Source organism: Lactuca serriola, chromosome 5 (assembly GCF_051521515.1).
Source record: "Lactuca serriola cultivar US96UC23 chromosome 5, Lser_US96UC23_V15, whole genome shotgun sequence".
Lineage (NCBI taxonomy): Eukaryota > Viridiplantae > Streptophyta > Magnoliopsida > Asterales > Asteraceae > Lactuca > Lactuca serriola.
This window is the reverse complement of record NC_136412.1, coordinates 146144278-146216366: the sequence shown is the minus strand read 5'-3', so window position 1 is coordinate 146216366 and position 72089 is coordinate 146144278. Positions and strand designations below refer to the sequence as shown.

The 72089-nt window shown below is 39.3% G+C and overlaps 1 protein-coding gene and 1 non-coding gene across 3 annotated transcripts; one reads left to right on the top strand and one right to left on the bottom strand.

The window, feature by feature from the left end:
* Positions 1 to 14962: 14962 nt before the first annotated feature.
* BZIP9 (basic leucine zipper 9) lies at positions 14963 to 18697 on the bottom strand. Of its 2 annotated transcripts, none has more exons than XM_079001037.1 (6): positions 18261 to 18697; positions 17330 to 17450; positions 16952 to 17096; positions 16542 to 16617; positions 16326 to 16451; positions 14963 to 15398 (listed from the first exon to the last, which is right to left on the bottom strand). In XM_079001037.1, exons 1-6 carry the CDS (start codon positions 18507 to 18509, stop codon positions 15132 to 15134), a joined length of 984 nt encoding a protein of 327 aa, XP_078857163.1. In that variant the 5' UTR covers positions 18510 to 18697; the 3' UTR covers positions 14963 to 15131. The 2 variants fall into 2 exon arrangements, with proteins under 2 accessions (XP_078857163.1, XP_078857164.1); XM_079001038.1 differs by lacking the exon at positions 18261 to 18697 and adding an exon at positions 17978 to 18225.
* Positions 18698 to 61788: 43091 nt separating this feature from the next.
* Positions 61789 to 61892, top strand: LOC145056212 (small nucleolar RNA Z279/snoR105/snoR108). The gene has a single exon (XR_013685743.1). It is a non-coding gene; the product is annotated as a small nucleolar RNA Z279/snoR105/snoR108 (small nucleolar RNA).
* Positions 61893 to 72089: the final 10197 nt, after the last annotated feature.

Sequence of the window (72089 nt, the reverse complement as noted above, 5' to 3'; positions counted from 1 at the left end):
AAAGCTGGAGGAGATTAAAAGGAAGAAAGCTGCTACTAATCCCTCTATGAATGCTCTTATTGTGCAGGGTTCAACAGATGATGATGAATTCAGGGGCGTTCAAGTTTGGTCAACCGACTCAGAGGATGATGAAGTGAGAAAGCCTTCTCATGGAAAGGATTATGTTGCGAAGAGTGATGATGTTAGTGGAAGATGTTTCATGGTGACGGATGTGTCTCAGATGAGGGGATACAATACTGATGGTGGAAATGATGCAACCAAGGAATGAGAGGACGTATGCTTTACAGCAAAGCCTCTCAGTGTGCAGATCAATGAGCTTGACGAATTGATCAAGAAGGTACAATCCATTTTTATTTCGTTTAAAGTTCCACAAGTATCATACGAAAAAGAATTAATAAACTTGAACTCAAGAATTTCGAGTCTAGATAGTTGTTTAACTCAAACACGGGTCACAAATTCTAATCTAACTGACCAAATGAGCAGGGTGTCATCCAAGAGTGAGGAGCGAAGGATGTGGATTGAGCAGAAGGAGTCGGAGCTAATTAATTCTAGGGATGAAAACATTTATTTGCAAAGAGACATTTTGAAATTGTTAAAACAAAGGAATGTTTTTTGTTTGATTGCTAAAAGACATTATGCTAACATTACTCAACTGCATCTAAATTATGAAATAGGGCAGAAGATACATCGCATGATTCTACCCTTCCTTGAGTTTAAGGAGGATGAAATCGATGCCGAAGCATACAACTGTGAAAGTGTTGTATCTTCCGATGATATCAATCCCACTTATATGTATGGTCTGGATAAAATAGAATCTTTTATAAAGTCCAAAGACCATAAGGACATGCTTAAAAATCTTTTGGATGAAAACGATAAGCTGAAACTTAGGACCGAAACCATACAAAAATTTGACTCATTGAGTGCCAATTTAAGTCCATAAAATAAAATTGATGTTGAAAACGCATCTGAACTTGATGAGGACGATGATATGAGTGAAATTTCTGTAGAGGTTGAAGTCGACTGATCTGAGTTTGTCAAGAGCGAACCCGAAAACCACAAAAATCTAATTTCTGAAAATTCTGTGGAATTCGCTCGTTTGTCCAAAAATAAGTCCCCAGCCCTTAAAGAAAAGGTTGTTGTGTACCAAAAGGTGAGAACTACACCGAATCAAGTGAATAAGGTCACAGGAGTAACCGAACATCAAACAGCCGAACTCACTGCCATAGTGAACAAAGATAACGCAGATGGTTGTGATGAGTTTTTCTGGTCAGCACCCATAGACAATGCAGACGAAACAGTTGGTCTGTCAGAGCGAACTTCATGGAAAACCAAAGGCAGATATGTGCCTGAACCGCTGAATAAGCCTACCAATTTTGACGTACCAAGTACAAGCGGCACAAAAGAAACTCCTGTAGAAGAAGTCACCTCCACAAACGAAACCTCGCCTATGAAGAGTGAACCTGTTGTTTAGAAGCCGAAACAGAAGGCGAATATTCACAGACAACCCAAACAGGTGAAAAATCAAAAGCAGCAGAGGAATCTGAGGTATAAGAAAAACCTCTCAGAGCGAAAACAATTTTGGCGTTCCCAAAACCCTCACTACGCTCACTTCGAGGGAAACTCCAAGGCCAAAGAAGGAGAAAAACAGGATAAAGGAAGCTTCAATCCTATGAACCAAAAGAGTCAAAAGAACATGTCTGGATCACAGAAAGAACAAGACCAAGAGGACAGGTTTGGTCTTGAAAGAAACAAGTACCCAAAGTCTTGTTTCGGTCCTCCGAATAACAGCAGACAAAAATCAGGGTTTAGTCCATCCAGCTTTTATAGCAGGAAACCCAGTGTTGGTTCACAGACCCACAACAACCGAAAAGTCGGTTTCGGTCCTTCCTCAAACAGGAACCGAAGGTCAAGGTTCGGTCCCTCAAATGATTACAACGGAAAGGGTCATTTCAAATCTGAAAATAGGAGAGATTCCAACTCTAATTCTTCTAATTCTTCTCATTCTCCTTCTTCATCTAAATCTAATTCTCGTCCCTCACCATGCTCTCAATCGTCAAAGGATTTGAAAGGAAAGACTAAAATTTCTTCAGCAAAAGAAGACCGGAAGCAAGCTAGTAACAAAATCCCTGAACTTAACTCCAATAAAATCAAAGTGTTCACAATTAAGAGGAAGGATGAAACAACATTAATAAAACGAACATATCTTGTTGATATCTCTCTTACTATTCATGTTCCTGTGAAAGGCTCACGTGGACCCACGAAACTTTGGGTTCCTAAATCTGCTTAATTTTTGTAGGTTATCAGTGATGAGCAGTTCGACGAAGAATGGTACATTGACAATGGCTGCTCACGTCACATGACAGGAAGGAAGGAAGAGTTAAGGGAGTTTCGATCTCTTCAAGATGGTGGCAATGTCAAGTTCGGTAACAACTCCTTTGGAACGATAAAGGGTTATGGTATGATAACCAATGGAGACTTCACAATACGAAAGGTGGCGTACGTAGGGGGTTGCAGCATAATCTCATCAGTGTATCTCAACTGGTTGGAGGTACAGGTCTCAAAGTTTCATTTGATGATGAAGGTTCAGAAATCATAGAGAAGAAATCTAAAACGGTAATTCTCAAGTCAAAACGAAAAGGCGAGATGTTTCCGTTAAATCTCAACCCAATCAAAGGGAATCCTGCCATCTGTCTTCTGTCCAAAGCTCATTCAGACGAAAGTTGGTTATGGCACCGAAGGCTCTTACACCTCAACTTCAAACACATCAGTAAGCTCGTCATCGGTTATCATGTTCGAGGTCTTCCATTGCTCAATTTTGATCGAGAACACTTATGTGCTGCTTGTGAAATGGGGAAAAAAAGTCGCAAAAGTCACCCAACCATTATAAATACCAAAGTTGTTGAACCACTTGAGTTACTTCACATCGACCTATGTGGTCCATCATCCATCAAGAGCATTGGCAGTAATCAGTATATTCTTGTTATTGTTAATGATTTCTCACGATTTACATGGGTGTTCTTTCTAAAGCATAAATCAGAGGCAACTCCCAAGTTGAAACTGTTTATCAAGAAGGTCGAAGTACAATTGAGAAAAGTCGTTCGAAACGTCAAGAGCGATAATGGATTAGAATTCAAGAATAAAGAATTCGAAGACTTCTTGGCAGAAAAGGGCACAAGTCACAATTTCTCAGCCCCATATACTCCTCAACAGAATGGGATTGTCGAAAAACGAAATAGATCTCTGTGTGAGGCAGCCCAAACCATGCTGAGTTTCGCCTCACTACCACTGTGCTTCTGGGCAGACGCCATTGATGCAGCATGTTTCACTCAAAATAGGAGTTTTCTCAACAAACGTTTCTCTATCACCCCCTATGAGATTCTTAACAGTAGAAAGCCAAATGTCAAGTTCTTTCATGTGTTCGGCTCAAGGTGCTTTATTTTCAATTCCAAAGAACATCGCAACAAATTTGATGTCAAAGAAGACGAAGGCATTTTTCTGGGGTACTCTATTACTTCAAAGGCATGCAGGGTTTTGAATAAACGTTCCAAATGTATTGAAGAAACCTATTATGTAACATTCGATGATTCCTATGTCAAGAAGTTGCAGTCTAGTGACGGCAAAATGGGAGAGATCTTTTCTCAATCTGGTCAAGTCACAGCCACTGTCGCTAATTTGTTTGATCAATTCATGGATTTGTTTGATGAACCAGAGAAAGCTATTCACTCTGAAGCCCAGGTAGTAGACAACAAGGTGGATCATCTTAAGAAGATTGTCGAAGACTCCGCCAAACAGATGGATGAAGAAGAACCAGTTCGAAGCGAACCTCCTCAGAGCAATACTTCAGTCGATGGGGAGAAACATCTCTCTTCAAAACAACAGGATTCACATATCCAGGGGGAGAGTCCATCATTTTCAATCGATGATAATACTCATGATCAAAGGGAAACTCCAATCTTTGAAGGAACCGAAAGCCCTCCCAGACCCGACAGTCCGGCTGCACCCGAAAGTCCAGTAGCAACCGAAAGTCCGGAATCGCCTAGAAGCCCGGTAGCAGAAGAATTTTTTGGTTCACCGCCAAATGATTCGTCATCTATCGAGGGGGAGAATTCTACTTTGCTTTATGATGATGATATTCTATCTAAGTTGGAAGAAGAGGTAAACGCTGAATTGGATCCCACTTATGATCCAAATTATCCTCCTCTCATCAAATGGACCTGAGATCACCCTGTGTCTCAAATCGTGGGTGATGCATCTGAAAAGGTTCTGACTCGATCACAACTGAAGGCGAAGCAAACTGCTTTATTCTCGAATGTAGAATTCTGTATGTTTAACTCTTTTGTTTCAAAAATAGAGCCAAAAACAGTCAATACTGCTCTCGATCACTCTGATTGGGTTCAAGCAATGCAAGATGAACTCAATGAGTTCGAAAGAAATAAGGTGTGGAGACTTATTCCAACACCAAAAGATGCCTCGGTTGTTGGCCTCAAATGGGTGTTTAGAAACAAAATGGACAAGGAGGGTAATGTAATCAGGAACAAGGCTCGGTTAGTAGTGAAGGGTTATTGCCAGGAAGAAGGCATAGATTATGAAGAGACATTCGCTCCAGTTGCAAGGCTGGAATTTGTTCGAATATTTCTTGCCTATGTTGCACACAAGAACTTTGAAGTCTACCAAATGGACGTGAAGTGTTCCTTTCTAAATGGGGATCTTGAAGAAACCGTGTACGTGGAGCAACCTCCTGGTTTTGTAAACGAAAAGCATCCTAATCACTGCTATATCTTGGATAAAGCAGTTTATGGTCTGAAACAAGCTCCTAGGACATGGTATGAAACTTTAACTAAATTTTTAAAGATGTCTAAATTCAAAAAAGGTTCGGTTGACCCAACCTTCTTTCGTAAAAAGGAAGGTAACCACCTTATGATCGTTCAAATCTATGTCGATGATATCATCTTTGGCTCAACGAATCCTAGCTTAACAGTTGAATTCAGAAAGCTGATGGAGACTAAATTTCAAATGAGCTCAATGGGTCCGATTAACTTTTTCCTTGGTTTAAACATTAGACAGGGACCAGAAGGCATCTTTATCAATCATGAAGCATACACAAAGACTCTTCTTGCTAAATTTGGCATGATGGGAGAATCAAAAGTCAAAGTCCTTATGGCATTCGGCACCAAGCTCACACCTTCTTTAGAAAAACCGGTAGTCGACATCACTTTATATCGACAAATGATTGGTTCCTTGATGTATCTCACAGCCAGTAGGCCCGATATAATGTTCTCAGTATGCTATTGTGCCCGATTTCAAGCAAATCCTCGTGAACCACACATGCTAGCAGTGAAGAATATATTTCGGTATTTGAAGCGAACCACCTCTCTCAGTCTCTAGTATCCCTCAAACTTAGGTTTCTTCGTTCAAGCCTACTCAGATGCAGACTTAGGAGGATGTGGTCTAGATCGAAAAAGCACCACAGGAGGCTGCCAATTCCTAGATGGGAAGTTGGTTAGTTGGCAATCAAAGAAACAAACATATGTTTCTCTGTCTACAGCCGAAGCAGAGTACATTGCAGCCGCCTCCTGTACATCTCAAGTGATTTGGATCCAAAGCCAGCTCCGTGATTATGGACTCAATATGAAAAAGATCCCACTATATTGTGATTCAGAAAGTGCAATTAGGATCTGTCATAACCCAGTGCAACACTCCAAGACCAAGCATATAGCACTGAGGTATCACTTTATTAAGGATCATGAGGAAGATGGAAACGTTTAAATTCACTTTGTTCGAACCACTGATCAATTGGCTGATATCTTCACCAAAGCCCTACCTGAAGCTAGTTTCAATAAAATCCTTCAAGGACTAGGCATGATGGAATCGGAGTCAGTTCCAAAAACACCATCTTAAAACTAAAAGTTAGAAGCGAAATGAACCGAACGCTCGGTCTATTTCGGGTTCAGTTCACATGGGAACCGAAATGAACCGAACGCTTGGTCTACTTCGGGTTCGGTCCCATTGCACTTGTTTTCGCTCAATCTCAAAAAAGTATTGTCTGTTGTTGTATACTTATGTATAGTTGTTTTCCAAAAATCCAAAAATATATTTTTTTTTGAAACCGAAATGAACCGAGCGTTCGGTCCATTTCGGGTTCGGTTCAAATTTTTTCTCTTCTTTTTGGTTTGGTTTTTCTCTTTACAAAACTATCAAATCTCCAAAAATATTTTCTTTCTTTAGTTTCTATTTTTGTTTCTCATTCCTGGACTATCGATGAGGCAGGTACCATTCTCACACTTTTTACTAGTTAAGCGTCCCTAGAAGCATGTTGTTGTATGTGTCCAAAGCCTCATCCGATTCTGAATAATAGCCTTACTGACTTGGTATATACAAACCTTGTCTTCCCAATTAGGCTTTTCTATTTATTCTAATCATGAGCTACCTTACTCTCTTCTCACATGAGATAAGAGTTTTCTGCTTTGTCACTAATTTTTTTAGCAGAGGTACTTTGGTTTCCTTTCACCACCTCAAATATTTTTCTCCATCATATTTCGATCCCATATAGTAACCCTTGAGACTCTCAAAAATAACCACTGAGGTTTATGGTCACACAATCTCTGTGTTTATGATCTTAGCCTCGTGTCACTACGTGCTAAGTGAAACCCTAAATTCAATATCTACCATGAATTGACGGTAAATCATTACATTTGTAGTTGTACCATGAAATCTCTTTCTTTTGTGTGATTCTTATGAAATTGTTACTCACCATGACATTTCTTCCCATAGAATCCAGTTTTAATATTTTGAGATTTCACAAACAAACATTTCCAACAAATCACGACAAATACATCCCAACCTACTTGTTCAACAGACCACATCGATCTCACAAGTACTTCGTTTGGTTTTGGTCTTATGTCAAGGTTCGGGATTCAAAACTGAAGTGAAAGCCACCCTTTTAAGCCTTATCAAAAGATGCCTTTCAGCACTTCTTATCAAGTGTTTGATCGTAATTCAACGGGAATCCATACAGACACTTTAAAGTCTCTCTTGACTTTGAAGGAAGAGATTCGTGCCCGGGATCCACTGTTTTATGTCTACATTGACATCACATATTCCCTCATAGATATTGTTTTCTCTCTTTATCTTTTGACACTCTATGCACAAAAATCCTTTGATTTTCCAAAAGTCTGGTTCGGTTCGATACATGCTATTTACTCTTGTATAGCTTTGGGTCTCAAAGAAATTCTTAATCAAAGACTGACGTGGCTCATCTAATTTCTTTGATTCTATCTCATGATGATAGATATGTTAAAAGATATGATGATGAATCAGCCGGAAGGTCAACAGTTCAAAAGGTGATATGATGAAAAGGCGCGTTTGACGGCACAATATTTCTCTCTCATGCGTAATCATCGGGGTTGCTAACAGTCACAAATCAGTCAATTCCGGAAACGTTTCACATTTCGAGAGGATTTGGGGGCTGATTCTTCTCTCTCCTCTACTCGGTATAAAGGGATCATTCAAAAATCACTTTACCACTTTACAGCAATCCAAAATCAGATAGCAATCTAAGGCGATTTATCCTTTACTGTTCATCTTCTTCAACCCAGTATTCAACAATGGCGGATTCTTCGTCTGTTCATGAAACTTCTTCTCGCACCCACATTCTCCCTATTTGACCTCAATAAAGCCTGGTGATTGACCTAAACCCTCTTCTCTACGATCATTACATGTATCCCATCGTGGAGTGTCTCAAATACTCTCCACTGGTTCTCGCCTTGTCGAAGGTGGAAATCGTACCCATGGAGCGTCTTTCCCAGGTATTCTCCACTGCTCATTATGACAAATCAGTGGATAGAATCTACTTCGACATTCTTTCCAACAAGACCTCCATATCCAAGCAACATTTTTGCTGGCTTCTAGGGTTTGAACCTGATGAATCAAGGGTTAACCCTGACTCAATCTCTGTGGGACAGTTATTCTCAATGTTCTACGACATGGGCTACACAGAAATTCTCACTATAGTAACGAAGTTTAAAAAGTCGTGTCTTCCTCCTCAATGGAACGGCTTCTTCACCCTTCTATTCAAGGGATTATCTGAGAGAAGTGTTGGTTCTGATGGGGCCAGTAAATTGTTCATGACCATTCTCTACGGGTTGTACAATGGGATCAACCTCGATTATGGCTCGGCTCTCTGGCAACAGCTAATTCAAAGCCTTGCCTCCTCATCTCGTTATACTGAAGTATCCTATGCCAGATTTTGGACGCTCATCACCAAATGGGCAATGGACAAACTTCATGTTCCAATTGTAGCCGATTCCCCCCTCTCCTCGATCAGTGTCTTCCACACCACCAAGATAATTGTCACTGATCCTACCAAGTTCTCTTTCATTGGATCCATTCTGGAGTCTATGTACGCCGGTGTGTCAAAGGCGAGCATTATCATGAAGACCTACAAGGAATTTCGTCCTTAGGCTCCAAGGGAGTTGACTACAGAGATGGTTCAATCCATCAATGACGCAGATAAACCACCTGCCAAGGGAAAGAAACCAGATAAAGGGAAACTTAAGAAACAGGATCAAGGGGCAAAGGGTCCTTCTCCTAAGAAGCGGAAACCCTCAAAGACAGATCAATCCCCCCCCCCCACCGAAACGGAAGAAAACCCAGCCAAGGAGGAAACTAATTCTCGCGTCTTCCTCAAGCGATTCAGAGGCTGACAAGTCTGACTCAGAGGAATCAGCTCGAGGTGATACTCCTCCCTACTCACCTTCACATGAGGTACCAGTTTCATCCAAACCTATTTCTCCTCCTCTTACCATCATACCTATTTCCATTCCCCCCATAACCTCTTCTATTCCTATACCACCCACTTCTATTCCTATACCACCCACTTTTATTCCTATACCACCACCCATTTTCACTGAAGCCATCAAAACAACTATCAGTGAGGTTCGAACCAACATATCTGATACGGGGGATCGAACTTCAGCACCCGAAACCACCTTTACCACAGAGCCATCTTCTACACCTGAACCTACCCCTACCACTGAACCTCCCACTTCACCCTTATCTTCCAATCCCTCAGCAGAAACCGAGACATTTTTGGGTGGGGAAAATATGACCTTTGATTCCACATACTACAGCCCTTACCAGATCCAAAGCGATGATGATGATGATGATGCTCCTGTCACCAGAAAGCACATCAAAGAACTTCATGAGAAAATTGACAATCTCATCGCTTCTTCCTCTTCCTCTCGGTCCCACGTGACAGAGGTTGCTATTCAGAAACTGGTGGATGACTTCACCAACAAACACGAAGCTTCCATCACCTCTGCCACTGCTGCCATTGATGCATCCTCAAAGGCATGCACTGCTGCGACCGAAAAAGTCGAAAAACTATTCAAAGATGCTAACATTTTTCTGGAGTCTTTGCAGGGGGCTGCCGAAACCAATACAGAGAAGGTCAATTCTGCCATTACGAAGCTGACCACTTTGTTTGCCACTGAACAGTAGAACTTTGCTAGTCTTCGACAGACTCTTGAAGCAGACCATAAAACCTTCCAGTCCAGCATTGACGAGCGTCTCTCCAAACTACAACAGGATCTGGCCACAGAAAATTCTGTGATGGATGCCCTTGCTCACAAAACCTCTGTGCTAATAGCCAAGAACCTTCTTCTTTCTCGATCTAGGAAGGAGGTTGATACTCTTCTGTCCGAGCGAGCGGTGATTAAGAGTTGTGTTTCGGATGTCCACAGCGCCATTACAAACATCCTTGAAGCGCATGATCCGATTCTCAACTACTCGGTGAGGTGAACCCTGCATGAGAAGCTGACTCCTACACTTGCCATACTCAGCCAAATTGAGGGGCTTCCTGAGCCTGTGGCCTATCCAAAACAAGAGGGAGAAGACAACTCAAAGGGAAATGATCAATCTCAACCTCCTCCTGTTTCCACTACTCAAACCAAAGCAACCGAACCACCAACTGGTCATGCATCAGGTTCGGGTGCTAAAGATAAAGGCAAGAAGGTTACTGGTGATAGTGATGAAGATGAAGATAAAGAAACGATTGCAGAGATCTTGAAGAAGTAGGCCAGGGAAAGTGAACTAAATCCGAACGCTCGGGTCGCCAGGGAGGCCGAGGCAAATGAAAGAAGGATGAAGAAGGCTCATGATCTCCTTGAAAGTCGAAAAACATTGTTCCCTCCTTGGACTCTTGAAAAACTTATCAAAGAAGCAATCGACTATCCAAGTCTCCTCTGGCTAGAACCTGTTATCTCACTGGATCGAGATAACTCTGTCGACTCACAGTTTGACATGCGCCTGACCAGAAAGGCCTTCATCTTTCATGCCTTCGACCACATTGCTGAAGTACCTCATGCGCACCCGAAGGTTGACAGGGAGTTGATTGATTTCTACCTGAGGTATGCTCAGCCTCAGTATAAAACATGGAGTGCACAGAAAATCATCAACGTCCGGGTTCTCAAACCTGCAAAAGAGGGAAACTTTATCAATGTTCGATTCAAAGTCTTGAGGGGATCAGAGAAAACCGAACATGCCATTTCTCTTGCTGATCTTCCCAACTTAAATCCTCATGATTGGATCATTCTGCACAATATCCTCCTCACTAATGAAAAGGAATATGAGCCGATCATAGATCACTTAAAAAGGATGTTGGACTGCTATGTCATGGAAGTTGCCAAGTTGGATCAAGAAATCGCAAGTGTCCTCAGAAAGAACCCTACCGTCGCCCCAGTCGGTTCTGCGAGTGGTCTGAACAAAATGCAGATGGGGAGGATTGACTCGAAGCGAAACTCGGTCATGTTCACAAGAGGAGAAGGCCAGAAGTGTTTGTTTGCCTTAGCAGATAAACATCTCTACTCTACAGCTTGTCTGGAGAATGTTCTGGGGATCATCCATCGATGCAGGCAAAACTCTAACAGTGACAAGAAATACTTCAACGATATGATCCAGTGGTATATTCAGTTCAGGGTAACTCTTCTCGTCATCATTCCTTGCTTATTCAAGGTTACAAAGAAGGCTGATGCAGCTGCTAGTAATCCGGTGTAGAGTCTCGCCCCATTTGACGCAAGGGGGGAGATTGTTGGGTGTATGGTGTTGCGTCTTGGGCTCGGTTCTTAGCCCTGTTTTGTATCCGGATTGGGCCTGTCCATCCGTGATTTATTTGTTAGGGTTTAAGTATATATAGGTGCTTGCATGCATCTCAGTACGAAAGATTCAGGAGTAGATTTTATATCGTTTATTGTTCTTATCGATTATAACCCTAAAAGCCTCTACAGCAGAAGTTCTTTGTCGAGCTCTGCTGAGGCTTGAATCATTTGAATCATTAAGCATACTGTCGATTCCATCTCTTGTTCGTTACTTTGTTTGAATCGTTTTGCCAAACCTGTGTAAGATCTAAACGATCTAAGAGATTAATATCTCATCACCAAGACCTTATGTTGTCCATAACCAAGGTGAAAATTATCATTTTCACTGACTGGTCAGAAATTAGATGCATTAATATGCAATTTTGTAAAATTCATAGAAATTTCAGAAAAACCGTATAGACCTGTATGAGTATTGCTTGAAAACATAGGAGTCTAAGCTACTAGAATATCTAAAAAAAAATTTATACAGGTTTTGGTGGTGCTAAAGTGGCCTTGAACATGCTATTATTTGAGGTCAAAATCTGAGAATTTGGTCTAGCAAATAATTTTCATGTTTGGGGTATCGGATTTCTATTTTTAATCTTGAAGACTTAAAGTAATCAATTTATTTGCGTTGTATTAGGAAAGTTTGATACCTCAACTATTACAAGAATTTAAGTGTGAAAAGGGCGCATTTAGACAAAGGTGAGTTAATCTTTGTGCAATTTAAGTACTTTGTTGGAGAATTTCATATCTTTGATGGACTGGAATGAACCTGAGTTGTTTAGGTTGCACGTTCCCCTATTCTGTGTGATATACTATTAGTTATTATGCTTCCTTATGTATATGAGAACTTATGATGCATATAGATTCTAATTTTTTATGTGAGGTGTGTGTTAGGTATATGATAGAAAGAGTGCCTAGTGTTCCTTTTATGTGATGTGTTCATGCCATGATTTCTTGAAAATATTTTTATGTGATGATTTAGGACAAAGCATGCTAGTGAGGTGATAATCCATAAAGATTATGTGTGTATAAGAATTGGTTATGATGTAAAATGTTATAACTTGTAATTAATAGTTTGCATGTTTACATAAGAAGAACTTATTAAGTAATATGTTAGTAAAAGATGTTAATACATATGCATGATTACTTAGGGAGGTCAAATGTGTAATTCCTTAAAAGATGAATTAATAAAAAATTAATTAGAAAGGGAATACATTAGTGGGGTAAAGGGTAGCAACCTAGATATAGATGCGTACCCTATCCGGATTATATGATGGTCTAGTGGGTTGAAAGATGCATAAACGGCAAGAACTTAATCCAACACTGATGCCAAATGGTTCTTCTAGACAACCATTCGGGGCATGGTCCATGGTTTCCAGAACTGGAGTGGTGTTAACGATTGATGGAACGTCCGCGCAAATACAATGTGGAATTTGGGAGGTGTAACATGATGGAATTGACACCGATTGTACCAATCCTTAAAGACAATGCTTGTACTAGTATATGCAACAACATAGTAGCAACATGCGGGAACAATGTTGCAGGTGAGAGTCATGCCTCACTTAGTGCACTAGGTCGTGGCGGTCACGTTAGTAGCGAACATGATACCTACCTTGGGGTTACTGATGAATATATAGACCCATAAATAGGAAGTATGATAATAACAATTACAAAGGTGATTAAAAGGAGAGTAATTGTAAATGATGTAAAAGAAGATTAATATTATCTTAATATTATAGCAGTGTATGAAGTAATAACTAGACACAAAAATGAATAACGAAGAGTAACTAAAAGTAAAGGCTATAAAGAAGAACAACAATTGAGCATTATTATGATGATTATAAGATGTATCTGATGTCATGCTATGTGAGTGTTTGAATGCATGTTTATATCATGCTTTGTTTGACCCATTTGGGATATGTGCGTTCCATAACACTATACTTATGATTAGCTCACTTAGCATATATTAACAGTTGTTTCTTTGCTTGTTGTTTGCCTTGTAATGGTACATATAGCATAGTTTGATCGTTTGGTGAGGATGGGGTCTTTTTGGGTAGTAACATTGGTATATTTTAGAGATGATACCACTTTGTACATATCGTTGAGTTTTCATTTACTTACGGTTTTGAGAACTTGTTTTTGGTTGGTTTTATGAACTTTAATTTTGATGAAGGTTTTTTTTGGTAATAAGGTAATATTTGTGATGTTTTTATAAAATTCAAAAAAGACTTCCGCAAACATATTCTGGTTAAAAAGTGTTTAAAATAAAAAGAAAAAAATTTTGGATGAAAAATAATGTTGTTACGGTTCAGAAAATTATAAATTCATTGATGCTCCATAAAGAGGTGTTCACCTTTATTTATTAGATGATGCTTTAACTTCCTTCCATTAAACCAATCAACAAAAATCATCCCAAGAAACATCACCCCCTACCGGAACCAAACCGCAAGTTAAATCCCTTATTGCAAAAATTAAAATTATAATTGTTGCATATCAAAGTTTGTAGACCTTAAAGGCCATATACGTCATCAACTCGAATTATAATGTTCTGGTTTGATCGAGTATCAAGGATGAAAGCATAGAACTAATGTTTAATGAAAAGGTTTGGTTGCATTTGAAGACGAGTGTTGATGAAAAAGGCATGCCAAGGCGCGCGTCAAGGCGTGAGGCGTGACTTCGTCGCTACGAAAAGCCTCATAACGTTGCTGTTAAGTGTGGCGCGTGACAATGTGTGATATGGCGTGCCATGGCGTGTTATGGCGCGTGGTTTTTCGTTTGAGACGTGTTTTTTCTGGTCTTTGTTATATCTTTTCTAATTGGGGATACAACTATTGTGTTTTTTGTTAACTTTTTGTTATTAGTTATTGATATAACACTTGTAAAAAATAGTTATATTTAAGAAAAATTTATATTTATGTGGTAATATAATTATAAATTTATACAAAATCGCAGTCTTACATCACGCCTTGGAAAACGTCATGGCTCGACATGGTTCGTTAAGCTTGAGGCTTGCCTTGCCGCCACGCCACGCCTCACGTCATTTAGAACCTTGAAATATACCAACAGAGGAAGGAGAAAAATAAGTCTTGGATTTAATTGTTGCCACCACTGACATAAATAATTCATGGTCTAAAGAAATAGCCTCTCGCAACATAGCTCTACGCTTATCCGTAGGAAGGTGTAAGCTCTTGAGATGAGAAATCATACGAGAAATCCCATTACTTCCTACTTCACTGTTCGGGCAACAATGAAACCCCGAAAGGACCCAACCAAGTTCCACTCGTAAATGTATGAGAAAATGCCATGAGCACACAAACAAAGCTAATTAAAGCCTTAATGTGAGGCTCGAAATAAAAAGCAGAAACACAAAGTAAAATGTAACACTCCAACAAAAGGTTGGAGCTCATAATGAAAACTAAAACCAGGAAGAAAGTCTACAACTTCTTGAGTCATAAAATGGTTGCAGCACTTGCAAAACTCCTTTAGACATTTTATCAAACACCTCACCAGCATTCAAAAAAATGTGATTTGAACAATGAGACTTGATAATTTAACCCATGTTGATTGAAGATGATAAACTAAAATTCTTCGTGTTGCGTCCTTGAGCAACTAAAAATTTTCTCAAAGTATACTCTAACGAGAAGAAAGGTGTGTTGACTTGTATATTTTTAAAAGACAAGTTATTGCTTCTAATCAGACACACATGTTAGAGCATGAATCGGAAGTCTTCACATGTTAGAGCAAGTTCGATTTCTTTATTATCAACTTATTAACAAAATTAGTCCAAACTATGTTAAAAACATTATCCATCCACAATCACATCATAATACAAAAATACTACCAAACTATACTACTTCAAAGTCATATGTCACATATTCAAATAATACAAGTCTTACATAAACCAAAACTACAAAGAACTCGAACTCGAAGAGGGTTACAAAAGCCACAAACCCTTCTTTATTTTATGTTCAAGTGATACAATGAGACAATTTCCTAAGGCCATATATCAGACACACAGCTTCCAGCATCACTGCTTATACCATTCTTGAAAATGTCTGCATGGCCCACCATCACATGCTGACCTGGCAAGGGTAGTCCAGGGTGGTCATCCCCACGAACGGTTATGGTTGGTGACACATTTCCCATTCTTGACATGTTTTGATTGTTGAAGAGTTGAGGAGTTGTTAGATGATTCTGAATAAGGTGACTAAGACTTGATGTTAATGAACCCCTAGCTACCATATCTTCAGCCAGCTTCACCTGTTTGAAGAACATCATGTACTTTTAGCAAACACTAGGTTGAAAAAATTGGTGGATCTATGGAGGTTTATCAGTTTGGTAGAATGATTTGTGTAACTAAGTTTTTATCTATGGATAAGTGGTGTAAATGAACACATATTTGTAAAGTTTGTTGAATGAGAGGTTCTTATTTAGGAGATGTTATATAAACATCAATGAGTATTGTGGGAAAATGCAAGAGCTAAATATGGAAAACAAACCCTAAATGATGTGCTGTTTGATTTTGACTTAATCGGTTTAATGAAGATATAACTTAATCTAGTAAGATTAAATACCTATTTTATAAAAGTTTTTTAAGGTATATATGGGTATACATAAGTGTATTTCACACATTTTCACATAACTACGTTTTTATAAATAGGTATTTAAAATTTAAAAAAAAAATGTTTTTATAAATAGGTATTTCGCATACAAAAATGTTTGTAAAAAAATTGTTTTTATATAGAAAAAAAAAGGTTTTTTATGTGAAAATATGTTTTTTCTGCAAAAAAATAAATAAATAAACATATTCGAAACAAAATTTTGAAAAAAAAAAGATGTAAAAAAACTAAATTTAGGGTGAATACGTAACAAAATTTTGAAATCTGGGCCAAAAGTGTAAATTTTGGACCAAATTTGTAATAAAATTTAAAATATGGGCTACAAGTGTAAATTTTGAAAGTGGGATGACCTGTTTACCAGGCAAAAGGGTTACAATGAATACAATTGCCGGTTTTTGTGACTTAATTGAATAAAAAAAATATATACGAACTAAATCGATTATGAGGCCAAAATATAAGGACTTAATTGTTATTAACTTATTATGCTAAGACAATGTAAATATAAACCTTATTATATAATAAAAATAAAAATGTTCTCAAAATAAGAAAAGAAATTCTTTTTTTTTACCTTAGCTCTCAATGCTTCCACATCTGCCTTGAGCACTCGATTGTTGGTTGAAGCATCTTTGAATTGTTGACTTGCACTTGTGAGTTGCTTGAACAAAGTTGTGTATTCTCCATGCAGTTGTTCCACCTTAAAAACACACACACAACTTTTTAAATCTTGCAATTTTTATAAAAGGGTTTAATAATTTTTCAATTTTCTTAAAAAAAAATTGCATACTTGTTGCTCAAGTTCTGTTAAATGATCTTGCTTTCTTTTTCTTGAACGCCTTGCAGATTCTCTGTTTGAAACCATTCTGAAATCATATGAAGTTTAATTAATATTTGTCTCATTAGTTATATATCAAATAAACACTGATTTATAATTTCAATTTATGCCTACAATATTCATTTAGTATATTTGCTGTTGAAAATCTGTAGCTTTTGAAAAAATGTGTGTGAAAGCCTTGTACTCCAATTGACATTTGAAAACTAGATCATTAGAAGGGTAAAAAGGTCATTCACTCACATTAAGTCCAAAAAGATAATCTCAACGTATAAACTAACATACAACACTTAATAGAAAAAAGAATGACTTAATAGAGAAAGTCAAAACTTTTTACCATTTTGCCCTCAATGTAATTCTCTTACCTCTTAAACCGTTTAACATCCATTTGATCATTACTCTGTTCACATTGACCTGCTTCAATCTCTGTATCATCATCATCTGATTGTTCATCATCACTTGTTGCCCCAATCACATTTTTTGGTTTTGTAGCTGAAGTTGGACTTTCAACTGACAAATTTACACATTTGCCCTTGAGTAAGCTAATATAGTATACCAACTTCAAAAGGGTAACGTTTCTTTTGATGAATAAATGGAAATATTATTTTGTTAGTTTCTTTTTTTCTTTCATTTCCCCAACTGTGTCATCATCTTCTCAGATATTTATTAACATCATTTATGATTTTATCACACACACATATAACTTTGGTGTGTGAAACTTAAATGACAAAATAAATATTTACCACAGATTGATGATTGGGAATCCATAGTCATTGTGATACTAGAATTCTTTGAAGTGAGATTTCTTGACCAAAGAGGATTCCCTGTTATTCCACCATGACTTGAAAATCTATTTACAATATCCTGTAATCCAAAAAGTAAAGAAAAAAAGTGTTTTTTTTAACTTAATGCAAGAAAGAATGACTTAATAGATTAAATCGGCTAATTGAGTCCTATATTTTTACAAAAGGACCTCATTTATGGATTCTCAACTCCTTAGACACTAGAGATAAATGAAGTTATGAACAAATGAATAAAAAAAAAAAAATCGATCTTTCACTTTTCTTGATTCTAATTTTAGATTTTGAACAGATGTACAATACTATCAATGATCAATCTCGCACCTATTAATGAAACCAAAAACCGAACAAGTAACAACAAAATTTACAAAAGAACTTTTCATTTACCACAATTAATAGTTTATTTGCCTAAACATAGCTATGGATCTCTGATTTCATTTCAGATTTAACAAATATCACACATATGAACAAATTCAAAAACCAAATCTTGTAATTTATGGAAGAAAGTCAAGAAAACGGTAAAAAACTATACCCAATATGGATCTAAATGATGTTTATTATTGTGGTAAAAAAAAGATTTGATCTTTTAACCTTCATGAAGCTTTCTTTTTATCGAGTTCTATCTAGTGTTTGATGCTAATTCTTTAATGGAAAACGGATCAAAATAGGAGCTCCATTGCCCTCAGTCGCTACACCAACCACAATAACATACGTACAGAAACCAAGTACTGAGTAATTATAATAATGATGTAAAGAACAAATGAACAAGAGGGTGGCTCTAATTTGGGGCCTACATGTCGACAATCGAATAAAATATTCAAAAATGCTGTGTATGTGACTGTGTAATAGAGACAGATTGAGTAAAAAACTAAACCAGATTTCTGTAGTGAACAGCGAGATCGGGGGAACAACCATCGGCGGCATAACTCTTACAATCGTAGTCATTACCGAATACGACGTCGTCAACGGCGGAGAAAGGATCGCCGCGGTGATCGGCATCAGCAGCCATGGATTGCTTTAATAACTCCCCGATATCGTAGTCTGATAAGGTTCTACTCATGGGGTTGCACATGGATGAATCGTTGAATGCTTCTTCCTTTTTGCTGTGAGTGAAATTATCCATGATAATGTGTGGATAACAGTGGATACAATGAATCAAAGACCCATATATAATGTTTGAAAAAGGTTGGATCTTTCCGGTTGCTTCACCTCTAAGGATTTGAAGAGGTTTGGTGAAGTATTATATGAAAAAAGTTGGGAAGAAAAAGGTCGGAAGAAGACAAGCTTCAACTGGCTTTGTGAAAAGGGAACTACAAAGACAGACGGTGAAGTATAATATTATGAGTAAATTACATGTTTGGTCCCTATAGTTTACTTAATACAACGCCTTTAGTCCAAAACATTCATTTCTTGCACTCTTTGTGAACTACTTAAAAAACCCGAGGACTCGTAGGAGACGGTGACGTAGTAGTAGCATGAGGATCAATCTCTACCGAAGGTGCACTATGGTGTAAATTATGGTGGACAAGATCCCTACGAGATAAGACTAAAGAGTGTGGCTAAAAGGGACAAGATAATTTCATTTGTTGTTGTTGTTGTTGTTGTTTTGCATTGTTAAACAAGAGTAGGTACTAAGATTTTCAATGAAACTTGAGCATATCCATAGCTCTTTTTCTATAGATTCACCACCATAAGTCACCCAATAAGATAAAGAGAAACAAATACAATGCAAAATTTTCTTTTAATCGGAATCTCGATCTGATTCAATTGACATTTTCATTAAATATGAACCTTTTAAATTTGAATTTGCATAGATCGGTAAGGAAGTTGATTTATTAATCTTGCTAAGATGAATGAGGATGATAAATAATTCGGTTTTGTTAGGATGAAGGATGATAATGTTCGATTTTTTAAGTTTTTTGGTTTTTTTATCACCACTGACAAGGAACTCGATTTTTGGATATTTTAGAGAATAAATTTAGATCTTCATTGTCAAAATGTTATGAAAGAGATGAAGTCTCTCTCTCAAGAAACTTGAACTTCATCTAGTTCATGCAGAGAGAGAGAGAGAGAGAGAGAGAGAGAGAGAGAGAGAGAGAGAGAGAGAGAGAGAGAGAGAGAGAGAGAGAGAGAGAGAGAGAGAGAGAGAGAGAGAGAGAGAGAGAGAGAGAGAGTTTTTTTTTTTTTTTTTTAATTATGAAAATGTTAAAAATAGATATTAAAAAATAAAATATGAATTAAAAGGGTATAATACCCATTTTAAATTGGTCAAAAACCGAACCCATCAAAAAATTATCAGTTTAGACAAATGATACAAGTTGAAAACTGTTTGGACCGAATCCGTAACTTTTTCCAAACCATAACACCAAATTTATAGTTTTCTCTTTTTTTAATTAACTTGTATATTAAAAAGTTTCTTTTTTTAACTATTTTTTTCTACAATTATTCTTTTAAATAAATAAAAAAAACTTTCATACAACTATATATATATATATATATATATATATATATATATATATATATATATATATATATATATATATATATATATATATTTTGAAATTCCAAAAAATATTATCAGTTTTTAAAATAAAGGATATAGTGGTCACTAGATTTTCAAATAAATATAATTCAAAGTTTAATAAAATAATTTATTTCTCAAATACTAACATTTTTACCATTATATCATGTACATGAAATTTTTCTTTACAGAAATAGTGGTTTGTGATGTCGTTTGACACTTTATTTGTGTATATTGTCATTTTCAAAAAGGTCTAAAAAGGTATTCAATTCAACAATAATCATCTTTTAATTCTAGCGTTTCAATGTTTTTCTAATTAGATAAAAGCACTTAAATTGTCAATTATGGTGTGGGCTTGAAAAAGATTGACATCATTATGCTCATGAATACGAGTGAAAAGCATATGTAAATGCCAATCAGAATATACCGCTCTCGATTTGGGTAAAACAACAAACCGAACATTAAAATAAATAGAACAATGTACTGAAATAGTCCTTATGGTTTGGTTAAAATTGCACGTTTGGTACCTATTTTTTGTTTTGCACTCGGACCATCGTCACCTTTTCTTTTTATTACCCGCCTAGTCCTATGTCCGTTAGTCGTCAATTCCAAACGTTAAGTCCCCCACGTGCTTCGCACGTGAGGGGTATTTTGGTCATTTTATACATGACGCCTAAATGCAATGTCAATCGTTTCTTCATTCCGATCATTTTACGATCATCTCCCTTTCACTCTCTCTCTCTCTCACTTAATCTCTAACTCTTCAAAAACGAGTAGAAACCCTAACTCCTCAAAATTCTGCAAGAATCATCGAAGCAATAATGGTGGATTAGAGGATTAGAGAAAACATGGAAGAAATAGACGTTGAAAAACATTACGGTAACCTCATATTTTCAAAAGTTAAATTTATCACCTTCAAATTTCAAGCTAATAAGTTGAAATTTTCTCTTTTACAGCTGGTCATCCAACTGTCTTCTCCATCAGATTATTCTATGGTGAAGAGTTTACGAAGTTTCCTGGAAGGAGGTACATGAAGGGCAAAGAAAGATGTGTTGATCTGTTGGACATGGATGAGTTTTGTGTGCATGATATTGATGAGATGATGGAGTCCTTAGGTTGTGTTGAGGAGGGTAAGTTGCTTTATTACCCCTTCAAAAGATCCTTTTTCATATTTGGACTTTGGGTTGTTTGCATTGGCTAGTGACAGTGACATTAACCATTTGGGTACATACGTGAGCAAAAATAAAATGATTGAAGTTTATGTTGAACATGGTAAAACAATGTTGCATACATATACAACGTCATCTACCCCTAGTAAAGTTAGGATAGAAGAAATCGTTGGTCAACCTTCGTGTAGTAGGAGGCTATTTTTGGAATGGAAGGAAACTGAAACAGCGGATTGTATTGGATCAAGAAAACAAGATGTGTTCCAACAAAAAAATTGAAAGTGACCAAATTGATGCCCATTGTGAATTTGATGAAATTCTAAATGAAGAACTAGAGGGATTACTTGTGACAACCGTCACTTTCTGATCAAGTCAAAGTCAAATAAAGTCAACAAGTCAAACCGGTCAACTCAATTAACCCTTGTATATTAGGTTTTACCTTATGTTTATTATTGTACAACACACCATTCTAATGCAAAGTATCACTTAGAGTTTTCACATGTTCAGAAAATCTAAACCCTAATCAGGGTAAGTGATGGAACTACTCGATAAAACATTAATACATACCCTTCGGGGCCGTATAACACTCATAACAAGGCAAAACGGGGTTTACGAACCTTGTATTTCAAGGCTAAACACTCACAAAGGTCACAAACAAAGTCTCTCTAAATCTCTCTCACTCTATCTCTCTCTCCCAAATCTCTCTAAAAAACTCTTCCAATTTGTTTACAATCATCTGGAGCATCCCGACCCATAACTTAGTTAAAAACCGCTCGAAACGGGAAGATTTCTCGAAAAATAGCCATGTAGGGCCGAAACCACTCTTAGAACCGAAGCCTCTCTGTAAGGACCGAAACCTACTATAAGGACCGAAATCAGCTATTTAGGACCAAAGCTGAAGGTTGCTTTCGGACCGAGACCCAAACGAGCCGAATCTGCTCCGAGTGAACCGAACCACCGAGACCGAACCCGAAGCCCACTCCACCTTCGTCTTCGCCTTCGCCTGTGCTTCTCACCTGCCTTCGCTTTCGGTTCCTATCAGCAAGTTCGACTGCAAGAACCTTTGGAGCGAACCCTCCCTCTCGGTTCTTAAGGACCGAACCTCGCAGCTTCGCTTCTTGGTTCCGGTTTTCGACCACTTTTGCATTTTAAGCTCGTTTTTCAGGATTTTAACGTGGGATTTTCACCCAAACTCATATCTTGACATATAAGACCCTATATATTCATACTTTAATCACATTTTGGGGGAAATCTTAATCTAGGAATAATATCTATTGTGAAAGATATTGATTTGGAGTGTTGAGTTGTCCATAAAGTTATGACACAAGCTACCTCCCATACCCACTCAATGACATCTTGTCACTATTCACATATAGCTAGTCAACTATTTGTACTTCCACCACCTTTCGCCAGCAAGATTCATTAATCAAAGGCTGGGAAAAACTCTTATCTCTCCTCCAAGATATTCTCTCTTTCACCAAAAACAAACCCACTTTCTCTCTCACTTTCTCTCTCTAAGCTCGAGATTTCAAGGCTATTCTTGAGCATTCTCCTTCACATTTGGATCTTTAAATCTTCAAGCATCTTCCAAGTGTTCTTGACTTGGAAACTCCTTTTCTTCAACATCCATCCTAAGAAATCAATCAAGGTGATTTCATACCCCCACATTTTCATGTTTTCCTCAAGTTTTAGGGGGGAAGGGGGAGGGAATACAAGTTAAAACACCAAAAACTTAACTAAACTCAAACATCAACTTTCAACAGAAAAGTCGAGTCCTATTCACGAACTGTTTTGACCATATTAAACTTAATATCCTTCAAAATTGTTTAATATGAAAATATCCCAGGTTTTTACCTTTCTAATGACTACTTTCACATCTCCATACAATTTTTCTACAATTTATGGCGATTTTTACAAAACAGCCTATCATTTCATAAACGAATTCGGACTAGTATGTGAAAATGAATATTTTCACACAAGTAGAGACTTCTAAAAATCATAATAAAAATTATGAATAAACTAGACACATTTTTTAAACTCTCAGAGTTTACGGATTTAGTTTTCGACTTCGTATGATTTTTCTAAAACAGTGCAGAAAGGTTAAAAACTAGTTAATAGCTTACAACTTTCATAACACTTTGTAACATGTTGAGCAAAGTGCTTATCTTCGATGACTTCATATTTTACATATGTTTTCTGTTGAGTTACATTTAAATAATAGAAATTTACTCACTGAATTGTAAGAGTCCTTTATCATTACAAACATACAAGATGAAACATAAGTAGTATAGTTATGCTTTGCTAAACATATTACTTACACAGAAAATTACTCTCAATACAAACGGGTTTTCATTTACCACATGATAAATTATAATAGGTATAGTTTATGGATTTTACATTTCAAACATACTACACAAAAGGGGATTTCAATTCCACCATATAAAAGGTTTTACAGGCATACTACACGTAAACTCGTTATCGTAAATGGTGAGACACGTCTTCATTGTACTCTTAGAGTACTGGTTAAAATTCCTGAAATAGTTATAACCAGAGTCTCTTGTAGGGAGAGCGTGATAATTGTGTATAGATCTATATTGGGGCTGACAACCCACACCCACGCTGCTAAGACAGTCCGATCGGCCGATCGGAGGTGACAAATGTCATTTCAATTCTGACGCCTGAAGAACGTCGCAGCAGGCATCTCTGTTATAGTATGGTTATAGCGACCCACATAGGGAGATAACAACACTTTTAGTTTACGGGAATTTCTACTTTAGAAAGGGGTTTTATCTATTTAAAACTGCATACACGTTACAAGTATGAAACACACACATATACTCGGTCTTGGGATTTAAGACTACATAACATTTTATAAGGAGAATATTGGATTTTTCTTAGGTATACATTACATTTACAAACAAAGGTTTCCAAAATCGGGATACAAAACTCGGTTTTATTTCAAATAATAAAACTAATATACATGCTTGTGGTAACTAGGGTTTTCAAACAGAAACTACTACACATACTGGTAGTAACCAGGGTTTTCAAATTCTACATCCAAAAGCTTATGAACTCACCAACTTAACTGTTGACACTTTTTCGAAATTACTTGTATTCTCAGGAAATAAGTGAAACAGGAAATCAACAGCTTTTGAGGATGGGACATTAAATCGTCAAACATTTTGTTTGTCATCATATTGTAATTGATTTTGAGACATGTAAACTCATACTATGGTGTAACTTTTTCAATTATATTTATGATGGTTGTATTTACTTTGAGCACTATTATACTCGTTGTTGTGATACTATACATGAAGTCCTCCACCCCCGGATGTTTCCACCATCCTTGGTTCGGGGGTGTGACATTACTCATGAAAATGACAATAGAGATGATGTTGATGATAGTGATGACAGTGAGTTCATAGTAGACTTAGATAACCTCCTAGATGAACCTGAGATAGACATGTATGAGTTTTTGTTACATATTGATGAAGATATATAGTGGGTGGGTGATCTTAGAGGGTCAAATGTCAAGGAAACAAAAACAAGGGAAATTGATGATATTGAGGTTGTAAACAATTAGGTATTCTTATATGAGTCATCATCTGATGAAGGTGGGAGCAACAGGAGAAGAAAGTCAATTAAGGCAATTCAAAGGGCAATGGAAAACAGTGAAGCAAGAGTTAGTGATCCATTCTATGTGTACCAAAAATTCACCTCATCTGAAGAATTGAAAGATGCTATAGGAAAACATGTTTTACAGACAAGGAGGGAACTAGACTTCATAAAAAATGACAAAAACCGAGTGAGAGCTATTTGCAAAGGTACTATCCCAGACCTTGGTCAACCTGAACCATGTGGGCCTAGTCAAAACAATAAAGAAAGTGAAGAAAACAAGTGTCCATGGGTACTTTATGCTTGCAAGTGGGAACAAGACGTTGACTGGGAGATCAGGACCTACGAAAAAGAGCATAGATGTCTACAAACAAAAAAATGTGAAGGCTTGTAACTATAAGTTCTTAGCAAAGAAAATAGTGCAGCAGATTGAAAGCAACCCTACAGTCCCTACACGAGCTTTACATGAACAACTTCAACGTGAATACCAAGTAGATATTTCAAAGATGAATGTATTTAGGGCTAAAACAGAGGCATTGAATCAAGTAAGGGGAGATTATGCAGGGCAATATACTACACTAAGAGACTATGTTCAAGAACTTCGCACTCGAAACCCAGGGACAACAGTTAAGATAGAGGTGAAAAGTAAGCCAAACCAAGCTTCTGAGACTAGAACTTTACAAAAGGATCTACATTTGTCTAAGGCCATTGAAGAAAGGTTTTCTAGATGGTAAAAGAGATTATCTTGGTTTGGATGGGACTTTTATGAAAGGGCCTTATCCTGGAATGATACTCACAACAGTGGTAAGATGTAAATACATATCTTGTATCATTTTATTCCATTTTTTGTAAATTACTAACATTTTCACTATGTTCAGGGTCTAGATGGAAATAACTGTACATATCCTTTGGCATATGTTGTCGTAGAGGTTGAGAATATAAATTCATAGACTTGGTTCTTAAGGTGCTTGGGTGATGACATTGATTTGCATTCTAATTCCAGCTTCACCTTTATATCTGACACACATGTTATACAAATACGGGAAATTACCAATAAACATAGCACCAAATACCACATTAAGACATTTGATGGTACCAAATACCAAACCGATTATACAAATACAATATCGATATCGGGTCCGGTTGTATCAGGATTTTTGATAATATTGCACCCCTAGATTTATTAGCTTGTTTTAGCGATAATATATATGTTTTACTCACAAGTTAAAATTCTCATTTTCATTATCATGTTTCATCCAGTAGTATTTTATTAAGAAAATAAATAAATTTGTTATAAATTCGATGTAATTTAAACAAGATCAATAAAATTATGCTAAAACTTTACGGGAAGAATAATAAGACTTGAGCAAATTTGAACACTTAGTTATAAGGTTTATAACATCATCAACAAGATGACATATTTATAACACTCCCCTTTGCTTACTTGAGTTCAAATTTGATATATTGCCTCATTAAAGAAATTGCTAAAGAAAATCCAATGATGTGTAGTTGAATCTCCTTTATTTAGACATTCGTTACATTACATGTTTTGTACATGTCGCATTCTTATGCCATATACATGTTTTCTGAATATTATAGTAAGATGTGCCTTGCATAAATGTTTGTTGCATTGTTATTGGGTTGAACATATAATATCTTAATTTTAGTGTTTATTATAAGCTCTTAAGTGTACTCAAAATACTTTGGAGGTATACATTTTCTCTTATGGCCTTTGATATTTACTTCTTTCATCTGAGTGACACGTGTTGATCTTCATAAATTAATGTTAGACCTTTATCCTTATTTATTCCACATGAAGTCAAAATAATTTGTGTCATCAATCTTAACCATGTATATTCTCTATTAGATTCATTTAGTGCAATTAATTCATCATGGTTTAATGATGTGGCAACAAGTGTTTTCTATATGGATCGCAATGAAATTGTAGCACCTACATTCATGAATATGTATCTAGTTTGAGATTTAGCTTTATGAGGATTGAGAAAACAACATGTATCTCCATACCAATTAAGCCTTATTTTGAAGTGTTTCTATAAAATAACCCAAAACCATTTGTTCTACGAAGGTGTTGAAACATATGCTTGATCTCGTTCCAACGCATTTTTGTCCAGCATGAACTAAAGCTTGCTAGCAAGTTTTCCACAAAAGAAATGTTACGTCGAGTACCATTGGTAAGGTACATAAGAGTCATAATTGCATTAAACTATGATACTAATGGACCAATAGCTTCTTCATTTTCTTCATATGGGTGAAATGTATCTTTGTTCATATTTAATGATCTAATAATGTTGGAATGCTTAAAGGATTGATATTGTCCATATTGAAACATTTTAAGACCCTTTCTGTCTAATATGACTGATGTATAAGTATTCCATTAGGCATATGTATAAGTATTTCATTAGGCATATGCTCAATCTACAAACCAAGACAATAATTCGTTTTTTTCCAAGGTCTTCAATTCAAATTCTTTCTTTAAAAGTTCAATCACTTCGAGAATGTCTTTATTCACCCCAATAATGTGTAGATCGTCAACATAGACAACTATGATGATATATCGAGATTTTGTTTGTCAAATAATCACTTAAAAGATTATACCACATGCGTCCAAATGGCTTTAATATGTATAAAGATCTTTGTAGTTTTATAGAATCCATTTATTGGGGTGTTGTACTTCATGCTTTAACCATTTTAAATCCTCCATGTATGTGTATATAGATATCACTATGGAGTGATCCATACATGTAAGTTATAACAACATCCATATGACACATAGCTAGATTTTCAAAGACTGTTAAGCCAATTAAATATGTAAAAGTGTGTCAATGACCCATTTTCATTTTTCTAAATAAAAACAGTTTTATCTAATCATTGTAACATAAATAAAAATTGAGTTGAATAAATAAAAGGAATAATTAAGTTTTTAATAATAAAATTTAAGTGAATTAATAAATTAATAAGGGTTCAAAATATAAGTTAAATGAAAAGAAAGAACACATAAAACATTTCAAGTGTTCAAGGGTTCATTTTGCCATACCCAAAGCACCAGTAATCTTAATGGTTTTAGATTTAGGGTAGGAAGTGACATTATACAAATCCCATGGGACAAAATGAAAATATTAAAGTGATTAGGAATGTGAAGGAAATAGGTTTTGGAGGAGGGATACTAGCATAATAATTTGTAGGGGCCAAAAGTGTAAATTTCGGTTTTCTTGAGATACAAGCTGAATTAGGTCGAGATTTCTCTGGATTCTGACCAAGATCGTTAACCTTACTTTCCTAAAACCATCCAAATCCTCTCTCTCTCTCTCTCTCTCTATATATATATATATATATATATATATATATATATATATATATATATATATATATATATATATTGAGAACCAAAAGATTTGTGAGAACTTGCGAACTCATAATCAACCAATAATTTTTCAACACCAAAAACACCAATCTTTCCCAATTGGTGTGTCTAAGCCAAATTGTTGGGATAAATCAGGGGAGGAAGTCGATTCCAAATTTTTGAGAAATTATGTAGCGCCTACAAATTCGCGCTAGTCAATCAAGAGACGATAAGCGTAAAAAAATGACTTTTTTTATAGATGATTATTTAGAATAAATAATATTAACTAAGTTGTAGTATATGTCACAATTTTTTCGTACATATAAAGAACGTTGAAATCCGAGTTATAACGAAGAAGTTATGACCTGTCGAAGTTTCGCGAGAAAACTGGAACGACATCGGGAATCGTAAAAAGTGAGTTTGCGATAAAGTACTTTTTAGCCTTAAGGATCTAAATGAAAGTTGCAGAGTACTTCTGCACCTACGCGTGGATATAAAGAACATAAAAAACGGAGCTCGTATGTAAAGGTTACGACCTTCCGAAGATACAGTTGTCTGAGTGTATGACACGTGTCAGAAACCCTAATTTGACTAAACTCATGACATGAGCCCCTTTCTCACGACGTGAGGAGTCAAAATGCCACATTTCGAAGCTAGAAGTCTACAGAAAAATAAATCAAAAGCTCACGGCGTGAGAAATGAATTTTCACGACATGAGGAGTCAAACGGACACTATTCAAGTCTAGAATGCAGATGACGAAGCTACGAGGTGATTCAGGCATGACTCATGACGTGAGAAATGAACTCTCATGACGTGAGAGGCAAAAAAATCAGCCTATCAATAGCCAGTTCGACCTCCGCCATTCCCACACCTTCTACTTTCATTCTCTCTCATTTTTCGAAGGTCGTTTCCGTTCCCGAGCCTAACAACGACGAACCACTGGCCGTTTCTAGTTAGATTCTATCCAATCGCGCTACTAAGGTGAGTGCATTGTTACTTTCATCTTACACATAGATATGAAGTATTTAATATAAATTACGTGCTATGTGAGCATATTATTTGTGTTCCTGATATCTATGTTGGATGAACGTTTTATACATGTTTTAAATGATTTAAACTGTATATGTATTTTATATCTACGAATATGTTGGGTAGAATACGGGTAGATAAATAATGAGGGATGAAATATTATATAGATGAATATTGGTAGATGCACCATAACCCTTAGGTGATTTTGATTTACGTGTTCACCAGTTGTAATCTAAATATCCTTGCAGCTATGCCTAATGGATAATATTAACAGGTGTGCCTAATAGATACAACATAATCTTGGCAGTTGCGCCTAAAGGATAATATTGACAGATGTGCCTAATAGAGAATGTCATAATCCTGGCAATTATGCCTAAATGATAATATTGGCAGCTGTGCCTAATAGATAACACTGGCAATTAAGCCATAGGAAACGATGGACTTCGTGCCTATTCCTTAGGAGAATCCTTAGGAATGAAAAAGTGAATGATAGATGATCCGTAGGGTAGATCCTTAAGGAATGAAGAAGATAATGGGGATGGGTAATTGGGTTGGTTGTGTGATGATTAAACATAATAATTATATTATTGTGGGTTGAAAACCCTATGAACTCACTAGGTTTCTCATCCTTACCCACTCAATCTATTTGTATCACAGGTATCAATACGAAGCTACTTTACATTGAAAGATTTAAAGGAGGTAGATCATTAGTGTAAATAAATGTAAGGTTTGTTTATGCTTATGTTTTTGTATTGACGATGACATCCCAAAGTTTTAAAATCAATAAAATAGATTTCTTTGGAAATGCTTTGATAATATCTTTATCATGTTTTTTGGGAACAAATTCCGCAACACTTTTCTTTAAAATGATAATCTGATTTTTAAAATAAAGCATAACAAATCGGTCTTTTCTGGCCAGGAAATTAGGGGATGTCACAGTTGGTATCAGAGCATTAGTTTAAGCGAACTAGGAATTTGTAGGATTTCTAAACTTAAACTTAGAATGCTAAGCGATGATTATGAGATGAGTGTTTACCATATTTTAGACACAAGCACTAGTTTATTTTAGGAAAGATGCATAAAATGCTTTTATGTGCTAAATGCTATATGTTTGCCGTATATGCTATTGTTTGATCGGATCTATGGTCAATTGCCGACCGAATCTAGAAACTTTATGTGTTCAGATTTCTAAACGTTTAATTACGGCACTGAAACTGGCATGTTGTAACATCCGGATTTTCAGGTACATTATTTAATTATTATTTTTGGAGATTTTGTGGGAGACTCGGCGAGTTGGTGCTTAGACTCGCCGAGTAGGGTCGCGAATTCTCATCCAGGTTCATGACTGGACTCGGAGAGTCCATGAGTGTACTCGACGAGTCCACACTGTTTAATGAAACCCTAATTTCCCGGGTTTGGGACCTATTTAAAGGCCCTTAGGGCCGTCATTTGCGGCTACCAAACCCCAGAGAGAAACCCTAAAAAAGCTAGAGCGATTGTGAGAGGAAAGGAGCCATTTCTTGATCTTTGTGGTTGATTCTTGCAAGAAGGAAGTGTTTCCAGCTTAGAGGAGACCAAGGAGGTGGTGAATCTGTGGATTTCGAGCAAAAGACTTCATCTTTGAGGTACTATATCGCCCCTTTATCTGATTTGTTGAAGGAATCCATAGATGTAGAGTTTTCATGTCCTTTAATGGAAGAAATTGTGAGAATATGGCCCCTATTCGCTTTGGGACTGTAGGTCTGGACCCATAATGGTCTAAAGAACTTATCTCAGTTTGCTTTATGCTGAGCTATGGAGGTGTTGAGCTTAGGATGTTATTTTTGGGGATAAATCACCAAGTGAAACCTCTTAGACGTCCCATGAGTGTCAAGATTCGAGCTTTACGTGTTTATCAGGCTTGGGAAGGTCAGATCTATGGATTAAAGGAACAGATCTGACCTTAGGAGGTCAATTGAGTTTGTGCATGGCATGAACTCGCCGAGTCCAAGGGCAGACTCGGCGAGTAGGGCTAGGGTTTCCCGTAAATCACTCAGTGAGTAGACTTGCCAAGTTGGGGGAATAACTCAGTGAGTCAGAGAGGGATTAGAGGACTGGAGTTCAAGGCGGAACTCACCGAGTTGATCTTGAGACTCGGCGAGTTGAGTCGGAGTGGCCCCACGATTCATGCCAGGTGTGGCTCGTCGAGCAAGGGGAGGGGCTCGACGTGCCAAGCGAGACTAGAGAGTTAGTGGACACGTGTATACTCACCGAGTCGCCCAAGTGCACTCGACGAGTCGGGTCAAAGCTTGACCATTGACTTTGTTGACTTTTTAGGTTTGGTCAACAATGGGGTCTTTGTGTCAAGAGAGGGGTAAAACGGTCTTTTACCCTTCTGAGGATGCTAAGAGAGAGTTGAGTCTAGTCTCGAGAGTTATATTTATGAGAGTATTTACTTTATGTGATCAGGCGGAGGCTAGGCCATATTTCTACCGAGTAAGAGATTTACCGAGATATCTGAGGTGAGTTTTCTCACTATACCTTACCTTGAGTGGTAACAGAGTTATGTGACAGAGTTATTGTATGCTATTTATGTGATGTGTTGCACTGCATTATTTCTATGTGATTTATGCCGTGTGTATATCAGATTTAGAACCGGAAGGTTCACAGAGCTAGGACCAGAGGGTCCACAGAGTTAGATGTGCCAGTGTATTTGTATGCTATTTATGTGTTGGGATTTATTATTTCTATGTGATTTATGCCATGTGTATATCAAAGTATATCAGAGTTAGAACCGAAAGGTTCACAGAGCTAGGAACAGAGGGTCCACAAAGTTAGGGCTCAAGGCCCGCAGAGTTATAGCCTCGAGTGGCTAGTATGTGTTATGCGTGGTATTTTGGGGAACTCACTAAGCTTCGTGCTTACAGTGTTTTGTGTTATATGTTTCAGGTTTTGTCAGGATCACAGGACGGCACTGGCTCGATTGTACACACCAGAGGAAGAGTTTGTTTTGAGGATCCTGGTTTATTAATTGATTGAAGAAAAGAGTCACGTATTGTAATTAAAAAAAGGAGATTTTTATGAAAAGTGTTAAAGCGATAAACTATTTTAAATGAAAATTTTGTTTTTGAAAATTTTGGTGTTACAAGTTGGTATCAGAGCCTTGGTTTGAGGGATTCGGATGCACCTTCAGGTAATATGGACTCAAACTGAGGAAGTAAGAAGAGTTTTCAAGGAAATGATTTTCTAAAAGTGAATAAGAGTTCAAAGAGAAAGCAAGAAAGAGCAGTGTGTACAATCAGCCAGAGCCCGAACGGTGATTTCCCAAAATACCCCTACTTTTATGTTATGAGATATTTATGATACATTTTATGAGATATTATGCATGCTAGAGACAGGCTAGTTATTTCATATCTTAGGACTAGAGTGGCCTGATTTGTGATGCCTTAGCCTAGGAGTTGTTGTTATATGTGATGCGCTTTTGAGTATGAGTGAGAGTATTCAGTTGGAATCCTTCTAGGGGATTTGAGTAGAGGAGTAATCTAGGAGAGACGCCTAGATGAGTATTGTGGTGCTTATCGAGAGAATGGTTAGAACCCGCGAGGGGTAGAGTTGCAGAGTTCGGTGGTACTTTGGGAGAATGAGTAGAGCAAGCGGAGCTATCATCCAGAGTGAGTTCTATGTATTCTTCGATGCCCGAATGCTGCTTGCTTCGTGCTTTGTGGAACTCTCGATGATGGGAGTCAGCTACCGAGTGAATATGACGATATTCAGGAGGTAGATGGCTGGCATCATTAGGAGCTCTTCAGCAGCTGATGGCGAGAAGTGGGAGGACCAAGTAAGAGCCTAGGGAGGAGTAGAGCATTTCGCTGAGGAGCGAGCACGCGTGACGGAATTGGTGAACGAGAAGGTTGAGTAGCTACTTAGGAGCTCTGGTATGGTCAGTGTGGAAAGTATTGGTAGATGTGGCAGGTAGTATGGGCCCGTACTGCTGAAAGCATAGGACCCATACTTGATACAGGGAGTATTATGAAGGATCTAAGTAGCAGATTGAGGAGTGATGTTATGGTTCGAGTACCATACATCGGAGCAGATTGAAGAGTGATGTTATGGTTCGAGTACCATACATCGGAACATATTGAGGAGTGATGTTATGGTTCGGGTACCATACATCGGGGTAGATTGAGGAATAATGTTATGGTTCGAGAGCAGATTAAGTAGTGATGTTACGGTTCGAGTACCATACATCAGAGCAGATTGGGAAGTGATGCCATGGTTCGAGTACCATGCATCTTAGAAGATCGAGGGGTGATGTTATAGTTCGAGTGCCATGTATTGTAGCCGATTGAGGAGAGATTTCATGGGATGAGTACCATGGTTCTTAGCATATGATGCTTGTGATTCTCCGGTTATCCGGTCAGGATTGATTGGTGGAGTTTGGACGCGATGGGGTTTTAGGCCTGAGGGCCTTGATTGAGTCCGAAGAAGCATCCCTTGAGAGGGAGGTCGGGAGCATTTCAGAGTACTATTGGTAAGATGTCATATGTAGTCGCAAGACTCAGGGATTTGTAGAGAAGGCATTTATGGGGGATTGCGACCTGAGTGAGCGATCAATCAATGGAGGAGATGTCACCTTCTGTGACCTGAGGGGTGCTATTTATGTATCTGTGGGAAACAGGAGAAACATGAGATTTTAGTTCTGGGTTTAGGAGTAAACCCTACGGGTTGACATTGATGTCGATTTTTCCACCAGTGTATCAGGCAGCAAGTCTGCCGCGAGGAAATGATCTACCATGAGCAGGTAGTCAGTGGGGACTGAGATGGTCAAGGACCACGTTACACCCTAATTAGGTATAGTAGGGCATGTGGTAGCGGTATCAGCAGGTAATCCAGACGAGTATATCAGAGCGATGGCTCTTTTGTCTATGATGAGTATTGAGTATGGTAGTGGAGTCCCTGTTCTTGTGATGATTCACGTGTCGGGATGGGAGTTGAGAAGTCGAGGATGAGGAGTATGATGATTTATTGTTTCAGTCTATGAGTCAGTGATAGTATTGGACAGTTGAGATGTTCGGTATTGGGATGGTATGATGCTTCGAACGGCTAGAGGCAGTCGTGATGAGAAATTCCTAAGGATTTCATCGGAGATTTAGGTTATTTGAGGTTTCTTGATCCCTATGTGAGGAGATCATTGGGCGTTGTGTGGCACCTTCCAAGCGTAGGTGCGATGTTTCTGACGGAAACCGTATGTGGGGTAGATTGTTGATGCGTCAATTGGTTATGGTTCAAACCCTAAGTGGGGGAGAACTGGGTATTTTATTCGGGGAACCAGAGATTTGTGCAAGAGCGGTTAGGGGTTGGATACAGAGACCCGAGGCTCGAATTCATGAGACCAGGGTCATTGGTGATCAAGGAGAGGTGCAGAGCAAGATAATGCATGTGGTGCATGTCTGAAAAAGGATGAGTGTCTCCACGGCAGGTGGCTGATGGTCAGGAATCTGGTGGTGGTCAGGGCCGTTTCGAGTGGAAGGCTCGTAATGATGGTATGGGCAGTTGAGAACTTCTGGGTCGAAGTATGGATAGAAGATTATCGAGCAGCCAACTCCCAGATCGGTATGTGTATTTTTGCATGGATTTTGAGTAGTAGGGAAAAATCATCAGCGTGTTCTGAAGCGTTAGCGCTTTCTTTGTATTCCAATTGAGTGTTTGGATACACTGAAGTTGCGCATTGGGTAAAATGAAGAATTATTTATGGGGTTCAGAGGAATTGTATTGTTGTATTTGTATGATGCTGGGAGTAGGAGATCAGTGGTTAAGGCAGGACATTGTGATGTTCTGTAATGGTGTTCCGTAATACCCAGGTATAATGTTCCGATTTCGGAGTTATTTGGAATCTTGAGTTTGAGACGACTAGTGGTGTATCATGTATCTACAGTTCTAGTGGGAGCCCTTCGGGTATTGGCATCAAGAGGGATTAATTAAGAAAGTGGATCTCCGCAGAGGTGGGTATTTTGTTATAGCGGTTACCGCCAGAGTCTGTGATGCATTTGTGGGACAAGGGTGTGTAGCTATCTATGATAGTCTACGAAGCATGGGTTAGTGGACGTAGAGTGGTGTTGTGATGAGAATGAGAGTATGGGGTGAAGCTATGGGGATCCGTAGTATTCACTAGTCAGAGGGTGTTGTGATGCTACGGGGAGCCGTAGTACTCACAAGTTAGAGAGAGAGAGTCGTGGTACTGCGGGGAGCCATAGTACTCACTAGTCAGTTGGTGTTGTGGTGCTACGGGGAGCTGTAGTACTCACTAGTCAGAGGCTGTAGTGATGTTGCGGGGAGCCATAGTACTCACTAGACGGCAAGAGAGTGTGATGATGGAGTGTTCTCCGATCAGTGTATGATGCATAAGAGTTTTAGGCTTGAGTAGCCCTAGTATTGTGTTTTTGGAGCCTGGTGGTTGAACCAGCGGTGAGACTGGGGTCTCCATCTCTGTCGGGAATCATTATATTTTGTAGTGAGTTGTGATTGTTGCAATATGAGGAAGTTGGAAAAGTGGTATTGCACGGGGCACAGGCCGAGTCATGAGAAGAGTATCTTATTGGGTAGCGAGGTTCCAACTTTGGGTCGGACCAAACTCTCGAGTTGAGTTTGGCATTGATGGTGTATGGGTAAACGAGATGAAATTCTGGAATTCTGAGGTGAATTCTTGGATGAGGGTATTGTTGTCTTCTGATGTCTAAAACCTGTATAGGTCAGTAATTGGGTACGGGACATATCGCGAGATGCACATGAGATATGCGCAACAGATATCAGAGGTCGGGGTTGAGTCGATCTTCGGTTGAATTGTAGTTTTCGTATGAGGTAAAGAGAATTTTGTGACTTGTGTGTCATTGAGCCGAGATAGTTGACACGAGAAGGAAGTTAGTGAGACATTCTGAATCATGTCATGGGTAACCATGGAAGTTCAACTATGAGGTTGAGGTTCTATGAGTTTTCCTATTACAACAGCCATCATTCAAGCATCGGTATGCCACCCTTTGAGCTGTTGTATGGGAGGAGGTGTCGGATCCCCATTTGCTGTGGAGAGGTAGGGCAACGTGTGATGGGTAGTACATAGATTCCGCTTCTGACGACCGAGCAGATTCAGTAGGTTAGACAGAGGTTGTTGACTGCTTTGAGTCGCCAGAAAAGTTATGCGGACAGGCGCTGGTCTGAGCTCGAATTTTAGGATGGCAATTTCGTGCTCCTGAAGGTCTCTCCTTGGAAAGGAGTGATCTGATTCAAGAAGAGGGGCAAGCTGGGGCGCCGATATATTGGACCTTTCAAGGTGATCGCAAGAGTAGGCAGGGTAGCCTACCGTTTGGAGCTACCTGCAGAGTTGGGTCAGATACATGACACCTTCCACATGTCGCAGCTGAGAAAGTGTATAGCCGACGAGTCGGAAGTGGTACCATTAAAGGATATTCAGGTGGATGCGAGCCTGAACTATGTTGAGAGACCGGTTGTGATTAGGGATCGGAAGATCAAGGTTTTGAGAAACAAGGAAGTGCCTCTGGTGCAGGTCCAATGGCAGCATCGGAAAGGGTCCGAGCTGACTTGGGAGCCGGAGCGTGAGATGCGTGAGCAGTACCTAGAGCTATTTGCAGAGTAAGACTTCGAGGACGAAGTCTGATTCTAGTGGGGGAGAATTGTAACATCCAGATTTTCAGGTACATTATTTAATTATTATTTTTGCAGATTTTGTGAGAGACTCGGCGAGTTGGTGCTTAGACTCGCTGAGTAGGGTTGCGAATTCTCATCCAGGTTCATGACTCGACTCGGCAAGTCCATGAGTAGACTCAGCGAGTCCATGCTGTTTAATGAAACCCTAATTTCCCGGATTTGGGACCTATTTAAAGTCCCTTAGGGCCGTCATTTGCGGCTACCAAACCCCAGAGAGAAACCCTAAAAGAGCTAGAGCGATTGTGAGAGGAAAAGAGCCATTTCTTGATCTTTATGGTTGATTCTTGCAAGAAGGAAGTGTCTCCAGCTTAGAGGAGACCAAGGAGGTGGTGCATCTGTGGATTTCGAGCAAAAGACTTCATCTTTGAGGTACTATATCGCCCCTTTATCTGTTTTGTTGAAGGAATCCATAGATGTAGAGTTTTCATGTCCTTTAATGGAAGAAATTGTGAGAATATGGCCCCTATTCGCTTTGGGACTGCGGATCTGGACCCATAATGGTCTAAAGAGCTTATCTCAGTTTGCTTTATGCTGAGCTATGGAGGTGTTGAGCTTAGGATGTTATTTTTGGGGATAAATCACCAAGTGAAACCTCCTAGACGTCCCATGAGTGTCAAGATTCGAGCTTTACGTGTTTATCAGGCTTGGGAAGGTCAAATCTATGGATCAAAGGAACAGATCTGACCTTAGGAGGTCAATTGAGTTTGTGCATGGCATGAACTCGCCGATTCCAAGGGCAGACTCAGCAAGTAGGGCTAGGGTTTCCCGTAAATCACTCAGTGAGTAGACTTGCCGAGTTGGGGGAATAACTCAGTGAGTCAGAGAGAGATTAGAGTACTGGAGTTCAAGGTAGAACTCGCCGAGTTGATCTTGAGACTCGGCGAGTTGAGTCGGGGTGGCCCCACGATTCATGCCAGGTGTGGCTCGTCGAGCAAGGGGAGGGGCTCGACGTGCCAAGCGAGACTAGAGAGTTAGTGGACACGTGTAGACTCGCTGAGTCGCTCAAGTGCACTCGACGAGTCGGGTCAAAGCTTGACCGTTGACTTTGTTGACTTTTAGGGTTTGGTCAACAATGGGGTCTTTGTGTCAAGAGAGGGGTAAAACGGTCTTTTACCCTTCTGAGGATGCCAAGAGAGAGTTGAGTCTAGTCTCGAGAGTTATATTTATGAGAGTATTTACTTTTTGTGATTAGGTGGAGGCTTGGCCATATTTCTACCAAGTCAGAGATTTACCGAGATATCTGAGGTGAGTCTTCTCACTATACCTTACCTTGAGTAGTAATAGAGTTATGTGACAGAGTTATTGTATGCTATTTATGTGATGTGTTGCACTGCATTATTTCTATGTGATTTATGTTGTGTGTATATCAGAGTATATCAGAGTTAGAACCGGAAGGTTCACAGAGCTAGGACCAGAGGGTCCACAGAGTTAGATGTGCCAGTGTATTTGTGTGCTATTTATGTGTTGGGATTTATTATTTCTATGTAATTTATGCCATGTGTATATCAGAGTTAGAACCGGAAGGTTCACAGAGCTAGGACCAGAGGGTCCACAAAGTTAGGGCTCAAGGGCCCGCAGAGTTATAGCCTCGAGTGGCTAGTACGTGTTATGCGTGGTATTTTGGGGAACTCACTAAGCTTCATGCTTACAGTGTTTTGCGTTATATGTTTTAGGTTTTCTCAGGATCACGGGACGACACCGGCTCGATTGTACACACCAGAGGAAGAGTTTGTTTTGAGGATCATGGTTTATTAATTGATTGAACAAAAGAGTCATGTATTGTAATTAAAACAAAAAGGAGATTTTTATGAAAAGTGTTAAAGAGATAAACTATTTTAAATGAAAATTTTGTTTTTGAAAATTTCGGTGTTACACATGTAACTTTTCAGATTAATATGGAGGATTATGCGTCTAAACCTTCCTCTATCTATATTCTTGTCTCGATACATAAAACGATTACTTTGGTGTGTAGAACATCATGGTGAAGGCTCGTAGTGAAGTGAGTAAATAGAAGAATTGAAAAGGCTTACAATACTGAATGGTACCTATCGGAAGATTTCGTAAGAGTGATATCATGCCTTTAGAAGGCGTCTAATAAATAATACGTCTAGTATGGGAAAAGTACACTTTCGATTAGCTGAAAGAAAGAATTTTGGTATAATCCATGAAGTTATCCCATCGTCTGACATTTCCATCACCAACCGAGTTGAAGCAGAATTGATGATTGAAGATACACATGGAAGAAGTCCTAGTAGAGTCTAGGGAAAACTATACGATTATTTGGACACATTCGTATGTGTTACACTATTTTTTGATTTTAGAAAATAAGAACTTCGAGATTGCGAGACAATACTTGGGACGAGTATGAGTAGGTGTGAATGGTAGTAGAGGCCTATACTAATGGAATCACAGGACTCACACTTGGATCAGGGAAAGTCACAAGGTTACCAGGAAGCTAGTAATTGGTTCCGTTTTGTTCATGTATGTCGTTACCATTGTTTCAGTGATGACTAATAGGATGATTGATATTCCAACCCTAGTGGTCATATCAAATCATGTCCGACTAAGACAAGTATGTTAGGTAGTCCAGAGAACCAAGTTCGATGTAGCATTCGACTTAAGCCAGAAGATTGAAGTGAAAGATAATAGAAGCGATCAATAGAAGTATCGCGGCCATTATTTAGGTAAGAAACCTATAGCGATAAATGCTACATGCTAAAATGTGATTATATTGTTGGATTAGTATCTAAGTCCATAACTATATTTGGTATGTACTTGACACGGTTGTAGCATGGTCCTTTTGGATTGCCTTCACACTGGTGACTGGACAGGATGACTATTAACAAGAGAGGCTGATTTATTGTTAAGAATGATAGATTGGGGTATAAATATGATTTTTAATATATTATAAGAATAATATATTAATTAGGAATCATATTATTAATTAGTATTTAATCAGAAATTAATTAGGAATTAATTTTGGGATTCCATGAATTAATTAAAAGTATAGGGGCTGTTTTGTAATTATTTGATAGTTGAGACTTTAGGCCATTGGATCACCTTTATTAAGGCTTGAACGAAAATCCTAGAAGGATCTAGAAGTTTTTGTCCAAGGTCTTAAGGAATGGAGTCCATGGACTTGCTTAGGCCCTAAGCTAAGGGATTAGGGTTTCCACCTTGAAACCCTAACTAGCCTCAAGTATAAATAGCCCCCTAGGCTTAGGAATTCGGCCGACCCTTGGGAAAACCCTTCCATAGCTGAATTTTGGAGCTTAGTACCTTTCCTCCTCTCTCTCATATCAATCCTCTCACCCAAGTGTGTTTGTGAGCCAATAGAGGTACTACACTTGTGGTACTTGCTTTCAAGAGCTAAGGAAACTCAAGGAATTAGTTGTTATTACTATATAACAATAAAAGGTATGTATTCTATTCTCCTATATCAATTTCGAAAATAGTAGATGCATGCTAGGTTTCCTTTTGTGTTCATAATGTTGTATGACTAATAGTGAAAACATATATCCAACTCTAGGGTTGCAAGCACACATATGATTGTTTGTACAAAACCTATCAGTGCATCAAAGCCATTGGTTTTTGTTTTCAATTAGTTCTCTATACTAAATTATGAATTTGACATATTAAGGTTTATAGCCAATAAACCCTAAAGGCATGATTTTCGAAATTAGGGTTCATAAACCCTAAATTTCGAAATTTGGTTAGGGTTTCCCAAATCCTTTCCTTAGCCTCCAAGATTTCAAATTCTAGGGTTTCCAACCCTAGAATTTCTAAATTGCCTCCTTTCCAAGATAAATCCCAAATTCTAGGGATTTGGATAATGTCATATCTTGTAATTATCTCTTAATTGTTTAAATATGGTAATTAAAGATTTTTTGAATTATCCCATCCCAATTTTTCGAATTTTAAGGGATAAAAGGATTAGGTTAAATTAATTGTTTAACTTAATAGATAATCCTCCAAGAATTAATAATTCAAAATAATTTTTTTATTTTGGATAATGATTAAATCAATGTTTTAATATTTAAGATTTTAAAATTAAAAGGTTTTAATTTTCGAAAATTTTAACTATGATTAAAAACCCTAGTGTTTTTGAAATTTGAACCTAATTGTTTTGAAAAAGTTTCAAAACTCGCCCTCAAGTTTTGAAATTTAAATTGTTTGATTAAAGATTTAATTTTGAAAGTCTAAATTCTAAAAACCCTAGTTTTGAAAAGTTCAAATTACACCCTTATGGTTTTGTTAAGTTAATTAAAAGTATAATTAAAAGAGAGTTAATAAATCCATAATCATATGTTTTATATTTAATCAAATTAAAAGTGTGATTTATTAAATTAAACCACCTAGTATTCTAAAAGTGTAAAATACACCCTTATACTATATATAACATTAAAAGTCTAATATTATATATGTATAACATAAACTGCTAGTCTTACCATTAGTAGGCCTCATTCACAAAGCCGATCTATAAGGGGGGGGGGGTATAAGGTTATGGCCTATAAAATGACCGTTTAATGGGGGTCCACTCTCACCCACCGCTTCCTTGATTGGTGGAGGGTCGTGAGCCGAACAGGTAGGATAGGGCAAACACTTTCCATTAAAAGTATAATGAATTATAAAGTAACTAAACATTCTTTCAAAATTCCCAATCTTAGTTATTTTAGGCAAAAGTGAATTAATGCAATTCCATGAAATTACAGTTTGTACCTTTGCTAAGACGTTAGTAGAGCATGTGTGGTTAACCGGCACACTAATTGAGTTCTAAGCAAAGGTAGCAAAGGGTGACTCGATTTTGTCATAGTTTGGTGGAGCGTGTGTGGTTAACCGGCACATCGAATAGGTGACTGTAACATTGGGGACACCATGTATATTTGCATGGTTATTCACACCTTGTTTTGTGATCCTCGACATCTCAGTCACAAATCGAGGGGCATATCGAGATTTAAACATGTCACTTAAAAGTTCAATGAATCTCAAAAGATCTGGGAGTTTTCAATACATTTAAAACTTAAATTTCTTTTTCATTTTTCATGGTGGAAATTGGTAAATCATCATTTACCCTACCTTCAAATGTTCTGCAAGTTGGATTACGGCATCCATCTTCAAATTTGTAGGATATTGCGTTAGGTCCTAGCCTTAATATCTCATTTGGGTGTTTTATTAAGGACTCAATCAACTAAACTTGAAATTTCTCCCGTTTGTAGATGTCAAAGTCTGACAACTATGGTCTTCCTAAATCCATTGGAAAAGGTTTTCCACGTGAAGATGATATTCCACGATTGGATTGTGGAAATGGAAATCATGCTTCACTTCCTCCACCTCCTCCGATAATTCTCCTTGACCCACGTGTTCGAAGACTTGAAAAGTTCAAGGTCGCTCAAGCCCTATTGGCAATAAGACACAAAGATGGAAAGTCTGTATGTGCTCATGTCTTGGATATGAGGTTACAAAGGAAGTTGACTGTGGACTTGGTTCTTCAGTCACTTCCTGAATCATATGGTAAGTTCGTTAGAGAGTACTATATGATGGACCACGACGTGACCCTTATTGATTTGACTTATTTGCTTATTGCTGCTAAATCAGAAATGATTTGGCGCACTGGTCGAGCAAATTTGTCTGATAAATCAATATCCTAAGGGCAATGGCAACATTGGAAGTCCAGAAAAGTTTTCTCTACACATGATAAAGGCTAAGTTTGAGATAGTCTTGTGTACCATTCTAGAGGAGTCCATATGTTTCTACTGCCAAAAGAAGGGGCATTGGTTGCGAAACTGCCCTGACTACCTGAGAGATCTAAGAGATGGGAGAGTCAAGATGTATGACTCTGGTTTAGGTACAATTCACTATCTAACTCCATTAAGTTTATATTCGGAGATTATTAATACATGATGTGATAAGATTACATTTCAATGTTTTGAAGGATCGAAGAAAAGAAAGGAAGCTTAAAGGAAGGAGCGAGCTGAATTTGATCACAAATAAATGGATTATGATCGCATGGATTCGATGATCGGATTTTTGAGCTACTGCTTAGAGTTATGATAGATTGCTTAGGAATATGTAATAGCATAGTTTTTCATTTTCTTTGTAAGGATATATTTTTCTGCAATAAATAAATTTTGATTTTATCTTATTTATATTTCCTTGCAATGGCAATTGTGAAAATTGATACTTGTGTGTTACCACTATAAGCAATATTAAGTGGACGTGATTCTTAGTTATGTTATTTATGGTAGTCTCGTAATTTTCTAAGTAAGGAAAGATTCCCATCGCCCAAGTTTCAATTGGAAGAAGCTTGGAATCATATGATTTGAATCATGTGATGTATGGAAATCTTGGTACTTAGAAAATTTTTAAGGCTAATTCCTTGACAAAGAGTAAAGTGAAGGACTAGGAGATCGAGTTCACAATGTTGTACACTGGTCAAGTCCACCATAAATAACAATAACATTATTCGTGATGATTTACTAAAAGTCTAGAAAATATGGTTATACTTACAAGATTAAGTATGATCCTGAATCATTGAAAAGTTTCAATGAATGGCAGAACGAATAAGAAGAATAAATGAAGGCAGAAATATAAAGTTTTATCCAATCTAAGAAGAAGGGAGAGTACTTTTGTATCGTGTTTCATGATTGTCTTAAGAACCATATTACAATTCATCCTCTAAGCACACCTTAGTACACTAGTTGGTCTAAGAAGAGGAATCATGAATTGTTGTAGTGGTTAAGTCAATAAGATGAATTGTACTTCGTGCCAAAATCAAGTCTTAGATTCATACTCCAAGATTGTGACTTGAGTGACATAATCTTAAGTGGATTCTTTTACACATTTTGGTAAGTTGTGATGTCTTGGATAAGACAAAGACCAACCAGTAGCAAATTGCATGTAGTTTTGTCTTGATAAAGACACACACTAACTCTTGAATATTTGTTTTGTCAAGAAATGTTTCTTGATAAGAGAATCTTATATGTCAACAGGTCAGTGGGAGTCTAAATGATCTTGAAAAGGGTTCAAGAACAAATCAAGAACAAAAGTAATCGATAATCACTAGCACATTACTTGAGGTCTATAACCTATCGTGTTGACATAATTGTGTTTCTATGTCATTCCAGTTTGGTCAACTATGCATATGATTTCTATGAGTTCTCAAGTGGGCTGCATAAGGGCAAGGCACCTTGATCAATGAAGGTACATTGATAGGTAAGGGTGAGCTGCTCAATAACTAGGAAGAAATGGTGGGACCCTTGATGGCAAGAAATTAAGAATGGACAAGTTCGATCCATAAGCGTTTGGATTTGTCACAGTTATTATCTTATGATTATGGTTATGACAAATTCACATGGATAGGAACACTTACGCCACAAAAATCTAAGTGTCATAAGGTTTCTCTCCTTCATGAAAATGATTGTGAGGAAACGCTTTCACTAAGAAGGATTTTGAAGATAGCCTTATGTAATTTGGATTTCTCAAAATTCAACTATGATTATGACATCCCTCTTCATAGTTCGATTTGTGGGAAATGGCAATGGGTCTGAACAATTTTAGACTTATTGTTATAAGTTCTAGAATCGTTTAGACACATACATATAAGCTATCTAAGGAAAGGTGTATGAGTTTGAGAAGCTTAGATAAATCTTATCAATCCATCTAGTATTAGAAATATGAACTTAAGAAATTCAATAAACATTGTCTTCTAGAAGTTCAGTTGTTTTCTGAATACATGTCAAAGCTAGTGGGAGCAGAAATGTTATGCTAGTAAAGATATAATCATCATGTTAGTGGGAGAATGATTATTATTTTAAAAGTTGCGAGTCAAGAATATTAATTATAGAAAATAAGAGTTTTACTTTGCCAAGTTGCAATGGTTGAAAGATTATTTTGCTATAATTAAGGGAGAGAGTATTGTACTTCGTTTCGAAATCTAAGAGCTTAGATCGAGAGATTTTAATCAAATGTAGTTAAATATATGAATTGTGTTCTCAAAATTCAATTATGATTACGACATCCCTTTTCATAGTTCGAATTGTGAGAACATGACAAATTGAAATATTATGACAAAAGACTAGTAAAGTATCACATCTTTATGTAAGACATTATGCATCGTGTCCCATACGCTTCAGGTATAGGATCGATTGCATATGCTATAACATTTGACCGTTCCAAAATTTTCCAAATGCCTAGGGTATTAAGAGGAAAAAAGGACTGGAACTGATCATGACTAAATTTATTAAACAACTGTCAAAGGACGATCTGAGGTTCGCTAAAGATTTGTGGCTTGTGAGTACGTGGAAGTATAGTGATGGATGGACCATATCGACATTATTATAAATAGATAGGATTCTATTTAGAATGAGTTGTCATATGACAAATATGGAAATGTTTCCATATGTGGGAGTTGGATGTTAAGAATCTATGTCTAGATTAGCGAAACTTTTATGCAAGAAGGATGTTCAAAGGAATGTACTTTAAATGTGAGACTTCATGTCTATGGAATTTTCTTGCAACAATCTCCAATAGAGGACTTTGTAATTTCATTAGCAAAAGTCTTTGTGACTTTGGTGTTGTGACATTACAAAAGGATCATTGCATAAAATGTTAGAATCTAACATATTCTGTAAGCGGCAAGAATTTGGTATTCTTACACTTGTGGTAAGGATTGGGAATTGTGAAATGAGTGTGATTGAAAATGTTATCCAATTATACTATTTCACAAAGTAAGGACCATAGGTAAACATATTTTGCATGCTAAGAGCATAGGACAATTGTTGTTATAATTTAAGCAATAAGTTAATTACCCGAAACATTATACAATGAATAATGTGTAATCAATATGGTGATTAAATAAAAGGAGTTTTATTTATACTCAAAACTTTGTGGCCATATTGGATTCGATTATTATTGTGTTTCACTTTGCATGTTTTGACTTCCTGAATAATTGAGTTATTTAAGAATAATCGAATTATTCGAATGGTTCCACATCGCTCATACTTTGGAAGTAGGTATGAAAGAAGATTTTCATGAATTGATTTGTAGATTATCTAAAATGTGTTAGACATAGCAAAGGTTTGCTGCAACATTCATGAGTGCTTATGAACATGATTTGAGCATTGGATTAAACCCACGCTCACTTGGATCGCTTCATGAATTTTATCACGAGTGATTGGTGAGACGATAATATATTATATTCTTGAAATTGAGATGTGTGAGTTGTATTCTGCAAGTTGGTTTCACATTGATAATATGTAAACGCACTAGTAAGTTGGTGTTTAAAACATATTGTTGTGTGTGATTTGATGAGTAGGTACAAGCGAGCTCTGAGTCAAGGTTTACCCGTTCCTTTTACCCAAAGTGGGATAAAAGCGATATCTGTGGGCCCTTCGATGGTTTGGGGACGACAAACGAAAGTGCCCGACCGGGCCTGGATTGATTTAATTTGTTTAATTATTCAGTCGTCGAAAATCGAAAATCAGGAAACAACACATGAACAGAGAGTATGATTAAAATCCATGTCTCAGTTCATAGGATATCTAGAATGGAGGAATATATGATCCCTTATCTAAAGGACGAGTATCTGATAAGATCAGAGTTGACAACGACTTTTGAAAGCTAGAATTGCTGATCGGGATCTGAAGTCATACACAGAATAGTTATTAGACTTATCCAAGTGGGAGACTGTTGAATTAGTGTCTAAGTCCATAACTATATTTGGTATGTACTTGACCCGGTTGTAGCATGGTCCTTTAGGGTTGCCTTCACACTAGTGACTGGACAGGATGACTATTAAGGAGAGAGGCTGATTTATTGTTAAGAATGATAGCTTGGGGTATAAATATGATTTGTTAATATATTATAAGAATAATATATTAATTAGGGATTATATTATTAATTAGTATTTAATTAGAAATTAATTAGGAATTAATTTTGGGATTAAATGAATTAATTAAAAGTACAGGGGCTGTTTTGTAATTATTTGATAGTTGAGACTTTAGGCTATTGGATCACCTTTATTAAGGCTTTGACGAAAATCCTAGAAGGATCTACGAGTTTTCGTCTAAGGGCTTAAGGAAAGGAGCCCATGGACTTGCTTAGGCCCTAAGCTAAGGGATTAGGGTTTCCACCTTGAAATCCTAGCTAGCCTCAAGTATAAATAGCCCCCTAGGCTTAAGAATTTGGCCAACCCTTGGGAAACCCTTCTATAGCCGAATTTTTGAGCTTAGTACCCTTCCTCCTCTCTCTTATATGAATCCTCTCACCCAAGTGTGTTTGTGAGCCATTAGAGGTACTACACTTATGGTACTTGCTTTCAAGAGCTAAGGAAACTCAAGGAATTAGTTGTTATTACTATATAATAATAAATTTTTGCATTCTATTCTCCTATGTCAATGTTGAAAATAGTAGATGCATGCTAGGTTTCCTTTTGTGTTCATAATTTTGTGTGACTAATAGTGAAATTATAGATCCAACTCTAGGGTTGCATGCACACATAGGATTGTTTGTATAAAACCTATCATATATCACATTAGAACATGAAGAGAGATATATTCCATTCTGGAATTTGACTCTAAGAGACCTGAGTTTAAGCGTTGCATCATACGATGAGAGGTCATTAGAACATGACCCATCGGTATGTTACGATAAATGAAGGAAAGAACTTATATTAAGTCTTTTAAGAAGAAGGAGTCTTCAATAAGGATTGATTTTCTAACTCTAAGATTACGATTGAAAGTCGAACGTGAGATAGAGAGCGGGAGCAAGATTGAGCATCGCCTGCGGTCAAGAAGTCCAAGAGTTAAACACTCATTCGAAGGAACATATAAGATATGATTTACCTAGGATGAAAATATAACACACAGAGTCATTATACAAGCCCTGTTTTGTTGATGATTCCGGGACGTAATCATCCTAAGGGGGAGATAATTGTAGCGCCTATAGATTCGGGTTAGTCAATTAAGAGACAATAAGCGTCAAAAAATGACTTTTTTCATAGATTATTATTTAGAATAAATAATCTTAACTAAATTGTAGTATATGTCACAAGGTTTCTATACATATAAAGAATGCTGAAATCCGAGCTATAACGAAGATGTTATGACCTGTCGAAGTTTCGTGAGAAAACCGGAACGACGCTAGGAATCGTAAAAAGTGAGTTTGCGATAAATTATTTTTTAGCCTTAAGGGTCTAAATGAAAGTTGTAGGGTACGTCTCCACCTACGCGTGGATATAAAGAACGCCAAAAACGGAGCTCGTATGCAAAAGTTACGACCTTCCGAAGATACAGTTGTCTAAGAGCATGGCACGTGTCAGAAACCCTAATTTGACTGGACTCATGACGTGAGCCTCTTTTATCACGATATGATGACTCAAAACACCACATTTCGAAGCTAGAAGTCTATGGAACGATAACTCAAAATCTCACGACGTGAGTAATGAATTCTCACGACGTGAGCAGTCAAACGGACACTATTGAAGCCTAAAACACAGATGGCGAAGCTATGAGGTGATTCATGCATGGTTCACGACGTGAGTAATGAATTCTCATGATGTGAGAGGCCAAAAATCAGCCTATAAATAGCCAGTTCGACCTCAGCCATTCCCGCACCTTCTACTTTCATTCTCTCTTGTTTTCTGAAGGCCGTTTCCCTTCACGAGCCTGGCAAAGACGAACCGCTGACCGTTTCTAGTTAGATTCTATCCAATCACGCTACTAAGGTGAGTACATAGTTACTTTCATCTTACACATAGATATGAAGTATTAAATATAAATTACATGTTATGTGTGCATATTATTTGTGTTCCTGATATCTATGCTGGATGAACGCTTTATACATGTTTTAAATAATTTAAACTGTATATGTATTTTATATCTACGAATATGTTGGGTAGAACACAGGTAGATAAATAATGAGGGATGAAAGATGATATAGATGAATATTGGAAGTTGCGCTATAACCCTTAGGTGTTTTTGATTTACGTGGTCACCAGTTGTAATCTAAATATCCTGGCAGTTGCGCCTAAGGATAATATTTGCAGCTGTGCCTAATAGATACAACATAATCTTGGTAGTTGTGCCTAAAGGATAATATTGACAGATGTGCCAAATAGAGAATGTCATAATCCTGACAGTTATGCCTAAATGATAATATTGGCAGTTGTGCCTAATCGATAACACTGGCAGTTATTATGCCATAGGCAATGATGTACTTCGTTCCTATTCCTTAGGAGAATCCTTATGAATGAAAAAGTGAATGATAGAGTATTCGTAGGGTAGATCCTTAAGGAATAAAGAAGATAATGGGGATGGTAATTGGGTTGATTGTTTGATGATTAAACATAATAATTATATTATTGTGGGTAGAAAACCCTATGAACTCACCAGGTTTTCCAACCTGACCCATTCAGTCTATTTGTATCACAGGTATCAATACGAAACTACTTTACATTGAAAGATTTAAAGGAGATGTAGATCACTAGTGTAAATAAATGTAAGGTATGTTTATGCTTATGTTTTTGTATTGGACATCCCAAAGTTTTAAAATCAGTAAAATACATTTCTTCGGAAATGATTTGATAATATATTTATCATGTTTTCTGAGAACAAATTCTGCAACACTTTTCTTTAAAATGATACTTTGATTTTTAAAATAAAGTATAAACAAATCGGTCTTTTCTTGCCGGAAAATTAGGGGATGTCACAAATTACAATGCGAATGTTCAAGGAATCGAGGGTTTCATAAGGGTTGAAAACTATGGCGATGAAATTAGACATCCACTAGTGAAGGAACTTTGTAGATTGATCGACTTACGCTCAAATTGGACTCCGAACCTTGAAGGCGAATTGAAACAATTACTTTGAAGTTTGGAGCCTAACAAGTTTCCTCCATGCGGATTGAAACAATCACCCCATCGTGAAGCATTTGGTTAATTGATGATATCCTACAACCATGTTGGCCAATAGAGAGGTGCTTGACCTGTCGCAGGGTGAAGGCCGAGCACCAGCGTCAACATGGTAAGCTGCAACCATTAGAGATTCCCAAATGGAAATGGGAACAGATTACCATGGATTTCATCACCAAATTGCTAAGGACCGCGAGGGGTGTCGATGCAATTTGGGTGATTGTGGACAGGTTGACAAAGAGTGCTCACTTCATGGCCATCAGTGAGAGCTCTTCCGCGGAGAAGTTGGCAGAGATGTACGTGAGAGAGGTGGTATTGCGACATGGAGTGCCGATCTCGATTGTCTGAGATCAAGATGCACGTTTCACTTCGAGATTCTGGAAGAAGTTTCATGAGGAATTGGGTACGAAACTGCATTTTAGTACCGCATACCACCCACAGACTGACGGGCAGAGTGAACGGACGATTCAGACGCCCAAGGACATGCTCCGGGCATGTGTGTTGGATTTCGGCAGGAGTTGGGACACGTATTTGCCCTTGGCGGAGTTTTCTGATAACAATAGCCACCATTCGAGCATTGGCATGCCGCCCTTTGAGCTGTTGTATGAGAGGAGGTGTCGAACCCCTATTTGCTGAGGAGAAGTAGGGCAGCGTGTGATGGGCAGCGCCGAGATTGTGCTTCAGACGACAGAGCAGATCCAGCAGGTCAGGCAGAGGTTGTTGACCGCTCAGAGTCGTCAGAAGAGTTATGCGGACAGACGCCGGTCCGAGCTCGAGTTTCAGGTCGGCGACTTCGTGCTCCTGAAGGTCTCTCCTTGGAAAGGAGTGATCTGATTCAGGAAGAGGGGCAAGTTGGGGCCCCGATATATTGGTCCTTTCAGGGTTATCGCGAGGGTAGGAAGGGTAGCCTATCGTTTGGAGTTGCCAGCGGAGTTGGGTCAGATTCATGACACTTTCCACGTGTCGCAGTTGCGAAAGTGTATAGCCGACGAGTCGGCAGTGGTGCCATTAGAAGATATTCAGGTGGATGCGAGCCTGAATTATGCTGAGAGACCGGTGGCGATCAGGGATCGGCTAATCAAGGTTTTGAGGAACAAGGAAGTGACACTGGTGCAGGTCCATTGGCAGCATCGGAAAGGGCAGAGTTGACTTGGGAACTGGAGCGTGAGATGCGGGAGCAGCATTTGGAGTTGGTTGCAGAGTAAGACTTCGAGGGCGAAGTTTGATTCTAGTGGGGGAGAATTGTAACACCCGGATTCCCAGGAATGATGTTTTGCTCTTTTATTTTGGGTGTTGAGGGGAGACTCGGCGAGTTGGCGTCTAGACTCGCCGAGTATGGTCGCTGATTTGTACGCGAGTTCACAGCTGGACTCGGCGAGTTCATGAGTGGACTCGGCGAGTCCATGTTGTTTAATGAAACCCTAATTTCTGGGGTTTGAGACCTATTTAAAGGGCCTTATGGCCGTCATTTGCGACCACCAACCCCCAGAGAGAAACCCTAAAGAGATCTAGAGCGTTTGTGGGGAAGGAGAGGCCAATCTTGACTTTTGTGGGTGTTTTTGCAAGAAGGAAGTGTTCAAGGCAAGAGGAGGCTGAAGGAGGTGCGATTTGGTGGTTTTTGAGCTCATAGAGATTATATTGAGCTATTATTCTCGAACCTTCTTCAGTTTTGGTGTTGATTCTTAGTGTTAGGGTTTTCTAACCCTTTTAGAGGTTGATTAAGTGGAGTATTTGGTCCCTTCTTGAGTTTGTGTTCTAGATCTGGACCCAAAGAGGTCCAGAGACCTTAACCCTTGGAGGTTTATGAGTCATTTTGGGAGTCATGAGCTTGGAATGTCATTTTTGGGGCTAAATCACCATTTTGGACCATATAGATGTTATATGTGTGTCAAGGTCCGAACTTTTCATGATTATCATGCTTGGGGAGGCCAGATCTATGATTGTATGGAACAGATCTGACCTCAGAAGTTGTTTTGAGTTTGTGCATGGCATGAACTCGCCGAGTCCGAAGAACAGACTCGGCGAGTAGTATGAAGATTGCCCGTTAATCACTCAGTGAGTGGACTTGTCGAGTTGGGGGAATGAATCGGTGAGCCAGGGAGAGTCAGGGGTCTGAGTTCAAGTTGGAACTCGCCGAGTTGTTCTTGAGACTCGGCGAGTTGAGTCGAGGTGGCCCCGCGATTCATGCCAGGTGGTACTCGTCGAGTCAAGGGAAGTACTCGACATGCCAAGAGAGGATCTAAGAGAGTCAGTGGACACGTGTAGACTCGCCGAGTCGCCCTAGTGCACTCGACGAGTCGGGTCAAAGTTTGACCGTTGACCTTGTTGACTTTTAGGGTTGAGTACAGTTGTATTTATGAGAGTATTACTTTATGTGATTAGGCGGAGGCTAGATCACACTTCTTCCGAGTCAGATATTTACCGAGACATCGAGTTGAGTCTTCTTACTATACATTACCTAGAGTAGTACTATGCGATGACCAGAGGGTCTTATGTGTTATGTATGAGATTATGTGCTATGTGATATTCATATGTTGTATGATGATATAGACCGGACCAGAGGGTCCAACGAGCTATGACCGGACCGAAGGGTCCAACGAGCTACGGGACTGGAGGGTCCCGCTGAGACACATCGACCGGAGGGTCGTATTATAGCCTCGAGTGGCGTATGTGTTGTATGTGGTATTCTGGGGAACTCACTAAGCATTTATGCTTACAGTTGTTGTGTTATGTGTTTCAGGTACTAGTGATGAGCGCGGGAAGGCGCCGACATGATTCGTACACACACGCATTGGAGTTTTTGTAGAGATTCTGGGGAGATGTTTTGTGACAATATCATTTGATACAATGTGTTTGACATTATTTTATGAATGAATGTTTTAAAAATGAAAATTTATTTTGAAAATTTACGTTGTTACAAGTTGGTATCAGAGCCTTGGTTTCAGGGATTCAGATGCATCTTCGGGCATATCTGAACTCAAACTGAGGATTTGAGGAAAAATCTTAATAATGAAGTAAAACTTTTGAAAAGTGTAAAAAGGGTTTTGAGACAGACAGAGCAAAGCCGTGTGTATGATCAGCCAGCGCCCGAACGGTAAATCCCCAAAAGTACCCTTACATTATGTGTTATGAGATATGTTATGTTATGCATGCTAGAGTAGGCTAGGTAGACATATTAGGACTAGAGTGGCCTGATTTGTGATGCCTTAGCCTAGGAGATTTCTGCTGCTGAGATGCTTTGAGAGCGAGTAGATAGCAGTTAGGAGCTCATGAGAGTAGAGTACTTGTAATCCAAGATCCATGGAGGAGGACTTGGAGTGAATACTGATGCGGTGTGGTTAGTAATATTGGGCCCGTACTACTGGAGACATCAGATCAGTGGGCATCCAAGTAAGAATCTTTTGGACAACGGAGGACAAGTAGGGTTGCGTCATCAAGTATGTGTATGCTCGATCGAGTCTCTAATATTTTTTGTTGTATTTCAGAAGCATCATGGTTGGGACTCGACACACACCTGAGAGCGGTGGTGTCAGCGACGAGGAGATCCGTCGATTGATTCATGTGGAGGTAGCTACTGCCATCCGGGCTGAGATTCCCGAGATGTTTGGGGACATTAAGAGCACGTTGATTGAGAATTTTGATGAGCGGTATGCAACATTGACTGAGGCTGCTACAGCTGCAGCTACTGCTGCTGTTGCTACTGCCAGACCTCAGGGAGGTGACTCGTTGTTGTTCCGGGAGTTCAACAACACAAAGCCACCAGAGTTCGACGGGACGCAGGACCCGATTGCCGCTATGAGGTGGATCTATGACATTGAGGGATGTTTGTATATGTGCTCTTGTCTAGAGCACTTGAGGGTTCGGTTCGCTTTGAACCAGCTCTGCCTGGGAGCGAAGGATTGGTGGAAGTTCGTGACAGCGAACTTCACTTTGGCTGAGATTTCCGAGGTGACCTGGGAGAGGTTCACCACTAAGTTCAGAGAGGAGTATGTTCCCCCGGTGGAGAGGGAACGGTTGATTCAGGAGTTCTTGACCCTCAAGCAAGGTACTGATTATGTGGAAGTCATCACCAGGAAGTTTCATGAGAGGGTGATGTTTTGCCCTGAGCAGGTGTCGTCTGAGCAGGCTCGTATGAGCCGTTATCTGTGTGTGCTGAGGAGAGATATTTGGGAGTTTGTGGTGAACTCGAATTACAAGACATTTGCTGAGCTCCAGGAAAATGCCCGAAAGAGGGAGATCGAGTTGGAGACTCAGGCCAGGGAGGAGGCCGAGTCTTAGAGGATGGAACGGCGGCCAGCTCAGTCTCAGTCGACAGCCAAGCGGGCTAGACCCGCTGATTCGAGATCTGGGGGTACGAAGGGCCGCACTTGCGGGAAGTGCGGTAAGAGTCACGAGGGGTCGTGCAGGGCAGGGGTGTGCTACAAGTGTGGGAAGGAGGGGCATATCGCGAGGGATTGCCCCAAGGGATTTTCGGTTTGCTTTCATTGCAACCAGACCGGCCATCGGAAGGCCGAGTGCCCGCAGCTTCTTCAGGGATCTGCGCCTGCTGCTAGGGCTACTGAGGTTCGGCCGGTGAAGGCCGAGGCCCCGAAGGCTCGTGGGAGAGCATTTCAGTTGATTGCGGAAGAGGTCCGCGCGGCGCCCGATGTTGTGGCTGGTATGTATTCTCTTTTCATCTTTTATTCGAGTTGAGTTTTTATGCTTATATGATGATATGCATAGGTACTTTTCTTGTGAGTTCTGTGCCTGCGTTGGTGTTATTTGACTCGGGTGCGAGTTGGTCGTTTGTTTCTGTAGCATTTAGTCAGCATATTAGTGTCCGTCGAGAGGCGTTGGATCGGCCTCTGCGAGTTTCCGTAGCTGATGAGCGAGCAGTGTATGCTTCGGATGTGATTCGAGGATGTGTCCTTGAGATCTTCGGTGTGGAGTTTCCAATAGATCTGGTTCCGATTGCGATGGGGGACGTGTGTGTTATAGTGGGTATGGATTGGTTGAGCCGATATGGAGCTGTGATAGACTGCGAGTGTCAGTTGGTGACGATTCGAGACCCTAGTGGGGGAGTTCTTACGGTGTACGGCGAGGGTACACGTACGGGGTCAACATTTTGTTCGGCCGCCAGAGCAAGGCAGAGTCTACAGAAAGGCTGTAGGGGATTTGTGGCATATGTGATGGATGCGACGGTTGATTCAGAGAGACCGAAGTCGGTTGATGAGGTTCCGATAGTGCGCGAGTTTCCGGATGTGTTTCCAGAGGAATTGCTGGGTGTGCCTCCGGAGAGGCAGGTAGAGTTCGGTATTGAGTTGGTTCCAGGATCTGTGCCTATAGCTAAGGCGCCTTATCGCCTTGCGCCTCCGGAGATGCAGGAGTTATCCTCGCAGCTTCAGGAGCTGCTGGGGAAGGGGTTTATCAGGCCGAGCAGTTCGCCATGGGGGCGCCTATCCTTTTTGTCACGAAAAAGGATGGCTCGCTCCGGATGTGCATTGATTATCGTGAGCTGAATAAGCTAACGGTCAAGAACCGTTACCCATTGCCGAGGATCGATGATTTGTTTGATCAGTTGTAGGGAGCATTTTGGTTCTCCAAGATCGATTCGAGGTCTGGGTATCATCAGGAGGGTGCGGGAGGAGGACGTCCAGAAGACAACATTCCGGACTCGTTATGGGCATTATGAGTTCGTGGTGATGCCTTTCGGACTCACCAACGCACCGGCGGTGTTCATGGATCTCATGAACAGGGTGTGCAGACCGATGTTGGATCGCTCAGTGATCGTGTTCATCGACGGCATATTGGTGTATTCGAGATCCAGAGAGCAGCATGAGGAGCATTTGAGGGAGATCCTCGGAGTTCTGAGATCGGAGAGGCTTTATGCCAAGTTCTCCAAATATGAGTTCTGGCTACGAGAGGTTCAGTTTCTGGGACACCTCGTTAACCAGAATGGGATATTGGTCGATCCGGCCAATATTGAGGCGGTCATGAGATGGGAGGTGCTGAGGCCACCCACCAAGATCAGGAGTTTTCTGGGTTTGGCCGGCTATTATTGGAGATTTATTAAGGATTTCTCCAAGATCGCCGTGCCACTCACCAAGTTGACCCGGAAAGGTGTTGCATTTTCATGGGGTCCGGAGCAGCAGACTTCATTTGAGATACTTCGCCAGAAGTTATGCGAGGCCCCAATACTAGCTCTTCCGGAAGGGATGGAGGATTTTGTGGTATATTGTGATGCATCGATATCCGGATTGGGAGCGGTGCTTATGCAGAGGGGGCATGTGATAGCGTATGCATCTAGGTAGCTTAAGCCTGATGAGTCGAGATATCCCACTCATGACTTGGAGCTGGGAGCGGTTGTGTTCGCTCTCAAGATCTAGCGACATTATCTGTACGGGGTTCGGTATACGATATACACGGACCACAAGAGCTTGAAGTATTTGATGGATCAGACCAACCTAAATATGCGCCAGAGGAGGTGGTTGGATGTGGTCAAGGATTATGATTGTGAGATCCTGTAGCACCCAGCAAGCCTAATGTGGTAGCCGATGCATTGAGCCGTAGGGCGGAGGGCGCCCCAATTCGAGATGTTTGTTTGAGATTGTCAGTGATGACCCCGGTGTTGGAGGCTATTAGTGGGGCCCAGGCTGAGGCTGTGAAGCCAGAGGGCCAGAAGAGGGAGCGAGTTGTCGGGATGGTATCGAAATTTGTTACCAATAGCCGGGGGCTTATGACATTTCAGGGTCGGATATGGGTACCGTCTGTGGGCGGAACGCGTACCATTTTGATGGAAGAGGCTCATCGATCGAAATTCTAGATCCATCCCGGGGCCACTAAGATGTATTTGGACCTGAAAAAGGATTATTGGTAGCCTTGTATGGAGAAGGATGTCGCATGGTTTGTAGACAGGTGCTTGAACTGTCGCAGGGTGAAGGCCGAGCACCAGCATCCACATAGTAAGCTGCAGCCATTAGAGATTCCCGAATGGAAATGGGAATAGATTACCATGGATTTCATCACCAAATTACCAAGGACCGTGAGGGGTGTCGATGCAATTTGGGTGATTGTGGACAGGTGGAAAAAGAGTGCTCACTTCCTGGCCATCAGTGAGAGCTCTTCCGCGGAGAAGTTGGCAGAGACATACGTGAGAGAGGTGGTATCGCGACATGGAGTGCCGATCTCGATTGTCTCAGATCGAGATGCACGTTTCACTTCCAGATTCTGGAAGAAGTTTCATGAGGAATTGGGTACGAAACTGCATTTTAGTACCGCATACCACCCACAGAATGACGGGTAGAGTGAACGGACGACTCAGACACTCGAGGACAAGCTCCGGGCATGTGTGTTGGATTTCGGCGAGAGTTAGGACACGTATTTGCCCTTGGCGGTGTTTTCTTATAACAACAGCCACCATTCGACCATTGGCATGCCGCCCTTTGAGCTGTTGTATGGGAGGAGGTGTCGAACCCTTATTTGCTGGGGAGAAGTAGGGCAGCGCGTGATGGGCAGCACCAAGATTGTGCTTCAGACGACAGAGCGGATCCAGCAGGTCAGGAAGAGGTTGTTGACCGCTCAGAGTCGTCAGAAGAGTTATGCGGACAGATGCCGGTCCGAGGTCGAGTTTCAGGTCGGCGACTTCGTGCTCCTGAAGGTCTCTCCTTGGAAAGGAGTGATCTGATTCAGGAAGAGGGGCAAGTTGGGGCCCCGATATATTGGTCCTTTCAGGGTTATCGCGAGGGTAGGAAGGGTAGCCTATCGTTTGGAGTTGCCAGCGGAGTTGGGTCAGATTCATGACACTTTCCACGTGTCGCAGTTGCGAAAGTGTATAGCCGACGAGTCGGCAGTGGTGCCATTAGAAGATATTCAGGTGGATGCGAGCCTGAATTATGCTGAGAGACCGGTGGCGATCAGGGATCGGAAGATCAAGGTTTTGAGGAACAAGGAAGTGACACTGGTGCAGGTCTAGTGGCAGCATCGGAAAGGGTCAGAGTTGACTTGGAAACTGGAGCGTGAGATGAGGGAGCAGCATCCGGAGTTGTTTGCAGAGTAAGACTTCGAGGGCGAAGTTTGATTCTAGTGGGGGAGAATTGTAACACCCGGATTCCCAGGTATGATGTTTTGCTCATTTATTTTGGGTGTTGAGGGGAGACTCGGCGAGTTGGCGTCTAGACTCGCTGAGTATGGTCGTGGATTTGTACGCGAGTTCACAGTTGGACTCGGCGAGTCCACGCTGTTTAATGAAACCCTAATTTCCGGGGTTTGAGACCTATTTAAAGGGCCTTATGGCCGTCATTTGCGACCACCAACCCCCAGAGAGAAACCCTAAAGAGATCTAGAGCGTTTGTGGGGAAGGAGAGGCCAATCTTGACTTTTGTGGGTGTTTTTGCAAGAAGGAAGTGTTCAAGGCAAGAGGAGGCTGAAGGAGGTGCGATTTGGTGGTTTTTGAGCTCATAGAGATTATATTGAGCTATTATTCTCGAACCTTCTTCAGTTTTGGTGTTGATTCTTAGTGTTAGGGTTTTCTAACCCTTTTAGAGGTTGATTAAGTGGAGTATTTGGTCCCTTCTTGAGTTTGTGTTCTAGATCTGGACCCAAAGAGGTCCAGAGACCTTAACCCTTGGAGGTTTATGAGTCATTTTGGGAGTCATGAGCTTGGAATGTCATTTTTGGGGCTAAATCACCATTTTGGACCATATAGATGTTATATGTGTGTCAAGGTCCGAACTTTTCATGATTATCATGCTTGGGGAGGCCAGATCTATGATTGTATGGAACAGATCTGACCTCAGAAGTTGTTTTGAGTTTGTGCATGGCATGAACTCGCCGAGTCCGAAGAACAGACTCGGCGAGTAGTATGAAGATTGCCCGTTAATCACTCAGTGAGTGGACTTGTCGAGTTGGGGGAATGAATCGGTGAGCCAGGGAGAGTCAGGGGTCTGAGTTCAAGTTGGAACTCGCCGAGTTGTTCTTGAGACTCGGCGAGTTGAGTCGAGGTGGCCCCGCGATTCATGCCAGGTGGTACTCGTCGAGTCAAGGGAAGTACTCGACATGCCAAGAGAGGATCTAAGAGAGTCAGTGGACACGTGTAGACTCGCCGAGTCGCCCTAGTGCACTCGACGAGTCGGGTCAAAGTTTGACCGTTGACCTTGTTGACTTTTAGGGTTGAGTACAGATGTATTTATGAGAGTATTACTTTATGTGATTAGGCGGAGGCTAGATCACACTTCTTCCGAGTCAGATATTTACCGAGACATCGAGTTGAGTCTTCTCACTATACGTTACCTAGAGTAGTACTATGCGATGACCAGAGGGTCTTATGTGTTATGTATGAGATTATGTGCTATGTGATATTCATATGTTGTATGATGATATAGACCGGACCAGAGGGTCCAACGAGCTATGACCGGACCGAAGGGTCCAACGAGCTACGGGACTGGAGGGTCCCGCTGAGACACATCGACCGGAGGGTCGTATTATAGCCTCGAGTGGCGTATGTGCTGTATGTGGTATTCTGGGGAACTCACTAAGCATTTATGCTTACAGTTGTTGTGTTATGTGTTTCAGGTACTAGTGATGAGCGCGGGAAGGCGCCGACATGATTCGTACACACACGCATTGGAGTTTTTGTAGAGATTCTGGGGAGATGTTTTGTGACAATATCATTTGATACAATGTGTTTGACATTATTTTATGAATGAATGTTTTAAAAATGAAAATTTATTTTGAAAATTTACGTTGTTACAATAAACATCACCATTTACGTTCTTGTGAAATCTAACAAACTGGTTAATCAAAAATTTGTTGTTCATCAAGTACATTTTAGATATTTCAATGGTGGCACATGTTATGGTCTGGTTAAGGCATACATTTTATAGGCTTATCCGGTATCATCCGGTATCATGTCACATAAGGATATTTTAAAACAGAAAAATGAGAGTTTATTCCCTTAATGTATAAAAAAAGTTGGGTGGCCTTTTAGAACAGGCACAATAAGTCCCGTGGACTAATATGACATTTGCCCTTAACATTATAAAAATTTATATCAAAACTAATCTTCAATAATCATAACTAGAAGTGATCCACCCTGCGTTGCGGGGCTTGGAAGGTATCACGTTTATGTGAAATTATAATATAGTGCATGGATTGATAGCCATAGTAGAGTATGTTGCTATTTCAGTGCCTTTTTTCCAACTTGTATTCTTCTTCCAAATGGACCTCAAGCATTATTTCAAACCTTGAACTTGACACAAAAAATATAGTCAACTAAAATTTTAAAGTTCCTATTCAAGTCAAATGTTATGTGTGCCTAGACTATTTAGGACATATTTACACAAAGCTACCTTAACAAATACAAAAATAATGTCGGCTACCCTGTAAATAATAGACTAATATTCACAGATGTAATTTCTGTCTCCAGTTCACTACAGCAGCAGCCAAACAACAACTTTGGTTTAGGCTTTAGGGCCTGAGCACCAGCAAAAGGATCTAAATCAGGAGAAAAATAATCATTAGAATGGAAAAAATACCAAATATCACGAGCTAAGAATCCATGTATTGTGATTTTCTTGTATATAATTAATATTGTATAACTATTGTTCATAAACATAAAGAAAAGAAAAACGAAATTTTATATTAAGTCCTAAACTTTTTACAAAATTGCCCTCGTATTACATCATAATTTGAAATTTATATATATATATATATATATATATATATATATATATATATATATATATATATATATATATATATATATATATATATATATATATATATATATATATAATATAGCAATGCTAATTACTTACCTGGTTGGAAACTCCCATTAAGGTCTAAGGTGATCATAAACGAACTTAGATTGAAAGTTTCCAAGTGATTGCATTAGCTGTTCCATCCTTATTTGTCACATTTAATCATAAATAAAAGTAAGCTACTATATGTTTAGTGTTTACTCTGTCATTGGACTGATGATCATGTTCATATTTAAGGGAAAAGAACAGTCTTTATGCTTAAATATATGAATAACCATTCTAGATAAACAAAAAAAATATATATATAAGGAAAACTTTAAAGAAGTCTATATTACAAATTTATGCCCATTATCTATCAAGAATTCAAGATAAATCATAAAATGAAAAAACTTGCTTACTTGATAGCAGCTTTGATGTCATAATAAGTGGCATATTTTTCTAATCTAAACAGTTGGGAGATAGAAGAGAATCAAGCAACACTCTCATATAAGGTTCTATAATTTATGCAAATCACCAAAAGTAAGTTCCCATTTCTTGTATTTAACCCTTAATTAAGGTTTTATATTTTGTACATGAAAATCTATAAAAATCCTTTTAAACCTTCTTACCATGCATCCACACACAAGTCCGCTGCAAGCTGAGCCAACCTAAAATGAAATTGGTGATAGGCACTTAAAATGAAAATTGTGAGAATATGTGTACTTACTTATTTTTCTTTATCACTTAAAATGAAAATTGTGAGAATATGTGTACTTACTTATTTTTCTTTATCACTTAAAATGAAAATTGTGAGAATATGTGTACTTACTTATTTTTCTTTATCAGCATGTTAATGGGTAAATATTTCGTTTATCTACCATATATTGATGTTACAAAAATATCCATATCAATACATAGAGAAATATAAAACATTGGCATACCTTCTTCATGGATATTTATGTCAATGGAAGTTGAAGAAAAAGACTCTTATCATTGATAATTTGTCCTGTCACAAAATTCACAAAATTCAGAGTTTCAGACCAAAAAAAACGAAAAAAAAACATTGAACCTAGATTTAAACCTCAGAGTCTAACATCATAATTGAAAAAACAACATACCCTAAGAGAGGAAAAAACATACCAAAAAGCAATTAAAAAACTTGATCCAAGAGATAGTCACTAACCCTTTCAATGATCATGTTACATCGGCCCAAATTCATGGGTTTATCATCAACATGAAAAAGCATACATTATTTCCTGCAAGTTTGCTTCAAATAAATAATATATGTAAGCATTATCGAGTCAATTTTCAAAGTTAATAGATCCATATTTTCACCACGTTTTAAAATAGGAATGGATAATGCAAGTTTGACATTGAATATTGGAAGATGGGGAGTGATGAGGCGTCATCGCTCGCAATTAAAATATGTGAGATGAGTGTCTGCCTAAAGCTTTACGACAATCAGGCACCTCCAATCTTAACCAACTGATCCCTATTTTATAATTATTATTTCGATTTTACTTTTAAAAATTATTATCATTTATTCATAAATTTTATTAATTTTGTTTTCGTTTTTTCAAAGTTTGTATGTCACTTGGTTAAAATTTCACAAATTTTAGTTTTGCGTATATGAATATTTTATGATTTTTTTATAGTTTCTTTTCTAAAAGATCCGCATGATTTTTTTTTAAGGAAAATAAGATCATTATTAATGAAATAAAATTAGTTTTTTTTGTTTTTTTTTTTTGTGAAAACTTATGTTATTTACTGATCTTATTTTGAAAGATGTAGGTACCTTAAGTCAGAGCCATCAAGAGCCGAAGAAAACATAGTCATAACTTCAAGTGCTTCTTCCTCTGGTCTTCCGGCTATAAAATCAGATAGATTGACTTCTTTTAATTGATCTTTGATCGAGGACAAAATCGACGACTTCTCTTTTTGTGTTTTATGAGTATGGGAGAAAATGTATATGCTCTGTCAGGAAGAATCATCCCCAACTACAACAAAAGGAAAAAATTGTTATACTCTTCTAAACCAGAGTTTCAGAAAACTAAAATGCATCTTTATACTGACAAAATCATATAACCTAACCACATTGCGAGTCACATTTAAATTTAAAAGAATTCTTCGTCTAAAGAGTTAATAATTAGAATTTGATTAAAAGTGGTGGATAGGAAGTGGCATAATAGAAAAGACACTGGTTATCATATAGGTGAACAATAAGTTATAAGTACTTTTAAAGATGACACACCGAGCCTCTACTATGGAGATGTCTTTCTTCTGGCTCCATAACACCTGAAAATTGATATTTAATCTATGAGATGAATATAAATAGTAGACAAATGCAATGGAAAAGGTAAGAAAATTGATATTGGATCTGATTTTAGTGAACATTGAGATCTACTTTTATTACCCAACATGAATACAAAACCTGATAGCATTGAGAGACAACATGTTTCTTGAGCACCAGCATATCTACAACTTTAGTTAGTATTAATCTAAGTTAGCTGTATTGTCACACCTCAAAACCAAGAACGGCGGAAACGTTCCGGGGTGGAGGACGTCATGTGAAATATCATAACAGTGTAAAGTAGTAAACAAGCAACATTATCCATTGCATTAAAAGTAAATTTTTAATACATTTGTGTTCTTTCATAATGTACAACAATATATAAAATGAATAATCAAAATAAGACGAGTCATGTCTGTGCTCCGTCTTCTCAAGGCCTAGCCATCGTACCTGTCTAACTAGTGACCTGAGAATACAAGTTATTTTGAAAGCGAGTATCAGCCTAAAGCTGGTGAATTCATAAGTATTTAAGTGTCATTGTCTTGTTTTGGAAAGTTGTTATGAATGCCTTGTAAATCTTTAAATGAAACAATTGATATAAGTATGAAAACCCTAGAAAATCCCTTATTTCCTACTAGTATGAAATGTAGTCTTCTACCAAGACCCGAATGTTTTGCTATGATAATGATAGTTTTTCCTTCTTTTGACTATTACAAAGAGTACTTAGTCTAAATCATCGTTTATGTGAATGTATCACAAAATAAAGTAAATAGGAAAGAATATAATAGTCTTCTACTAAGCCCCAAATTTTTTGCTATGATAATGATAGTTTTTCCTTCTTTTTGACTATTACAAACAGTACTTGTCACACCCCAAAACCAAGAACGGCGGAAACATTCTGGGGCGGAGGACGTCATGTAAAGTATAACAACACAGTAAATGTAAATAAGCAAACAACATCATCCATTGCATTAAATATATAATTTTAATACAAGCGTGTTCTGTACAGTTTTAGACACCAAAATATAATGCAAATCAAAATAATAAGATGAGTCTTGGATGCGCTCCATCTTCTCAAAAGCTGGCATCGGTACCTGTCTACTGATGACCTGAGAATACAAGTTATTTTGAAAGAGTTTATCAGCATTAAGCTAGTGAGTTCGTAAGTATTTTAGTGTCGGTGTTTGTTATCCAAAAACGTTTGAACATGTCTCAAGTGTAAGTTTGTAAAATGTAAGTAAATGTTTGTAAGTGTTTATACAAGTTTGAATCTCTCAGAAAAACCTATATTTTCTATTAAAGTAGCCTTCTACCAAGGCTTAACTGTTTTGTATGCTCGTTTCTTGTAAAAGTGTGTAATTTCCCAAGTGTAACTATCATTTAACAAAATATAGTTTGTACATTAATGTTTAAGTGAAATAATCACTAAATGTATGTAATGGGTAAATTATTGTAGTACTGTAGTGTTGTATTATAGGAACTACTGCTATACTAACTACCTTAAACCGGATTTATATTAAGGTATCATGTGACTAATTGCACCATACTATCGACTGGTAACAACGACATACGAATGGTCGTAATAACGGAATGACGTTTGGCACCCGCAGACCTGCAGGTCCGGCTGTAGCTAGCAGCAAGGTGTAGGAAAGTCAATCCAGTATAGATCTATATGCAAACTCACGCTCTCCCTCCAAGAGACTCTGGCTACAACTCGGGCCATGGCATTTAAGTCATGCTCCGATTCATATCACAATAATGAACGTATTCTAGTATATGTAATGTAATGAACTCTTCTAGTATAGTTGTATATGTTCTCCCTCTAGTATAGTTGTATATGTTCTTCCTCTAGTATATTTGTATATGTTCTCTTTCTAGTATAGTTGTATAAGTTCTCTTTCTAGTATAGTTGTATATGTACTCGTAGTAATAAGTATTGACTCATGAATGAACTGACTCATTGATCTAGAAATTGTAGTAGTATGATCCTGTGTTACCCCGATGGTAACTTACTGATGATGTACTGATAAGTATGAATAAAGGATTACTTTTATGTCTATATATGTACATTTGATATATAATTACTATTGAAACGACCTTCGGAGGGCTACTCGAAATCCCACCAGACCACATCTCAAGCGCGAAAAGGAAATAGGGCGGATGGCCTTCCTAAGCTCTTTAAACATTGCTTATATATCTATACATATATGGGCATGCAATTTATAAGAAGTATAACAAAGTTTAAATAAAAGTATTTGATAAGTAAAAGAGTTTGTAAAACATTTTGAAGTAAAACAGTTTGATAAACAGTTTGAACAATGATAAAATCATTGGTTTTCTAGTTATTAATCACATGTGATTGATGCAATAACTATAAGCATTTAACTTGTATCCCCCCCATAAAGTATTTAAAACATTTAAAAGTATTTCAAAGGTTAATTAAAGGGGTATGAACTCACTTGTGGTGAGTGGATTGGATTGAAGTATCGGATACCGTGCTAGGTGGCAAACGGAGACTTATTCACACGCACGAGCCTAGTTATCATATAATGAACATATATATAACTAATTATCCAAATAATAACTTAATGAAATAAGTTGGGACACTCAGGAACATGTAAACACTTGGTATAAGTGTTATAGGTCCTAAGGGTTGCTTCTAGGTTGTTATGTGACAAGGCTAAAGGGGTTTAATGTATCAAAGGGCCTTATATAAGAGTTTATTACCCAATAAACCCCACACAAGGAGTTTACGGTCGTAAACCCTTGAGTTTACGGCCGTGAACTCCAATCTTAGTGGTAATAGGTGTTTTAAAGTGCTAAATGATTTCTAGAATACGCCTAGCTTGGTGGTTTAATCCTTTGGGTAGTTTAGGGCTTAGATAATACTCCTTTGAGGAGTTTACGGCCAAAAGACCATATCCCTTAGAGTTTACGGCCGTAAACTCTCATGGGATGGGTGTTTTAATTCTTTCAAGTCCCAAACACAAGTAGATTACTTTCTAGGCATTTGTTTAAGGTTATGGAGGACCCTAGGCACACTTTGGTGCCCTTATTTGGTGTTTACGGCCTATGAATATTCTCTTGGCCGTAAACTCCCTTTAAGGGGTGTTTTTGATGTGTTAATGTCCCTATATTAGCTAGAAGTAGTTGAGGGTTAAAGTCTAAAGCCTTTAGGAGTGATTAGGGCACATTTAAGCCCTTGAATTTGGTGTTCACGGTCCAAGAAACTCTTGGGCCGTAAACACCTAAAGCTATGTGTTCTTGATTGTTTTCTAGTCTCAAATGATCATACATATTATCCTAAACTAGTTACCTAACAAGGAAATGGGACTAGATGGCCTTTAAGCTTCATTTTGGAGTTTACTCCCCAAGAACGTTCTTGGGCGGTAAACTCCCGAATCACATATATTTGACATGTAATCTATGTTATTAAGCATAAAACAAACATTATAACACAACTAGAGAAGTGTACTGACGATTTGGGATGAAAACCCGAAGATCTGTGAGAGAGAAAACGACTTTTCTCTAGTTGGAAATGTGAATAATGAATGAATTTAGTTCGGAAATCTATTTATAGTCCTGAAATATTTTGGCAGAAAATATTTTTATTCTGGAATTGGACTCTAACATTATGAAGTTTTGAAATGCTCAAGTTTCACAAACCCATGAGCATCCACTCTCCTGATATCTCCTTAAACGTAAACCCTAATGTACACAAACTTATTCGGAAAAGTATGAAATTCATTGAAACTGGACTAGCTTCTATTGAATAGCTAATGTTTGTACAAAATGGAAATTTTGAGTTGTCACATCATCCCCCCGTTAGAATTAGAATTTAAGCAAATAAGAATTTACAAACAATTAAGCGAAAAGATGAGGGTATTTCAGTTTCATCTGATCCTCACGTTCCCAAGTGAATTCCGGTCCTCGCTTGGCGTTCCAGCGAACCTTCACGATAGGGATACGACTTTGCTTCGTCTGCTTGACCTCACGGTCCATGATATCTACTGGTTCTTCCACGAAGTTGAGGCTCTCGTTGATCTCGATCTCGTCGAGTGGGATTACAAGAGTCTCGTCGGACAGACACTTTTTCAAGTTAGATACGTGGAATGTAGAATGTACGTTACGAAGTGCGTCGGGTAGGTCGAGTTTGTAAGCTACGGGGCCGACTCTTGCAAGAATCTCGAAAGGCCCTATGTACCTCGGATTAAGCTTCCCACGCTTTCCGAAGCGTATCAAGCCCTTCCAGGGTGAGACTTTGAGAAGGACTCGGTCTCCCACCTGAAATTCCAAAGGTTTTCTTCGCTTGTCAGCGTAGCTCTTCTGTCGGTCTCTAGAGGCTTTCAATCGTTCACGAATCTGAACGATTTTCTCTGTCGTTTCCGAATGATCTCCGGACCGGTGAGAGTACTGTCGGAAGCTTGTCCCCTAGCTAATTGGGTATCCCCCACCTCAGCCCAGCATAGAGGGGATCTGCACTTTCAGCCGTAGAGGGCTTCAAATGGAGCAGCCTTGATGCTCGTGTGGTAACTGTTATTATAGGAAAACTCGACAAGGGGTAAATGAGTATCCCATGCCTTTCCAAAGTCAATCACACAGGCTCGCAACATATCTTCTAGTGTTTGGATGGTCCTCTCACTCTGTCCGTCGGTCTGTTGATGGTAGGCTGTGCTCATGTCCAACCTTGTTCCTAGGGAATGCTGTAGTGATTGCCAGAATATTGAGGTGAACCTACTATCTCTATCGGATATAATGGACATAGGTACACCATGTAGCCGTACGATTTCCCTAATGTATGTTCTCGTAAGTTTCTCCATCTTTTCAGTTTCTTTGATAGGCAGGAAGTGTGCAGACTTGGTCAATCTATCGACGATGACCCATATGGTATCAAGTCCACCCGTTGTCTTGGGCAACTTGGTTATGAAATCCATAGTGATCCGCTCCCACTTCCATTCTGGAATCTCTGGTTGTTGCAGTAAACCAGAGGGCTTCTGGTACTCGACCTTAACCTTTGCGCAAGTAAGGCATTTACTTACGAAGGTAGCAATCTCTGCTTTCATATTAGGCCACCAATATAGCTTTTTAAGATCCAAATACATCTTATCTGAACCTGGGTGGACGGAATACCGAGTGTTGTGCGCCTCGGTCATGACCAAGTCTCGGAAACCACCGTGTTTCGGTGTCCAAATCCGGTTCATGAAATATAAGGCTCCGTCACCCTTGGCTTCTAAATTCTTGTCCATTCCCCTAAGGGATTCACTCGTCGCATTTTCAGGTCTCATGGCTTCAAGTTGGGCCGCCTGAATTTGCCTAGACAAGTGTGAATGGATGGTTATTGACAATGACTTGACTTTGCGACTAGAATATTCCTTCCGACTTAGGGCGTCTGCTACTACGTTGGCTTTACCCGGATGATAACGAATATCGCATTCGTAGTCACTGAGTAGCTCGACCCACCGTCGTTGTCTCATGTTGAGCTCCTTCTGATCGAAAATGTGTTGTAAACTCTTGTGGTCGGTAAAAATAGTGCTTTTCGTTCCGTACAAGTAATGTCTCCAGATCTTCAGAGCAAACACCACTGCTCCCAGTTCAAGATCGTGGGTCATGTAGTTAACCTCGTGTGTCTTCAACTGTCTCGAGGCGTAGGCGATGAACTTACCTCGCTGCATCAGTACACACCCGAGCCCTTGATTCGACGCATCGCAATAGACTACGAAGTCTTCTATCCCTTCGGGGAGGGATAGTATTGGCGCGGTGCACAAGGCTCGTTTGGCGTTTGGAACGCTCTCTCTTGTTTCTCTTCCCAGTCAAAGGCCACGCCTTTTTGGGTTAGGGTTGTAAGAGGTTTCGCTATTCGGGAGAAGTTCTGTATGAATCTGCGGTAGTAGCCAGCGAGGCCTAGAAATTGACGGATTTCTGTAGGCGTCTTGGGTGCTGACCAGTTCTCAATGGCTTTAATTTTGGATGGGTCCACGTGGATTCCCTCTTCGCTTACCACGTGTCCTAAGAATTCGACTCTTCGGATCCAAAATTCACATTTCGAGAACTTCGCATAAAGTTTCTCCTTTCGTAATGTCCCTAGAACTTGTCGTAGGTGATCGCCATGTTCTTCCTTACTTCGGGAGTAGATCAGGATGTCGTCAATGAAAACGATGACGAACTGATCCAAGTAAGGTCGGCATACTCTATTCATCAGATCCATGAAAACTGCGGGCGCATTGGTCAATCCGAATGGCATCACCACGAACTTATAGTGTCCGTAACGAGTTCGGAAGGCTGTCTTCGGCACATCCTCCTCTAGTACTCGTAACTGGTGATATCCGGATCTCAGATCAATTTTGGAAAAATAGTTCGCCCCTTGCAGTTGGTCAAATAGATTGTCTATGCGAGGCAGAGGGTAACGATTCTTGATCGTCAGTTTGTTGAGTTCTCTGTAGTCGATACACATACGGAATGATCCGTCTTTCTTCTTAATGAACAAGACCGGTTCTCCCCAAAGTGAGAAACTTGGTCTTATAAAGCCCTTGCTGAGCAGTTCGTTAAGTTGACCAGAGAGTTCCTGCATCTCAGCTGGCGCTAAGCGGTAGGGCGACTTGGCTACTGGGGTAGCTCCTGGGACTAAGTCAATTCTGAACTCGACCTGTCGTTGCGGAGGTAATCCAGGTAGCTCTTCTGGGAAAATGTTGGGGAAGTCGCTGACTAATGGAATGTTCTTTAGTTCTTTCGTTTCGAGGTTCGTGTCGACGACGTGAGCAAGAATGCGTGGTATTCTTTACGCAGATACTTCTGTGCTTGAATACTTGATATAATACGAAGACTTGCACCGGGTTTGTCGCCGTAGACGATAAGAGTTTCGCTAGACGGAAGGTTTAGACGGACTGCTTTCTCGTAGCACATGATGTCAGCGCGATGAAGACTTAACCAATCCATGCCGATGATAACGTCGAAGCTTTTTATTGAGACCAGCATGAGGTCGATTGGGAATGAATGGTTATCTAGAGTTAGGGTACATCCTAAGTATATGCTATTCGTACTTTTGGTTTTTCCATTAGCCATTTCTACTGTGAATTGTTCCTTAAGTGTGTGTGGTTGTTGCTTAAGCATGCGAGCAAATTTGTGGTTTACGAAGCTTCGCTCCGCACCACTATCGAACAGAATGCATGCATAGGAGTTATCGAGGAGGAACGTACCAGTCACCACTGTCGGGTCAGCAACTGCTTCCCCGTGGCCTATAGCTAGTACCCTCCCTGCTCCTCCAGCATTCTTCGCTTTGGGGCAGTCCCTCTTAAAGTGGCCTGCTTCGCCACATCCATAGCAGGTCGGGCTCGCGCCAGAGCCGGGGACTTGGGTGATTGGCTTCGCCGGGAATTTACAGAAACGGACGGTGTGTCCTTTCCTGTTGCATTTAGAGCACTGCATTTCATGGCAGGGGCCGTTGTGGTGGAAGTTGCATTTGTTGCACTTAGGCAAACTTCCAGCATACTGTCCCACCGGAGCAGCAGCAGCAACAACAGGGGTTATGGCGGCATGCACAGCCACAATTTGCTGCTTTTTAGCAGCTCGCTGTCTCTTCTTCTCTTCCCAGAATTTCCGCTTAGTGTCAGCGGGTTTGGAGGGTTCCGGGATGGTTAAGGTGGTTGTTGTTGCAGGGGTTTTGACTCCATGGTCAATGAGTCGCTGTGCTAGTCGCTTGGCACTGTCGAAGGTAGCGGGGTTTGATGCTAGGACATTCCCCTGATACGGAGGCACTAGCCCCCATATGTACCTTTCGATCTTTTTCCCTTCAGTGGGAACCATATTGGGGCAGAGGGCCACCAGTTCGCTGAGTCAGGTTCCAAAGTTCCTGCTCCAATTTCTGGATTTCGCCCCTCGGGCAGTATTCCTCAATCATGAGGTCTTTCATCGTTTCCCAGCCCATGTCGTTGGCTACGACGACGTTAGAGCTTTAACGTGGCCGTTCCACCACGTCAGGGCCTTTCCCTCAAAGGTGCATGCGGTATATTTGATTTTGCTTGCAACAGGGCATGAACAGATTCCGAAGACTGATTCAGTCTTCTCGAACCATTGCGATAGGGAAATGACTCTGCCGGTGCCATGGAAGGGCATCGGCTTACAATTGGTGAAATCCTTGTAGGAGCACTCTCTCGAGCGCACATGGGTTTCAACCGGGATTGATTCCACAGGGGTTCCACCTCTGCTGGCATCAGATGAGTGATACTGAGCCATGGCAGTTGCCACTGCTGCAGGTACGACAGCATTCAGGGCTGCAGTATCGATGACCGGAGGCGGAGGAGGCGGTGGAGGTGCAGGGTTATTCCTGGGAGATTTGCGAGGAGGCATCTTTCAACTATAAGTTTATAAAGATAAGAAAAATGGTAAGAATCCATTTGTAAGCAACGTGAGAGTATTAGTAGGAAACACAAATGTACAGATTTTTTAGTAGGAAACACAACAGTTGAATGAGTGTTTGAGATCACTACAAAGAATATTAGTAGGAAACACAAATGTACAGATTTTTCCCACATATTAGATAGATGTCAATAATACTGGTATTACTAATGTAATAAGTTCAGGGAAAATCTACCTAACAGTAGGTCTTACATCATACCATACAAAAAAGTTTGACAGTTCTTAGATTCCTAAATAAAGTACTGAAAGTTAGGAATATTTTACAGACAAGTGCTACTTAGAGCACAGATGTTAAAGGGTATTCCTTAACCAAAAGACAGAGATGTACTAGACATCATCTAACGGCGATGGGAATTCCTCAGGCGAGCCCTGAGGTCTGACACTTGACGAAACACCTCTTGAAGGTGTCGCTCCTGAGCCCTCTGATGGGCTCGAAGTTCCAAGACTTCAGCTCGGGAGGCCGCCAGCTGTTGCTGCAGGGTTTCATTGGTTCTCCGGGTCCGTTCCATGTCTTCTTCAAGACGGCGGATGTGGACTGTGTTGACACCAGAGTTGGCATCAATCTCCATGACCCGGTCGATAGCTGCTCGACCTTGCTCAACATTACGAGCTATTCTGCGGATAATGACGGGCAGAGCTCGATCCGCAGAGCCACCATCGCTAACGTGGTAAAAGGTTTGGTCCCCAAAGTAAGGTAAGGGTTGACCCTGTTCGTCACTCCAGCGATTCAAGTTGGTTGCCCACAAGGGAGTAGGACCTGGAAAAGCTGGTCGGGGGTTGTTGTTCGGGGCTTGACCTACTAGCGGTAGGTTGTTGACTTCAGGCTCGGAGTCGGATCCATCAGAAAAGCCTTCTGCGAGGTGATCATCCAAAGGGATTGGATGCTCATCTTCGGGCTCTTCTTCGATCCACCTGGCATTGCCTTCATTTGGAAAGTACGGGTCGCCGTGATGGAATCCAGCCATTTGAATCTACGCGAGAAGAGAGG

Coding starts and splice junctions, on each gene's coding strand:
- BZIP9 (XM_079001037.1), bottom strand. CDS start 18,509: ATGGATAATTTCACTCACAGCAAAAAGGAAGAAGCATTCAACGATTCA. Junction 17,451..18,260: donor CTGTTCACTACAGAAATCTG/GTTTAGTTTTTT, acceptor TTTGGATTACAG/GATATTGTAAATAGATTTTC. Junction 16,618..16,951: donor GATGTTAAACGGTTTAAGAG/GTAAGAGAATTA, acceptor ATATGATTTCAG/AATGGTTTCAAACAGAGAAT.